At 46.7% G+C, this 72,089-nt stretch overlaps 1 long non-coding RNA gene across 1 annotated transcript; it reads left to right on the top strand.

Moving 5' to 3' along the window:
• Nucleotides 1-13,762: 13,762 nt before the first annotated feature.
• On the top strand, nucleotides 13,763-19,936 carry LOC121005867. Its single transcript, XR_005779965.1, has 3 exons — nucleotides 13,763-13,810; nucleotides 16,739-16,743; nucleotides 19,858-19,936. It is a non-coding gene; the product is annotated as an uncharacterized LOC121005867 (long non-coding RNA).
• Nucleotides 19,937-72,089: the final 52,153 nt, after the last annotated feature.

Raw genomic sequence — 72,089 nt, 5'->3', positions numbered from 1 at the left:
GTGCCTGGCTATCAAGTGGGCACTCAAGTCTCTCCGCTATTATTTGTTGGGGAGAACATTCCGCTTGGTGACTGACCACTCCTCTCTCAAGTGAATGAGCCAGGCCAAAGAGAGAAATGCCTGAGTCACTAGGTGGTTCCTGTCCTAACAAAACTTTAAGTTCTCCGTAGAACACAGGGCAGGCCGGTTGCAGGGAAACGCGGATGACCTGTCCTGAGTATACTGTATGGCATGTGTTCACCCCCTCAGGGATGAACAAAGGGGGGAGGTATGTAAGAAGGTACAAGGAATCATTGTGGATGATAGGTACGTGTCACCGAGGTTCCTGGCCTTGGTGGAGTAAGAGCAGTTGCTGTTTGACACCTTGATACTTAGTATGGCTATAATAGCTGATCTGGGTCAGCTCTTACTGGGAGTAGTCAAAGTGCTGGGTGGCTGACTACTCCCCATGTTCCAGGCCAGGTTTTGCCAGGCATAAAAACCAGCCAGCACTGCCAGGTGGAGAGGATTACCTCCGTCTGACAGTGGAGCTCAGGAGGTCTGTGTGCTGTGATCTGAGGGCTGTGTTGGGTTCTGCGGCTTGAGCAAGGCTGGAGGGCGAACAGGCCGCCTAACGCCGCCTGTGGACTTGAAAAGGCAGAACTTCCAACAGGGTGTGAAGTAACACCCAGGATGAAAGGTGACTGTTTTGTATATGCACTTTTCATGTGTGTGAACGATCACCAAGCAACTTGCATTTTTGTTTTGCTTTCACGTGTGAATAAACACTGATGTTTTGAACCAAGAACTTGTACTTTGCCTCTGTGCTGCACCCACTAATCCTAACTACCAGAGAAAATCCCAACAGAACCCACAGAAATGACTGGGCCTGTGTTCGATGCACAAAAAATATTGATTGGACGGAGATCCAAACTACAGTCGTGTGCATGTGGCCTAACTTTCAAGGTTTTGAGCTGGCTCCATTGACTTCTCTAGAGCGTGTCCAGTCTGTTGGGAGAAATGTGTGAGCACATTATCATGGGTTCTCCAGAACAGAAGCTACTCTTTGCCAATATGTGGCTAATGGAGGGGCCTGAGTGGGGGAACCCCATCTATGACATTCAGTCAAGTGAAAGACTACCTTAAAGTTTCATTGTCTTCATTCAGAGATGTTACTTGAAGTTCCTGGGTCCCAATGCAAAATCTGTAACGGGGCCCCCAAATATCTGTTCCATTTTTAATACTGCCATCTTAGTACGTGGAAGAGGGCACTAAGGATGAAGGGCCTGGGTCTACCTCTGCACTCCCTGAGGCCATAGTTACCAACTCTCCTGGAAAGTCCAAGAGACCTCCTGGGCTCCCAGAAGAGTTGAGAAATGTCTCGGGAAAAATAAGCAGGACTACTCCAGTCCTCTAGGCACTGATGTGGCAATGAGATATTGCATCATGAGACTCAGCTCTGGTGCTAATGGGGATGAGGTGACAGGGGATCAGAGCGGACGGAGTGCTATATAAAAGGGTGTGTGATTTCAGGGAAAATAGATGTCCGTGCCTGTGCTGATGCCCCTACTTGCGGGCACGGGCACCGGGCTCCCTCTTAACCGTGCACCGTGCTGACAAGCACGGTCAGCAAGTAGCTTTACTGTTGTATCTGCACTCCGTGTCAGAGCTTACTTCCTGCTTGAGTCCTGTACTGTTTGTTAGGGCATGCACGGGGGTGTTTCTATTCCCTTGTGAGGCAGCACGTACACGCCCTCTGTTTTACCAGCCTATGGCTGGATTGCAGGAAGTATTTAAAGGCGCTTCCTGCCCCAGGAAGACGCCTGAGCAATATTGGTCACTAGCTTGTCTAGTTACTTGTGTGAATGTGTTTTGATGTTCTGCTTTACTGTGTACCGGACCCTGCTTCTCGATTCAACAGACTTTGGTTGATTTCCACTTACCTCTGACCTTGGATTTCGATTACGAACTTTGCTTGCTCGCTGCCTGGGCTGACTCTGGACTTCCTAACTACATCTTTCTTCTTGGTGCTTGCTGCCACTGACCCGGGGACTGCTCTAGAGTGTTACCTGGTGACTACCCTAAGGGTCCAAGCCTATCCTCACCATCAGAGGCTCTAGTGAAGACCAGGTAGTTAATTAGTCATGCCCTTCCAGGGTAGAGCCGGTCAGTGGCACAGTGGGCACACACCCGCTTGCATAACAATAGATGTAGGCTGGGGAAATGAATGTGCCATCACCTAAAAAACTTTTGGGGGCGTACTGCATGCACAGCACCCATTGACCTTCCGGTTGCAAGTATTTCTAAAGCTACACTTTGGTCTTCCCTTCACAGGGGAAAAAGAAGAGGGGAGAAGGAGGGAATGAAGCTGCAGCCTCTCTGCCTCAACTTGAGAGTGTGAATAATGCTGTGAGAGGGGAGAAGGCGCAGCCAGAGGAAAGCACCAGAGCCCACAGCTTCTTCATGCAAAAATGAAAGAGAGAAAATTAAAAAGACCCAATAGATTTCAATACATCTTCTAGTCCCAGGACCTATGCCAGACTCGGAGGCGATGCTACCCTCTAACCTTCTGCTCTGCCCCATTAACCAGACCATGGTGCTTTATATGCCCTGCATTATTGGGCTGCTCCTTAGACATGTTATCCTCACATTATATAATCCCCCATGTCGGATATAAATGTGGATTCTGATAGATCTTACGCTGTAGCTAAAGCCCTCATATCATCCACTTCTATCAGACAAATCCCTAATCAGCCACATCTGTGTGTAAATTGCTTTTATCTTCTGTTCGTGGCTCTGAGGGAAAAATCATCTCCTGTGTCTCCATAGGGAACACATTATCTTGAAAACATCGGATATCCTGGAAGACTTAAACTACTACGCCTTAAATCCACAAGTTATAAAACAAGCAGCTAATATAACAGCTAAATATTCCTAGGGACTAAATGTATACTTAGGGTACTTTCACACTAGCGTTTTTCTTTTCCGGCATTGAGTTCCGTCCTAGGGGCTCAATACCGTAAAAGAACTGATCAGGTTTATCCTAATGCATTCTGAATGGAGAGAAATCCGTTCAGGACGCATCAGGATGTCTTCAGTTCAGTCTTTTTGACTTTTCAGGACGGAGATAATACCGCAGCATGCTGCGGTTTTATCTCCGTCTAAAATTTCGGAACACTTGCCAGAATGCCGGATCCGGCATTTTTTCCCATTGACATGCATTAATGCTGGATCCGGCCCCGAGTGTACCGGCAAAACGGATCCGGCATTCCGGTCTGTGCATGCTCAGACCGTAAACAAATGTGAAAAAAATAAATACTGGATCCGTTTTTCCGGATGACACCGGAGAGACGGATCCGGCATTTCAATGCAGTTGTCATAAGGATCAGGATCCTGATCCGTCTGACAAATGCCATCAGTTTGCATGCATTTTGACGGATCCGGCGACGGAACTGCCTGCCGGAATCCTCTGCCGCAAGTGTGAAAGTACCCTTAAATGTACTATTTAAAGGGCAACTGTCAGCAGTTTTGTACCTATGAACCTGCCTGAGCTGTTACATGTGTGCTTGGCAGATGAAGGTGTTGGTCCCATGTTCCTATGAGCCCACATTGCTGAGCAAAATTATGTTCAAATATATGCAAATGAGCCTCTAGGAGCAATGGGGGCGTTGCTGTTACACCTAGAGGCTCTGTTCTCTCTGCAAATGCTGCCCCTTCTCCACTTTGATTAAGTTTAGGAGAAGTCAGGGCTGGGTTTTCACTGCCTGGTCCTGTCAATCAAAGTGGAGAGGGAGCGACAATTGCAGAGAGAGCAGAGTCTCTAGGTATACTTTTGTTTATAGTGGCTCACCCCTCCTATCACTATGGCAACGCGTGGACACGAATCCAAACTACCCACCATTACCTGCAGGATCACCTTACCAACACAGAAAGTGTCATTTGAAAAAGGACGAGGCTGTTTCAACAAAGAGAGAGAGACGTTCTCTTTAGGGTTGAGCGAACCCGAACTGTAAAGTTCGGGTTCGTACCGAACTTTAGGATTTTTGAAACCCCGGACCCGAACCTGAACATTTCAGTAAAAGTTCGGGTTCGAGTTCGGTGTTCGGCAATTTAATGGCGCTTTTTAAAAGGCTGCAGAGCAGCCAATCAACACACGTTTAACTAGTGTGCCCTTAGAAGCCATCACAGCCTTGCCTACTAATGGCATGGCTGTGATTGGCCAGAGCAGCATGTGACCCAGGCTCTATATAAGCTTGGGTCACGTAGATCTGTACATCACTCTGCTGTTACTAGTGTAGGGAGAGGATGCTGCTGCTGTGAGGGAGAGAATAGGACAGAATCTATCTGTTATCAGAACTTGTTAACTCTGTGATCTACAACGATTTTGTTTTGTGGGTGCAGTGCAACATTTTTTTACCCTGCCCTGAGCCCAGTGACACAGAAAAATAACTTTTATCCGTCTGTTAGTCAGGTGGGCGGCCGCGGCCATTTTGTGCAAGTTCAGTGCACCAGCAGAGCATATGTGCCAGGGACAATAATTTAATCCTGTTCTTTTAGTTCAGTGGGCAACATATACCGTTTTTTTAAGTACACCTGCACTGCATATGTGCCAGGGGAAGGAAAAATATTATAGGGAATCGTTCTGAGAGTTCAGAGACCCAGGGGGTGACATGTTCAAAAAAAATTCTGTAAAGTACAATCTAAGTAAATCATCCATCTGTTAGATTCTATGGGGACAAATTATTATTATTTTTTGCTAAAAAAGTACATTTGTGCCCTACACTGCATTTGTGATAGTGAAATAAAATCTGTTAAATCCTTCTATTTAATTGTGGGTGAAAAAATCATATATTTTTTCCATAAAGTACATTTGCGGCCTTTGCTGCATTTGTGACAGTCCAATACAAGCGTTAAATACTGCTGTTATATTCTGGTTTAAAAAAAAACCACCCATTTTGTGCAAGACACTACATTTGGGGCCTTTGCTGCATTTGTGACAGCAAAATATAACCAGTCAATACTGCTGTTACATTGTTGGTTGACAAATTTAAAAAAAATTGTGACCGTGAAGTAATTTGTATAAAATTCGCCTGTCACACTGTTGTGTGCCCTCAATAAATTTTTCCTCTATATGACCCCGGCACTGCCTTACTGTCAGTGAACTTAATTGTTGACTAGTGGCGGTTACATTGTCGCCTGAAATAAACCATCTGTTAGTTTGGTGGGTGAACGCAAAGAATGAGGAGAGCATCAAATAAGGGACGTGGCCCCGGTCGTGGTGCTGGTGGTGGAGCTCCTGTTGCAGGGAGAGGACGTGGTCGATCTGTGCCAGCTACACGCACAAGTGAAACCCCTTCCTCAGGTGCGAGTAGGCGACAAAACCTGCAGCGGTATTTGGTCGGGCCTAATGCTGCTCTACGAATGGTGAGGCCTAATCAAGTACAGGCGATAGTAGATTGGGTTGCTGACAGTGGATCTAGATCCTTCACATTGTCTCCTACCCAGTCTCCTGCTGAAAGATCAGAGTTGTCACCTGCAGCCGATGTCCATCAGTCTTTCACCTCACCCCCTTGCAAATCAGCCAAGCAGTCTGAGCCCCAAGTCATGCAGCAGTCTCTTCTGCTTTTTGATGACTCTGTTAGCAGGGTTTCCCAGGGCCATCCACCTAGCCCTGCCCCAGAAGTGGAAGAGATTGAGTGCACCGATGCCCAGCCACTTATCTTTCAAGATGAGTACATGGGAGGACCATCGCAGCACGTCTCGGATGATGACGAAACACAGGTGCTGGGGCTTTTGAAAGTGTGCAGACCGACAAGGAGGGCAGGGGTGAAAACTGGATGGAAGATGATGTGGAGGACAATGAGGTCCGCGACCCCACATGGAATCAATGTCATGCGAGTGACCTATGTAGTTCGGAGGAAGAGGCGGTGGTCGCACAGAGCCACCAGCACAGCAGAAGAGGGAGCAGGGTGCAAAAGCAGAGTGGCCGTCCTCTAGACAGTACGCCTGCTACTGCCTACTGCAGCAAAGGACCGAGCACACCAAAGCCAGCTCCAAGGATTTCCCTGGCGTGGCAGTTCTTCAGACAATGTGCTGACGACAAAACACGAGTGGTTTGCACGCTGTGCAATCAGAGCCTGAAGCGAGGCATAAACGTTCTCAACCTGAGCACAAACTGCATGACCAGTCATTTAAGTGCTAAGCACGAGCTGCAGTGGAGCAGACACCTCAAAAACCAAGAAAGGTCTCTGGCTCCTCCTGCTTCCTCTGCTGCTGCAGTCTCGGCCTCTTCATCCACCTCTGGAGTGACAGTGCCACCTGCCACCCCGCAAACAGAGGATCTTCCAGCAACACCACCACCTCGGTCACCAAGCATCTCCACAATGTCCCACGGAAGCGTTCAGCTCTCCAACTCCGAAACACTGGAAAAAAAGAGGAAGTACCCTCCTACCCACCTGCGATCTCTAGCCCTGAATGCCAGCATTTCTAAATTACTGGCCTTTGAAATGCTGTCATTCCGTCTGGTGGAGACGGATAGTTTTAAAAGCCTTATGGCGGTGGCTGTCCCACAGTACGTCGTCCCCAGCCGCCACTACTTTTCCAGGAGAGCCATCCCTTCCCTGCACAACCAAGTGGGGGACAAAATCAGGTGTGCACTGCGCAACGCCATCTGTGGCAAGGTGCACCTCACTACGGATATGTGGACCAGTAAGCACGGTCAGGGACGTTATATCTCCATATTAGCACACTGGGTAAATGCAGTGGCGGCTGAGCCTGAGGCGGATAGCAGTTTGGCGCATGTCCTTCCACCACCAAGGATTGCAGGGCGCTTCAGTTTGCCTCCTGTTGCTTCCTCCTCCAACTCCTCATCCTCTACCGGCTCCTCATCCGGTCAGCGTAACACCTTCACCACCAACTTCAGCACAGCCAGGGGTAAACGACAGCAGGCAGTTTTAAAACGTATCTGTTTGGGGAACAAACCCCACACCGCGCAGGAGCTGTGGACGGGCCTTGAACAACAGACCGATGAGTGGCTGTTGGCAGTCAGTCTCAAGCCCGGCCTGGTGGTGTGCAATAATGGGCGAAATCTCGTAGCAGCTCTGGGACTAGCCAATTTGACGCACATCCCTTGCCTGGTGCATGTGCTGAATTTGGTGGCGCAGAGATTCCTTAAAAATGTCCCCGATATGTCAGAGCTGCTGCATAAAGTGCAGTCCGTCTGTGCGCGCTTTCGGCGTTCTCACCCTACTGCTGCTCGCCCGTCAGCACCGCAGCGTAACTTCGGCCTTCCCGCTCACCGCCTCATATGCGACGTGCCCACAAGGTGAAACTCCACCTTGCACATGCTGGCCAGACTGTGCGAGCAGCAGCAGGCGATAGTGGAGTTTCAGCTCCAGCACGCACGGGTGTGTCGCTCGGCGGAACAGCACCACTTCACCACCAATGACTGGGCCTTCATGCGAGACCTGTGTTCCTTGTTGCACTGTTTCGAGTACTCCACCAACATGGCCACTGCCAATAACGCCGTTCTCAGCGCAACTATCCCACTTTTATGCCTCCTTGAAAAAACGCTGCTGGCGATGATGGAAGAGGATGTGGCACAGGAGGAGGAGGAAGAGGGATCATTTCGTAGGGTTTCTGGACAGTCATTCCCAAGTGGCTCCGAGGGTGGGTTCCTGCACCCACAAACCCAAGGTACACAATTGTCCAGCCAGGGCACAGTTCTGGAGGATGAGGAGGTGGAGGATGAGGAGGAGGAGATGCAGGAGGAGGAACCATGTTCACAGCAGGGTGGCACCCAGACCAGCTCATGGCCATCACTGGTGCGTGGATGGGGGGATACAGAGGACACAGACGATTCACCTCCCACAGAGGACAGCTTTTCGTTGCCTCTGGGCAGCCTGGCACACAACGACCGCCGAGTTGCCCACATTCTAACTTGTGCTGATTACTGGGTTAGCCAAGCTGCTGGATCCCCGGTACAAGGACAACGTACCTTCCCTAATTCCCTCACTGGAGCGTGATCGGAAAATGCGCGAGTACAAGCACACACTGGTAGACGCGCTGCTGGTGGCATTCCCACCTGACAGCGGGTGCACAGTGGAAGCACAAGGCGAAGGCAGAGGACGAGGAAGAGGTCGCCAACGCAGCTGGGGCACCACCAGCACCTCAGAAGGCAGGGTGAGCATGGCCGAAATGTGGAAAAGCTTTGTCAGCACGCCACAACAACCTGCACCACCAGCTGATATGGAACGTCTTAGCGGGAGGCAGCATTTCACCAACATGGTGGAGCAGTATGTGTGCACACGCCTACACGTACTGACTGATGGTTCGGCCCCATTCAACTTCTGGGTCTCCAAATTGGGCACATGGCCTGAGCTTCCCCTTTAAGCCTTGGAGGTGCTGGCCTGCTCCTGAAGCCAGTGTATTATCTGAACGTGTGTTTAGCACGGCAGGGGGCGTCATAACAGACAAGCGCAGCCGCCTTTTCACAGCCAATGTGGACAAGCTCACGTTCATTAAAATGAACCAGGCATGGATCCCTCAGGACTTGTCCGTACCTTGTGCAGAATAGACATGTATACCGGCACTAACCAGCCACTGTAATATTACAGCGCAATTGCTCATTCTTGTATTTTGGATATTTCACACTCTTTTGGAGTGTACCCTAATTTTGAAAAATAAAATTAAAACCTCATCCTCCTCCACCGCCACTTCCACCTACACTGCTACGTCCACCGCCTGCTCGAACTCCTACTCCATATGGAACTCCACCTCATAAATCAATTTTTTTTATTTTATTTGTACGTATTTTATTTTATGTCATTTCACTACTTGTGATGTACCACTGCTATACCTAGTAGACCGGAAAAAAAAATAAAAAAAAATTGGTCACTTACATTTTCGGGTGAAATTCACAAATTTTTGGGTGTGATGTACCACTGCTATTACCTAGTAGACAGGTTAAAAAAAATTGTTATTTACATTTTCTGGTGAAATTCACCAATTTTTGGGTGTGATGTACCACTGCTATACCTATTAGACCGGTAAAAAAATATATTTGTCAGTTACATTTTCAGTTGAAATTCAACAATTTTTTGGGTGTGAAGTACCACTGCTATACCTAGTAGACCAGAAAAAATAAATAAATTGTCAGTTACATTTTCTGGTGAAATTCACCAATTTCTGGGTGTGATGTACCACTGCTATACCTAGTAGACAGGCAAAAAATAAAATAAAAAATGTAATTTACATTTTCTGGTGAAATTAAACAATTTTTGGGTGTGATGTACCACTGCTATACCTAGTAGACAGGTAAAAAAAAAAAAATTGTCTGTTACATTTTTAGTTGAAATTCAACAATTTTTGGGTGTGATGTACCACCGCTATACCTAGTAGACCGAAAAAAAAAAAAAATAAATTGTCAGTTACATTTTCGGGTGAAATTCACAAATTTTTGGGTGTGATGTACCACTCCTCTACCTAGTTGACAGCTTAATGAATTTCAATAATTTTTCTTTTACACTTTCGGGTGACAATAAACAATTTTTTCATAGACCCCTGCTCTACCAAGTAGACAGGTTAATACATTTCTGTAATTTTTCTGTTACATTCTTGGGTTGACATTATACAATTTTAGACGTGAATAAACCCCTGCTCTGCATAGGTGACAGGGAATAAAATTTCAGAAATTCTTCTTTAATTGATGCGCGCCACCTCCTTTGCTCCTTTGATTCAATGCTTAAAGAGGACCTTTCACCGATTATTACACTCTGAACTAACTATACAGATATGTAGAGCGGCGCCCGGGGATCTCACTGCACTTACTATTATCCCCGGGCGCCGCTCCGTTCTCCTGCTATGCCCTCCGGTATCTCCGCTCACTAAGTTATAGTAGGTGGAGATTCCAGTCACTAAGTTATGGTAGGCGGAGTCTGCCCTTGTTCTGCTCTAGCGCTGGCCAATCGCAGCGCAGAGCTCACAGCCTGGGAGGTTATTTTCTCCCAGGCTGTGAGCTCTGCAATGCGATTGGCCAGCGCTACAGAAGAACAAGGGCAGACTCCGCCTACCATAACTTAGGGAACGGAGATACCGGAGGGCATAGCAGGAGAACGGAGCGGCGCCCAGGGATAATAGTAAGTGCAGTGAGATCCCCGGGCGCCGCTCTACATGTCTGTATAGTTAGTTCATAGTGTAATAATCGGTGAAAGGTCCTCTTTAAACTTTAACAAGTTGTACCAAATTTGCGCTTCAATAATTTGTTCCACATTTCCGCTTTACTCTTTTGGCCCACATTTGGGCTTCTGTAATTTGGCCCACATTTGCGCCTCAAAAACTTTTCCCATATTTCCGCTTTACTCTTTTGGCCCACATTTGGGCTTCTGTAATTTGTCCCACAGCTTTTCCCACATTTCCGCTTGATTCTCAATTTTTAAAATAAATTTATCTCCCTTAAATTTGGTATCTTTTTCTCACGCTTCCTCTCCGGCGTGGAACCCTGATTTGCCGATAACCGTGATCAACATGGTAGGCTCAGAAAAGAACATCGAAAGTTGATAGAGAAGATATCGAAATGGATGGTTAATGTCACTGGGGCATCTCTACATAGGTGACAGGAACATAAATTTAAAAAAATCGTCAATTACATTGTCAGGTGACATTGCCTACACGAACTGACTTACAGGGGTCAGCCCCTGCAACTTCTGGGTCTCCAAATTGGGCACATGGCCTGAGTGTATAGTCTGAACGTGTGTTTAGCACAACTGGAGGGGGTTATCACAGGTTATATTTCCCAATGTTTTGGGGTGTACCCTAATTTAAAAAAATAAAAATAAATTTAAAAGCAAAAAGCAGTGTAGGCTACCTCCTCCTCCACCGCCGCTTTCACCTACACCGCCATATCCACCGCCTCCTCAACCTCCTACTCCATATGGACCTCGTCCTCCTAGATCAAGATTATTATTTTTTATTTTTAAGTTTTTTATGTTATTTAAAGTAATTTCCCTATCCACATTTGTTTGCAGAGCACTTGCCTTGCTCTTAACCACATTTTGATGCCATTTGCATCCCTCTAGCCCTTTCCATGACATTTTTACAGCCATTTTAGTGCTCAAAATTTCTGGTCCCCATTGACTTCAATGGGGTTCGGGTTCGGGGTCAAGTTCGGGTCCCGAACTCAAACTTTTTTCTGAAGTTCGGCCGAACCCGTCGAACCCGAACATCCAGGTGTCCGCTCAACTCTAATCGTGGACGTCATAGGGACGTGCGATCAGGCAGAAGTTATCTAGAGTCAACAAAGCGGCAGCAGGGCCTCTCCTGTCTAACGTTTCCAAATCCAAAATACCCCAGTGACATTCCTTGTAATATTTTTATTAATCATTTCAATAACAGGGCATCTTAAGAGTCCTGTATTGTTATTTATCGTCACTACCTCCCAGAGTCGGGAGTGGGTAATTGCCGTGCACCCTCTCCTTTCCTTCAATTCTTCTGCTTTAATAATTTGTCCCACATTTCCGCTCGATCACATTTCATTTCAGCCATTGACCTCCCTTGGATGTGGTATCCCTTTCTCAGGCTCCCTCTCCAGTCTGGAACCCTGATTCCCCGTTACCCATGATCACCATGGTAGGCGCATAAAAGAACATCGAAAGTTGATAGGGAAGATACCCTATTGGATCAAGGCCGTCACGGGGACGTGCGACATGGTTGAGTAGTAAGTGTGCACACGCCTACCCGTACTGACTGGTGGGTCTGCCCCCTTCAACTTTTGGGTCTCCAAATTGGGCACATGGCCTGAGCTTGCCCTTTACGCCTTGGAGGTGCTGGCCTGCCCTGCGGCCAGTGCATTGTCTGAATGTTTGTTTAGCATGGCTGGAGGGGGTTATCAAAGAGAAGCGCAGCCGTCTGTCCAAAGCCAATGTGTACAAGCTCACGTTCATTAAAATGAACAAGGCAGGGATCCCACAGGACTTGTCCATACCTTGTGCAGAATAGACATGTATACTGGCCTCACCCAGCCATTGTTGTACTCCAGCGCACTTTCTCTTTGTTTTATTTTTTATATTTCCCAATGTTTTGGGGTCTATCCAAATTAGAAAAAAAAGAAAATAAAAAAAAGAAAATAAAAAACAAAACAAAAAACCACACCGCCACATCCACCGCCTCCTCAACCTCCTATTCCATATGGACCTCCTCCTCCTAGATCAAGATTATTATTTTTTATTTTTACATATTTTATGTTATTTTAAGTCATTTCCCTATCCACATTTGTTTGCAGAGCACTTGCCATGCTCTTAACCACATTTTGCTGCCTTTTGCCGCCCTCCTGCCCTTTCCATGACTTTTTTAGAGCCATTTTAGTGCTCCAAAGTTCGGGTCCCCGTTGACTTTAATGGGGGTCAAGTTCGGGTCAAGTTCGGGTCCTGAACTCGAACTTTTTTCTGAAGTTCGGCCGAACCCGTCGAACCCGAACATCCAGGTGTCCACTCAACTCTATTTCTCTTGCCTCCCTCACACCACGTCACGTGAGCAAAGAAAGCCGAGTCACGTGATCACAGTCACACCACGTGGGACGCTGATACTGAGCGCGGAATACACCGCACAACAGAAGACAATCTTTGGGGTCGGGTGAGTAGCTGTACTACAGGTGGGACGCCCCTGCAGTAAGCGAAACCCAGTCTCTTGTGAGTAGAGACAGTGGAATAACTAACAAAATAACAACATTATATTAACCTAAGTGACACTAATGGGTCTATAGAGGAATATGCCCAGTGGAAATCCTCTTTAATTATTAATTACCACAGATTCGGATACAAATTCTCTTTTAAGTGTCGGACCAGACACTATTTCAACGGCTTACAATTCAATGGTTTACAATTCTGTGGATACAACATTGTACTGACTGACAATACTTACAGTAGAAACCTGAACCATTGCCAACAAAACCACATGCAGGTTGTTATCAATAGGAGCACAAACTTTACAGTACACTTTGACTGATATTGATGCAACTTTTTTTAACAACTTTTTAACAACTTCATCAACAACTGCATATGTTATCATTAATTAATTCTCATTCTATGTATCCCTAATTTATTAACCTGTGTATTATTGTTACTGAAGCAACCAGGATCACGGCACCTATAGACCTACTGTAGTGCAACTTTTTCACCTTTCATGTTGTATGTTTTATGTCTACATTTTATAATGTTTTTTTATGATATTTGATATTTTTATTGAGAATAAATGTTATTAGCATAACTTTTTAACTCATATATATATGAAATACAGATGGTGAGTGCCTGCTATTTTGTTACACAAAGCCTCTAGGTGTAACGGCAACGCCCCCATTGCTCCAAGAGGCTCATTTGCATATAATAATACATAATTTTTCTCAGCAATGCGGGCGCATATAAACATGGGACCAAAACAGATGCCCTTTAAGGGTCTGCTTTAGGAATGCAGTGGAGGACGCAATTTTCTTTTACAATAAACATTCAATGTTCATACAGTACCATATACAATAGGCAATACTAGTAGGACAGGACCAGGGTGACAAAATTTGCCCATGTGAAATTATACTTCACCTACGAGATGGGATTCTGTGCCTAATGCCAATGCCTGTTGGGTTTGATGGGGGCTTATGGTGATCTGGGAAACCCTTCTTTAGATAGGAGGTAGCATGCAACACTGGCCTTGAGCTGGCCATGTCTGTGCCCTACGACAACCCCTGTGTTCTTAAAAGGGTTTTCCAGGATTTTACTACTGATCGGTGGGAGTCCAATGTGAGATTGTGGAAAAGCTCTGCCTGCATAATGTTTATGCCTAGATTGTATTGGAGCTGTCATTTGGCATTCCGGGCACTAGAGGCCACTGTTTTGCAGCTGCAGTCTGGGATCTGCATATGCAAAGCAGGTGATGACTCATGCAAGCTGCTTCTGAAAACCAGGAAGTCTGAGCTAATCTGACATGGTGGAAGGATTGTGCTATGAGGGACTGAAGCCGATTCCATCCTGGCTTGTGGATGTCCGTCAGTGAATGGACACTCAAAGGAAGGAGAGTAGCTGTTGTTCCCTTACTGGATCCAGCCATTTGAAAGAGAGGTTGTCCCAGGAAGACCAGTTCCAGTGTGTGGACAGAAAGCCTTATCATGAAGCAAGGCCGCACAGTTGCTGAGAGCTTGGTGACCATCCCGGGTAAGCGGCATCCTAGGGCCCAGAACGGACGCAGGTTAGTACACCCGTTTACTCCTTGCTCTATACTAGGGCCGCCTAAAGCAACAGAGACTAAGCCTAGGCCTGAAACTAGATAGATAGTTAGGGTTGTGTGATTGCCAGGTTGTACTGTTCTGCAGCGCAGTATTGATTTTTCAGGCTCTGCTGTGTCTGCCATCGGCCAGGTTTGTCCTATTTTGCGGCACAGTATTGACTTTGCAGGCTCTGCTGTGTCCGCCATTGGCTAGGCCTGTCCAGTGGGCAGGGACAATGACTGTGGGTCCGGGATATAGCATTTTCTGTGCATGTTTGTATTGTTGCAGTTATACTACTGTTATAGTAAAGTTTCGGTTTTTGCATAAAAAGCTGGTGTCTGTGTCATTTTCCCTGTTCCGTGACTTCGCTGTATCCTGGGGGTCCCTCCCCGGTTCACGGTCTTACAACTTGGTGTAGTCGGCAGGATACAGCGACCGTTATGGACGGGAACGCGGCGGAAGATCGTCCCCCGGCGCCAGTGGTGCCGGATCAGGACCCAGCCCAGGGTGCACAGGCGCAAATCCAGCTTGCCCCCAATAATATGGCTACCCCAGTGGGATACATCCCTGTAGGGGCACTGCTGCGTCATTTGCCAAAGTATGACGGTAGAAACATGACATTGCAGGACTGGACTGAAAGGGTGTGAAGTGCGGTTAAAATGTGTAAACTGACCCCCGAACTGCGGGCCAAGGTTGTGTTGGGAGCCCTAGAGAGTGACGTCAGGCGGACAGTGATGGTAAGGCCTGACTCCGAGAGAGATACCCTAGAGAAGATATTCTCCCTGCTAGAGAGAGCCCAAGGGGGGCGGGCCAAAGTGGTACAGGTACGGAGTCACTTCTTTAACCGACCCCAGCGAGAGGGCGAGACCCTGATGCAATATTCCAATGCTCTACAGGAGACGCTGAATGAGATACCATAGGCGCCTTCCGGGAGGTGGACCGGCTTCTATGAGATCAGTTCATAGTGGGGCTCTCCAATAAATTCTTACAAGATAAATTACAAGAGATGACCCGAAGAATGGCCGATATAACATTCTACAGCGTCTACTTAGCCGCCGTAGAAAGAGAGGAAGAGCCCATACCTGCGGCAGCGAGAGTGGTGAATAGCACGCATGTTACAAGTGACCGGCTGGGGTTTGAATAATCTAAGTCCTTAAAGGATGTGGTCCAGGCCCTGTGGGCGGAATTGAAAGAGCTTCGGCTGAAAGTGTCCCAGATGAAGGCAGAACCGTCCCGGCCTCCGGAAACGGTCCCCGCACCTCGTGTCACTCCACCCAGAACAACCCCGGTGAGGGGGCTGGTCAGAAGAGGGCCCCTCTGTTGGGCTTGCCGAAAGTATGGCCATATGGCCAGAGAGTGCCCAGAACAGGTAGCGTCTGAGCCGACGTTAAACTTCTGACCGCTGCAGTAGCTGGGCGTCCTGCGGCAGTGCACCAGAAGTTAAGCCCTCTGCGTGAATAACGTGATCTGTATGCCAGCAGCCCCGTATTAGAAGCCGAGTTGGAAGGCCGAAAGGTATTCTGCCTAGTTGATACAGGGTCAGAGTGCACCCTAATGCCTCTAGAGTTCTTCGATATGATGGAGCCCGAAGACGGGAGCGTCATCAGGCTGATGGCTGCCGATAATAGAGAGAGGGATGTTCGAGGGATAGTCTGGATGCGGGTCCGACTGTTTGGGCAAGACATTGGCAAGAAAGGGGTCATGCTGGTGGACCATTCGTCCCGGAAAGGAATGAACGTGACCCTGGGCATGAATATACTGAGAGACCTAGACGACCAACTCTATGCCAAGGAAGGGCCGAAGTACTGGCAATGGGGCACCGCACACCGGCCTACCCAGAAGGTCCTACAACAGATGGTGAGGAGCTGTAGCCTGCAAAAGAGTAACCTGTCCGGTCAGGCCATTCGAGACGTGAGGGTGGTCCGGAGGACCCCGCTGAAGATCCCACCTTGACAAGAGCGAATATTGATGCTTCCAGTGGGGGCTGGACGACGACTGAATGGACTGGAGGTCCTTATCGAGCCGCTTATCAAGAAGTAACGCAGATTCGCCCACTGGTAGTCCGGGCCCTCGCCATTGTGAAGGACGGATGTGTGCCTATACGCTGCTGTAATGTTGAGGACTGCGAGCTAACCGTCCCCGCAAACACCCTGCTGGCCAAAGTTGATGTGTCCTAAGGGGGTATCGCTCGACGAAGGGGCTTCACGCTGTAGCCGGATAGGAAATCAGCCTGGACCTATGCTGTGGAGATCCATTCAAGGGAAACCCCAACAGCGGAGCGGAACGGTCGAGTGATCATGGACTGTATGGGGGTGGACTGCAGAACCCTGACCCCGAGGGAACAAAAGCTGCTGGAAGACACCCTCTGGGAATTTCAGGAGGCCTTCTCAAGACATGATGAGGACTTTGGGTGTGCTACTGCCATCGAACATAAAATCCCAACTGGCGATGCTGCGCCGATCAGGGAACGTTACTGGCAGATTCCACCTAAGATGTATCAGGAGGTGAAAGATATGGTGGCCAGCATGTTGGAGAACCGGGTGATCCAGGAGAGTCAAAGTCCGTGGGCTGTTCCGGTAGTCTTGGTGCGGAAGAAAGACGGGAGTCTCCGGTTCTGCGTGGATTATCGGAAGCTAAATGCTCAGACCGTCCGGGATGCCTACCCCCTTCCACGGATTGAGGAGTCATTATTAGCCCTAAGCCAAGCAAAGTTCTTCTCAACTCTTGACCTGGCTAGTGGGTACTGGCAGGTGTCGGTGGCCAAGAAGGACAAAGCCAAGACGGCCTTCATTCTACCTATGGGACTCTACGAGTTCAACCGGATGCCCTTCGGCCTCTCCAATGCTCCAATGAATGTTGTTCGCTGAGTCATCGATGCTGGAGTCCAGGGAATAAGTCAGTCCAGGTATAGTATAGTTTGGCACCTGTGGTCATTGACGACCGCGGTAGTGACGTCACTCGTTGCTCCTAGTGAGCGCTAAATTTTGCCCAACCTCTACCTGCTTCAGCATCGCGCCACCGGCCGGGGCGCGAAGCAGCACGCCAAACTATACTATACCTGGACTGACTTATTCCCCGGACTCCAGCATCGATGACTCGGCGAACAACATTCACCTAATCGACAATCCCTGATTTCAGGAAGGCGAACCGCCGCACCAAGCATCGGAGCACAAGCAGGAGTATCAGCACACAAACAGGAGTCTACATTTCAGGTACACTGGTGAAGCCAGACAGATACTTGCGTATTGGTGTATACTCATGTGCTGGATGGAACTAACATACGATACTCTTGTACTAATTTAAACACGTCCACAGTCCCAGAGCGCAGTATCATAATATTTATTACAGGTTTATACCAAAATTCGCTCATCTGGTGGGCCCGTTAAACGAGTTGCTAAGAGGCACAGCTGAGGGCCCGAAGAAATGCCCCATCGACTGGGGGCCCTGGCAACAAGAGGCCTTTGAAGCGGTGAAAGAGGAGCTGACCAATGCCCCGATCCTGGCTTACATGCGGTTTCCTGCTGTATACTGATGGAAGCCTACATGGTCTGGGGGCCGTATTGTCCCAAGTCCAGGATGGACGGGAGAGATTCATCGCCTATGGGAGAGGGTCCCTAAGAGAGGCAGACCCTGATAACTATAGCTCCTTTAAACTGGAACTACTGGCACTGGTGTGGGCCATGACCGAAAGGTTTGCAGAATACCTGACTGGTGCAGAAGTGACTGTGATGATGAATAACAACCCGTTGGCACACCTGGAGAATGCCAAGCTCGGTGCACTCGAGCAAAGATGGTTGGCCCGCCTTTCTAAGTACCAATACCGCATCAAGTTCCAGTACGGTAGGGAGAACGGCAACTCCGATGCTCTCTCTCGAGTTCCAGTAGGACAGTCGACTCAGAGAGCTGATTCGGAGTTAGAGGACACGGAAACTCATGACCTTGGTCACTTACCTCTGTTCCCGGATGTGGCACATTCAAGTGGGGTGGCATCTGGAATGACCCTGGTGCTGGGGAAAACATTGACTGATTGGGAGAGAGTCCAGAATAGCTACCGGGATTTGTGGAAAGTGAAAGAATGGGATCGGAGCAAGATCTGGCCTCGGCCAGAAGAACGAGCCCGTCTGACCCCAGAGGGTCAGAAGTTGTTAAGGCAGTGGGACAAGCTGACAATTACCCAGGGCCTCCTGTGCCAGATCATATACTTACAGTCAGAGCTGCAGTACTGGCAACAGATTGTCATTCCCATGTCGTTGGGACCGGAGGCCACCAGGGAAGCTCATGAAAAGGGAGCTCATTTTGGGAGCAACAAAACGTTCAAGTGGCTCCAACGGCTGGTATACTGTCCAGATCTGGCTGACATGGTAGCCGCGGCATGTCTTAAATGTCGATCCTGTGGGTTGAGTAAGAGTACTGAACAGCGGGCTCCTGTGCAGACCATCCGCACCTCAGTGCCCCTAGAACTTCTGATGATCGTTATGTACAGATTGGATACTCTACCTCGGGACACTCGTACTGTCTATTCATGACAGATCACTTTACCAAGTATGTGGTGGCTGTGGCCACCAGAGACCAAACCGCAGAGTCGGCTGCCGAAGCTGTCTGTAAACACTTTATACAGGTGTTCGGGTGTCCACGGAGGATACATTCTGACCAGGGAGCATGCTTTCAGGGTACTCTAATGAATGAACTGTACCAACTGTATGGGATTGAACGTTCCCGCACCACTCCGTATCACCCCTTGCGAACACTTCAATGGCACCTTGCTTCAGATGCTGCGGACTCTGGAAGACAGTCAAAAAGCCCAGTGGCCCGCGTACCTACCTGAGCTGATGTGGGCCTATAACAACAGAGTACACAGTACCACCGGATACTCTCCACATATGCTCATGTTTGGACGAGCCGGACGGGAGATTGAAGATCTCCACATGCCCAACCCGATGGAGCCCCCACCAAAAAGTACCACAGCATGGGTGCAGGAGCACCGCCGCCGGCTGAGAACGGTCCACAAGGTTGTGGGGGAGCGCCTGGGGCAGGTGGTACACCCTAACACAAGACCAGTGCAGAAAGATGGGTATGTCCCGGGTGATCGGGTGATGGTCAAAGCCAAACGGCCGTCTGGGAAGTTGAATGGACGGTGGGAGGCAGTTCCATACATGATGAAGAGAAGGGTAGACCCCGCTATTCTGGTCTATGAGGTAGGGACAGTGGGACCCTCACGGAACTTACACCGTAATATGTTAAAACGTTGCAATTTTTATGAGCCGGTGTGCGTGGAGGGGGTGCCTCCTCACGCTCCGAGTATGGAGGAAAGTCCCACAGATGAGGAAGAGGAGCAATGGTGGGTTGTCCCTGCCCAGGTGTCCACAGAGGTTTAGTCTGTGACAGGTTTGCCACCCAGGTGCAGTGCTGAACAGTCAACAGCTCCTCTCTTGTCAAATATGCCTGATGTCCCCAGTACTTCTGAAACCCTCAATCTGAGAAGGTCAGCTGGGCCCAATGCTGGTGTGCCTCCACAGCGCTATGCCCAGGATGAGTTTGTATGGGGAGAGTTCGCGAGGACGACAACTTTGAGTGGGGTGGCATGTGAGATTGTGGAAAAGCTCTGCCTACACAATGTTTATGATGCCTAGATTGTATTGGAGCTGTCATTTGGCATTCCGGGCACTAGAGGCCACTGTTTTGCAGCTACAGTCAGCACACTCTGGGATCTGCATATGCAAAGCAGATGATGACTCATGCAAGCTGCTTCTGAAAACCAGGAAGTCTGAGCTAATCTGACATGGTGGAAGGATTGTGCTATGAGGGACTGAAGCCGATTCCATCCTGGCTTGCCGATGTCCGTCAGTGAATGGACACTCAAAGGAAGGAGAGTAGCTGTTGTTCCCTTACTGGATCCAGCCCTTTGATAGAGAGATTGTCCCAGGAAGACCAGTTCCAGTGTGTGGACAGAAAGCCTTATCATGAAGCAAGGCCGCACGGTTGCTGAGAGCTTGGTGGCCATCCCGGGTAAGCGGCATCCTAGGGTCCAGAACGGACGCAGGTCAGTACACCCGTTTACTCCTTGCTCTATACTAGTGGCGCCTGAAGCAACAGAGACTAAGCCTAGGCCTGAAACTAGATAGATAGTTAGGGTTGTGTGATTGCCAGGTTGTACAGAACGGTTCTGCAGCGCAGTATTGACTTTGCAGGCTCTGCTGTGTCCGCCATCGGCCAGGTTTGTCCTATTTTGCGGCACAGTATTGACTTTGCAGGCTCTGCTGTGTCCAGTGGGCAGGGACAGTGACTGTGGGTCCGGGATATAGCATTTTCTGTGTATGTTTGTATTGTTGCAGTTATACTACTGTTATAGTAAAGTTTCTGTTTTTGCATAAAAAGCTGGTGTCTGTGTCGTTTTACCTGTTCCATGACTTCGCTGTATCCTGGGGGACCCTCCCCGGTTCACGGTCTTACACCAACACCAGGTACCCCCGACGATCAGCTGTTTAAGAAGGCACGGCTCTCCTGTAAGCTTTGCGGCCTTCTCCCTCCTCACCAAGTGCACAGCGCCATATATAGTATAGTGGTCATGCTTGGTATCGTGCTCAGACCCATTCACTTCTATGGGGCTGAGCTGCTCCTAGGCCACGTGACCAATGAATGTATTGCCACTGGCCTAGGAAAAGTAGAGAGAAGGCCGCGGCGCTACTGCCTTCTTGAACAGCTGATGGGTGGTGGTCCCTAGTGTCAGACCCCCACTGATTAGATACTGATGACCTGTCCTGAGGAGAGGTCATCAGTATAAAAAAAATCTCGGAAAAAACCCTTTAAAAGCTTGCTTTTGTCATAGGAGCATTGTCTGGATCTAGATCTCTGGCCACATTAACCCCTTAAGTACCGGGCCCATTTTTGGTTTCACATTTTCGTTTTTTCCTCCCTACATTCCAATAGCCACAACTTTTTTTACATTTTCGTTCATATATCCATATGAGGGTTTAGTTTTTGTGGTTGAAGATGCTTTTTTTTTTATAGCACCGTTTAATTTACCATGTCTGTTATTGGAAAACGGGAAAGACAATTCTGCCAAGATATGTGCCCCCTCACAGTAGATATCCCAAAATATGTGCCCCCTCACAGTTCATATGCCAAGATATGTGCCCCCTCACTGTAAATATGCCAAGATATGTGCCCCCTTCACAGTAGACAGGCCAAGATATGCCCCCTTCATAGTAGATATGCCAATACATGTGCCCCCTCACAGTAGATATCCCAAAATATGTGCCCCCTCACAGTTGATATGCCAAGATATGTGCCCCCTCACAGTAAATATGACAAGATATGTGCCCCCTTCACAGTAGATATCCCAAAGTATGTACCCCCTCACAGTAGATATGACAAGATATGTGCCCAGTGTCCCCTTCACAGTGGTTATGCCCAGATGTGCCCCCTTCACAGGAAGTGAAAAAAACAAACAATAAATACTCCTCGCCTCAATCACCTGGCTCTTCCCATGATCTGCGCTGCCCATCAGCAGCAGCAGGATACTGTGACACATCGCGCTGCTGTGTAGGAGGAGCAGAGGCTGATTCTCAGCCTTCCCCGCTCCTCCTCCTACACAGATCAGCAGGACGATGTATGAGGACATCATGCTGCTGCTGCTGTGGAGCGCTGGCGGCTCAATGGTGGAGCGGGGAGCAAATAGTTCCCTGCTTCAGTGACGTGCCTATGGTGTTTGGCCCCCAGGGTGGGTCCTTTCTCTGGCACCTACACCCCCCCCCCCCCCCCAATACTTTTTTTTTTTTTACACAGTAGTTTTGTACCGTGTGCCCCCTCACAGTAGTTATGCCCCCTTGTGCCCCCTTCATAGTAATAATCCCCATTGTGCTTGCTTCACATTAGTAATAATCTTTGTGCCCCCTCCATAGTAGAAATTCCCTCTGTGCCCCCTTCATAGTAATAAAGTCCTCTGTGCCCCCTCCATAGTAATATAAACCTCTGTGCCCCCTCCATAGTAATAAAGTCCTCTGTGCCCCCTCCATATTAATAAAGATCTCTGTGCCCCCTCCATAGTAATAAAGACCTCTGTGCCCCTACATAGTAATAAAGTCCTCTGTGCCCCCTCCATAGTAATGAAGACCTCCGTGCCCCCTCCCTAGTAATAAAGTCCTCTGTGCCCCCTCAATAGTAATAAAGTCATCTGTGACCCCTCTGTATCAAAAACAAAAAAACACAGTAACTACTCACCTTGTCCCGTTCCTGAAGCTCACAGTCCTCTTCCCTGCAGCCACAGATCGCACTGCAGCACTGTGTGGGAGGAGCTTATTCAGATTACCAGGCTGTAGGTGTAATGACCCAGAGTGCCATTACCACTCCTTTTGACACCTTGCTACCATTTCCTATGTGCTAATACCTGTCATCCAATGTATTTTTATTCTAGTACTATTGTTAATCAACATTGGCACATATTATCCAAGTCCTATCCACGGATAGGAGAGTTCCAGAGGCCACCCATGATATGCTATAAACGGGCAGAAAATATTAGGGATAAAATAGTCCGGGCAGATGTGGGAAGTAATAAAATAGAAAGAGGACAGAGGTTTTTTTTTTATCTACACCTAGACGGGGCACTTTTCCTTGTTTAAATTGTGACAATTGTTCCAGCGTCATAAAGGGTTCATGTTTTTCCCACCCTCACTTGGGTGAAAATATTCCAATAAGGGGCACGTTCACCTGTGATAGTAGATTTGTGGTTTACATTCTTAAATGTCCATGTGGATTATTATATAGGGGGGAAACCTCGATGAGAATGAAGGACAGACTAAGTAAACACAAATCTACTATCCGCAAACAGAATTTATTACTTCCAATACCCCTTCATTTTCATGAAAAAAAAACATAATATCTCGCAGTTGAGGTATCAGATCATTGAAGGTGTATCATTACCCCGTCGAGGGGGTGATAGAAATAAATTGTTATTGAAAAGAGAGGCTTACTGGATCCATCGTCTTCAGACAATGGAGCCCAGGGGCCTCAATCGTGAGTACAATGTGTCCTGCTTCCTATAAGGCATTCGGCCTTATGCAATCCGATAAATATATTTCCTTCTTTCTTTAGCGTGATTAATCACTGCCAAAATGAATTATTTGACTGAAAATCTTCGCCAGTACAGAGTGGATATGTTTTTGCGAATTGTTTTTGTGAATTTTCTATTGCGAATTTTTCATTGCGAATTTCTCATTGCGATTATTTGATATGCGAATTTTTATTTAAAGAGGGAGGCGGAGCTCCTCTGATGATGTCAGTTCCTTAGTGTTTCATTTATGTATAAATAGCTGGAGTGTAAGATGTTTCATTGCAGTCTGATGAAAGCACACTTGTGCTGAAACGCGTCACTATGCCACTTGAATATGTGACTGAATAAATCTACATTGTGATCTAAAAAAAAAAAAAGCGAAGTGCCGGTCTTCTTCTTTGAAACCAATGTATTTCATGTCATGTGAGAATAATGTGCATATTTACTCCATGTAACCGTTGTGTCTCATGTAATGTGCCTGGTAACCACAAGGTGGCAGCAACTCTTGGCAGTGCTAGTAGCAGGGCATGGACTGGATTGTCCATTCTCTCTCTCCCTCTAGAGGGAGAAGGAGAGGAGGAGTTTAGTGTTATTGAGTCAGTCTATTCTTCCCCCTCCTGGGGAGAGGATGTGGGTCGGTATCTAGTCTACCCTCCTGCTGGGCCTGCAGGTTCTGCCTGCAAAAGGACTATATGGTTGCATGTCCCCTCCTGGGCTTGCATTGCCTTCACCCAAGCTGAGCCGAAGCTTGAGGTACCAAATACCAGGACAAGAAGTTCCTAGAATTGCCTACAGAAAGAGACAGACTACTATTGCTAACATAGCTCATAAAGTTACACTAAGGATACAGCAGAGAGGAGTTTGTTTGCAGACAGAGTATTTGCCTGTCATTTGTCCTGCTGAAACCTAGTGGAAACCAAGATAAAGTCTGGAAACTGTGTGGATTACCGTTTATGCAAAGCAGGGGCGGACTGACCAGTCAGCCACTTCGGACATGGTCCGAGGGCCCGGCCGGGATGGGGGCCCGCCGCAGAATAACATTATGTGTTAATGTTATGCCCCAGTCTTGTCGCCATTTGCGACTAGAGCCGCGCCGCAGCTCTGAATACAGCGGCGGGCACAGAAGCTGAACTATCATGTTCACTTCTTATCAGCAGCGCAGTGGAAGAGTCTCTCCCTCCCCCCTGTGCTGCTGCTGCGGCCAATAAGAAGAGGGACAGGGGGGGGGCTGTGGCCACTGCGCCACCAATGAAGAAAACTGACCTGTAATACAAATACAGGAGAATCAAATAGCGGCACCCGACCTCTATGACAGGGAGCGGCACCTGAGGGGTTAGATGCCGCTGATCGCAGCTCCCTGTCATAGAGGTCAGGTGCCGCTATTTGATTCCGGCACCCGCCTCCTGTATTTGTATTAACAGCTCAGTTATCTTCATTGGTGGAGCGGCACCTGAGTGCGGCGCCCCCCCCCCCCAGTATAATAAACATTGAGTGCGGCGCCCCCCCCCCCCAGTATAATAAACATTGAGTGCGCCCCCCCCCCAGTATAATAAACATTGGTGGCGCAGTGGGCAGTGCCAATGAGGGTTAAAATAAATAAATAAAAATTAACTCACCTCCTCCAATTGATCGCGCAGCTGCCGGTCTCCTGTTCTTTCTTCAGGACCTGTGGTGACGTCACTGAGCTCCATCACATGGTCCATTACCATGGTGATGGATCATGTGATGTATCATGTGATGAGCACAGTGATGTCACCACAGGTCCTGAAGAAAGAACAGGAGACCGGCAGCTGCGCGATCAATTGGAGGAGGTGAGTTAATTATTATTTTTTTTTTAACCCTCATTGGCACTGCCCACCAATGTTTATATATTTATTATACTAGGAAGGGGGGGGCGCACTGCGCCACCAATGTTTATTATACTGGGGTGTTGGGGGGGGGGCGCACTGTGCCACCAATGTTTATATGTTTATTATACTAGGGAGGGGGGGCGCACTGCGTCACCAATGTTTATTATGTTGGGGGGGGGACGCACTGCGCCACCAATGTTTATTATGTTGGGGGGGGGACGCACTGCACCACCAATGTTTATTATATTGACCTTCTACTATGCATTCTGCATTAAAGAATGCTATTATTTTCCCTTATAACCATGTTGTTATAAGGGAAAGTAATACAGTGAATAGACTTTTCCGGTATTTTGAATGCCGGATGCGGCACTAATACATTCCTATGGGGAAAAATGCTGAATCCGGCATTCAGGCAAATCTTCATTTTTTTTCGCCAGAGATAAAACCGTAGAATGCTGCGGTTTTATCTTTTGCCTGATCAGTCAAAACGACTGAACTGAAGACATCTTTTCCGGTATAGAGCCCCTGTGATGACACTCTATGCCGGAAATGAAAAACGCTAGTGTGAAAGTACCCTAAAATATTAAGTTTAAAGGGACACTGACAGGCCAAATCGTGACTGTGGAGAGTTGTAGCCTCCGCCCAGCGAAGTGAATATTGATGAGCTGGGCGGGGCTTCAGAACGGCAGTTGGGAGCGGCTGGCTGGGCGCATTTTGAGATGAAACGCCGCCCCTTGGGCAGATTGGTGACGAGACAGGCAGGTTATAAAACTTTATATTTCGGTATTTAGAAGGTGGACAGGGGGGATACTAAGATGCTTTTAATAGACTGTATAAGACCTGTAATGTCATATATATAACTATATATGCTGATTTGGCCTGTCAGTGTCCCTTTAAATCCCCCCTTTCCCAATTTTACATATAAAATATATAGACAATAAATAAACATATTACATAGCGCTGCGTCCGAAAAGTCCAAACTATTAAATTATTAAAAAATATCTCCTATGCGGTGAGCATTCGCCATTTTTAGTCACCTTGTCACCCTAAAAAATAGGATAGGACTGTTCTATTATGGGCCGAACGTTTCATAAAATGCGAAATGCACGCAGCTTTTTTTGGTGTTTTTTTTTTTTTTTTGCACGGTATTGAGTATCGCAATACTTTTTTATGGTGACGAAAGCGAATCAAAACTTTGGTATCGATACAACCCTACGCCAATCTGATCGGCGTAGCGTTGTCACGATACCAAAATTTTGATTCAGTTTTGATTTGGCGACTAAAAATGTAATTTGGCTCCTAAATTTTTCAGTTCAGGAGCCAATGGCTACTAGGTATTTTTTTTAGTCTGGAGCACTGTGCCCAGCACCCCGATTCCGAATGGCCTGGTAATGGCAGCGGGGCCCGGTGCAGTCACTGTATTCTATTACACCGGGCCCCGCTCACTGTAATACTAATATTCATATGTGAACAACTTGAAATCCTCTGCGATCCTCTCCCTCTGAGCTCTCTGTACTCACAAACTCAGTAGCAGGCCGGGCAGCAGCGCAACTCACTGACGTCACGCGCCTGCTCCTCCCACTTTATGAATTAAGTAGGAGGAGCAGGCGCGTGACGTCAGTGAGTTGCGCTGCCGCCCGGCCTGCTACTGAGTTTGTGAGTACAGAGAGCTCAGAGGGAGAGGATCGCAGAGGATTTCAAGTTGTTCACATATGAATATTAGTATTACAGTGAGCGGGGCCCGGTGTAATAGAATACAGTGACTGCACCGGGCCCCGCTGCCATTACAACACCAGATGCCGGCCCCCAGACCCTGTATTGGGGATCATTCACTCACAGGGACACTGTTATGGGGGGATCTGTGGATGACACATATATAGCATAAGGTGCCATCCACAGAGCCCCCATAACAGTGCCATCCACAGATCCCCCATAACAGTGCCATCCACAGATCCCCCATAACAGTGCCATCCACAGAGCCCCCATAACAGTGCCATCCACAGAGCCCCCATAACAGTGCCATCCACAGAGCCCCCATAACACCTTTTGGTTCAAAATATTTTTTAATTTGGCTATTCCCCACCCCTCTTGTAATTGTTCCGCTACTTGTGGTCTGCGCGGGAATGAGTTCAGTCACTTCGGTGCGCAATCCCGTCCTGCAGCGCGTGATCCCGCAAGACCCGCCGCTGTAGGTCACGGGTCTCGCGGGATCACGCGCCGCAGGATGGGATTGCGCACCGAAGTGACTGAACTCATGCCCATGTAGCCCGCAAGTAGCGGATCAGTGGAACAAGTACAAGGTGGGTGGGGGGATGATCTGTGGGGTTGCCCAGACGGCTAGGCCCTTCACAGTAGTTATTAACCCCTTTCAGCAGTCCCCCATTCACTGAAGGGGGGACTGCTGAAAGGGATTAATAACTACTGTGAAGGGCCTCCCCCCCTTTCACAGTAGTTATGCCCAGATATGTGCCCCCTTCACAGTAGTTATGCCCACACTGCTTCTAACAGAGGCTCACTAATGGACGCTGAGATTAGATCACCCCATATGAAAGCATTGAATCAATGCTTTCCTATGGGGAAAAATCTGACCCTGGAGGTCATCATGCAGAGTGTGAGGATGTCCAGCGTCAGATACCGGACCAAAGGTCTGTTTTACTCCAGGAAGCCCTCAGGTGGCTGCCAGCGACTAGAGGCTGACTTATTGCTGGAACGTAAACAATGCAGTTTCTCTAGAACATTGCAGCTCGATTTGCAAAAGGGACACTGTACCCAGACCACATCAATGAGCTGAAGTGGTCTGGGTGCCTTTTGTGTCACTTTAACTTTGAAATCTTATTAAAGATTGTGTAGGGTGTGGCTGGAGGCGGGACAAGGGTGGGGCTTGCAGCAGAACATGGGTGGGGCCTGTAAGGGGGCCCTTGATTTATTTTGCTCGGGTGCCCTGAGGGTTCTCAGTCCGCCCCTGATGCAAAGTAATAGCAACTGTTCAACGTTTACCAAGTCTAGACTCAGCTTTGTTCTACCCCATCCAAGTTTTCCGGCCCCTTTTTGCACTGCCTCGGTCGACCACATCTGGGATCCACCCGTATTCAGTTAGGAGCACCATCACAAAAGTGCTACACAACATCTCCAGGGATATTGTGGGCTATTTAACACCACTCTGGCCTTCCTACACTGGGTACCAACACTACCATCTATAAAGGGGACTCCATGTCCTTGTTGCTTAACTGCAACTGGGGTCACGTTTACTTGCTCTATAAGAGGGACATATTTGGTATCCCAAGGGGCAAGGGTTTCTGTCACGATGCGGTGTTCTGGGAAGCGGGGACGGCCGCGGCACGCTCGCTTTATCAGCGCGCCTGGCGCCGCCCGTTCCCATGACAACCGCAATAGGGCTGAGTGCCTAGCTGATCACTCGACGCTCGGCTGCATCAGAACTCAGCAGTCATGTGACGCTTGCCACGTCACATGACTCCACCAGTGCTCTATTTAAACAGACAATCTGTTGGCCACAGATTGCCTGTTATTGAAGTCCTTCCTGCATGATACTCACCCAGGCTCGGACTGGCCCACAGGGGTACAGGGGAATCCCCCGGTGGGCCCCTGAGCAAGGTGGGCCCCTAGTCTCCCACCCCCAGCACAAGTGGCACATAACACATTAGATTTAGTACACTACATACATATATTCAATGTACAGCACCTCAACCAGCTTATGCTCATATAAAAAACTTGTTAGATTATTTATTATATTTGAATGTATCCATACGGTGGGCCCCCAAAAAAATTTTTTTACTGGTGATCCATAGGTACCCCAGTCCGACACTGTACTCACCTGGTTTGTTTGTACCTGCTTGGCTTCCGATTTCCTGTCCGTCTCATTCTCTGGTCTTGGCCTGCTCTCCTGGTTTGACTTCGACTTGTCCTGACGATTCTCTGCTTGCTCCTCCGGTACATTTTCTGCTCTCTTGGTTTTGACGTGGTTTGTTTGACCTTTCTGTTTATTTGTTTGTCTTCCCTGCACTATCCTAGCTAAGGGTTTGTCGACCAGTTGTCCCTTGTCGCTAGGACTTGCGAGGCAAGTAGGCAGGGACAGGGGTGAGGGTGGAGTTCAGTGGTCACTACCCCCTCCCCCATGTGTGTGTAACAGTTTCCTATCCCAGGCGCTGGCCCCGGCCGTGGGCATCACACAGGCTTTGCCCACACAGGCCGGCAGTGTGATCCGTGCCTGCAGGCTGAATGGTGCAGCAGGGAGAAGTCTTCCTGCTTCACCATTCAGAGTGCAGCTGGGCTGAAGAAGGGGAGCAGTGCGGGGAGCTGAGTGGTGAGTGACAGGACCGCAGCTCCCTGCTCTCCAGCAATGAGTGCTTCCATCTGTATTGATGGAAGCACTCATTGCTTCTGTCCTCTGGCAGCTGTGCGCCCCACCACTTGCCCAGGTATGCTGGGTGTTGACGCCGGCCGTGGCCGCCATAACATTTTAGTCATGCCTGCAAAGTTTGCTAAACCAGGTGCCCATTCATGGAAGAAACGTCTGTGCATCTGTTTTGGGAGTTCCCCTTAGCATAGAGTTTCATACCTCCCAACTTTTGAAAATTGCAATAGGTGTGATGCAATTTTTTTAATAGTAGGCCGCGTCTCTAACTCCACCCAAAGCATAACTATACACACTCAGTCCCCTTAATCCCCCCACATAGTAATTATTTCCCCTTTGTGCCACCACACAGTATTAATACCCATACTGTGCCCCCTTCACAGTGGTAATGCCTACATTGTGCCCTCTTCAGGGTAGTAATACCTACATTGTGGCCCCTTCACAGTAGTCATGACCAAATGTGCCCCCTTCACAATAGTCATGTGCACATGAAGTCAGCCATGTGTGCCAGAGTCCCAACAGGCGAGATTTCGCTGTCGTCATCAGGAGGATCACTCTCAATCTCCTCATCCTCTTCCTCCTCTTCTGCCCACCCACGCAGAACAGATGGAATTAAACTTCCATGGGTACTACCCTCTGTAGCTGAGGCAACCGTCTCCTGCTCCTCCTCTTCAGCCTCCAATTCGCGCTGAGAAGATGAACTGAGGGTGGTCTGGCTATCATCAACCTGTGTAATGTCCTCCCCTATTTCCACCTCTTTCACATGCAAAGTATCGTCCTTAATTGTGAGCAGTGAGCGTTTGAGAAGACACAGAACTGGAATGGTGACGCTGATAATAGCCTGGCCAACATTTGAAATGTGGAGTTCCAGCACGTGGTCACGTCGCACAACAGCCGGTGACCTGGCAATTTCAAGCGCTGCTGCAGCGCTGACAGACCAGCTGAAGCTGTAGGTGACTTGCGGAAATGTGTACACAGGCGGCGCACCTTCACCAGTAGCTCAGGCAAATTAGGGTATGTTTTTAGAAACCGCTGAACCACAAGTTTTAATACATGGGCAAGGCATGGGATGTGTCTAAGGTTGCCGAGCTCCAAAGCCGCCACCAAGTTACGGCCATTATCAGACATAACCATGCCTAGTTCTAGGTTGAGTGGCGAGAGCCACAGCTGAGTCTGGTCTCTTATCCCCTGCCACAGCTATGCGGCGGTGTCCTGTTTGTCACCTAGGCAGATCAGCTTTAGCGCGGCCTGTTGCCACTTCCCCACTGCAGTGCTACACTGCTTCCAGCTACCGACTGATGGCTGACTGGTACTGCACGCAGATAATTCGGAGGTGGAAGTGGAGGGGGAGGCGGAGTAGGAGAAGTGGGGATTGGAGACACTAACGTAGGTGGTGGCTGAAACCCTGATGGAATTGGGGCCCGCAATCCATTGCTAGCACCTGTGCCATCCCAGGGTACGAGTCGCTCCCGGCCTCCACAACATTCACCCAGTTGTCCGTCAGGGAAATGTATCATCCCTGGCCGAAAGCACTTGTCCATGTGTCCGTAGTTAAGTGGACCTTCCCATCAACTGCGTTGGTCAGGGCACGTGTGATGCTAATGGACACATGTTGGTGTAAGGCGTGCACGGCACACCTTGAAAAATAGTGGCGGCTGGGGACTGCGTAACGAGGGACGGCCGACGACATCAGGCTGCGGAAGGCCTCAGTGTCTGTAGTGTACGGGAACTGTAATACCCGTCACTACCAAAGTGTCACTTGGTGTGCTGTCGTCCCTCCTAATTATGGGGAAGTTGTTATATGTCAGTTTTATAAATTGTCATGTAATGTAATGTTATGTATTTCCCTGTTACTGTGAAACTTGCATGTACAGGCCTGCAGGGGTGTCATTCCAGCTTCTAGTCGCTAGAGGGAGCTAGAGAGCCCTAGTTTATATAAGGCCAGACAGGGAAGCAAAAGTCAGTCTAGACCACAGCTCAGAAGTTTCTAGAGCCTGAGGAAGTGTCCAGAAGCTGAGAGAGACAGAGGCAAAGATCAGGAAAGCAAGAGGTACTCAGAAAGACAGAGGAGGTACTGATTAAAGCTATAGCCAAGGATATAAAGCCAGAACTAGGTTAATGGGCCTTGGTGAAGATATGCTATATTCCAGGATCAGACAGAATTAGAGTGCAAGCTCCTGTGCTGCAAGTCCTGTGTTCAACACTCTGTAATCACCTTGCTGTAACTGCATCGACCGAATTGCAAAATCGACTGTATGCCAAGGAACTGCGATTCCAATATTGTCTCTGCTTAAAAATTACTAAAGTTGGAGTTCTGTTTTAATACTACGTTTCCTCAATTTATTCCTGCATCCGCAAACGGCGTGCCACCGTTTACTTGGCACTGGCTTCACGAACTATTTCTACCTATACCTGCCCTTGCAGAGAGTCAGCCGTACCAGGTCAGTGTCTATTGCACTACATCACCCAGAAACACCTATTACACACAACTTGAGTACGCTGCACCTCTCTTTTGGCGTCACGAACAGGATACGCACGCTTTATAGTGCAAGAAGCGTGAACTTTGTGCCTTATACAGTTGCCCTGTGACCAAAGTGACAATTTGCCTGTTTTATTCAAGTGGACTTTGTGGACTGAAAATCATACCCAAAGTGTACCAAAAAACTCTAAAAAGCGCTGTGCAGTGTTGCGCTACCAAGAGGAAGAAAATCGCCACATTGGAGTGTGGTTTTGTGGACTTTTTACAATCCTGCTTGCTGTCAGTGAATGGACAGCGTTTTGCTAAAGATGGCCACCGGCTGCCTGGAGTAAAGTTTCCCGCGCCGCTGAGGACCTTCGTGGGCGGATCCCTGCAAAGACACAGAGAGTCCCGCCCCTCTTCATCATCGCACCGCCGCGGCCCTGCTTCTCCTGCGTCACCGCGGTCTCAGGACGTCCGGAATCTCGCGAGACTTGGCCTGCGCAAGACCAGCGATACCGGTAAGCACTTGTAACCGGAGGGAAGGGGAGTGTACCGGCCCCTTTAGTCGCCAGCGGCCACCTCTCAATAGACTACCATGTCAGAGCCAGGAGTGCCTGAGCAGCCGGCCCCAGGAGAGCTTGCGGCTCCTGATCACCCTACAGCCCCCAGCATGATGCCCTTTACCATGCCCTACTATTTCGGGGCCCCATGGTTCCCCCGCTACAGGGGAGAGACCCATACCCTACGGGACTTTGAAGAAAAGTTGCTGGCACTATTCCGATTATACCCTATAAATGCCGACCAGCAAATGGAAATCATGCTGGCGCAACTGGAGGGGGCTGCCCGCAGGGAAGTGTTATCATGGCCTGCTACTGAGCGGAGTACTCTAGAACAGATCTTCACCCGCCTCAGAGCCACTTTTGAAACTAGGACTGCCTCAGAGATAAAGATGCACTTCTTTGGCAAGAGACAGAAGCCCGGTGAGTCCCTCCGTGACTATGCCCTATCACTTCAGGAGGCTTTAGGGGCTGTAATCCAGATAGATCCCAAAGAGGCTGATAACCGGGACCAGACCCTGAGGGAACAATTTATCAACGGGGTGTCTAGTGAACAAATAAGGACCCAGTTAAAGATGCTGTCCGCCCAGCACCCTAACAGTGCCTTTCTGGACTTTAAAGAACTGGCTATAAAAATTCTGGGGTCCACAGTATCTCCTGAGTTGAGCGCCCTATCTGAGTCATCAGCCTGCAGGCCAAAACCGCTTATCACTAACCAAGCTCAGGCCGGCCAAGCTGTTCAAGTGTCAGCTACTGATACTATTGCCATGCTGACAGAGCAAGTAAATCACCTCACTAAAAGTCTAGAGAAGGTGTGCAGAAAAATAGAGGAATGGGAAAAACCCATAATGACAGAAGAAGAGTTCCTGTCATCTCCTAGGCCGTTCTCACCTCCATACCAAGAGACTCACCCCAGGGATCCTGGGAGGCGTAATAGAGGTCGCAAGAAGCCCGTGTGTACATACTGCAAAAAGCTGGGACACACAGAATCCACGTGCTGGCAGTTAAACGGGCAACCCCTGAGGCTGAGGACCAACCCTCGGGAGGTAGAACACTAGGTCCAGAGGATCCAAATTGGATGCCACGTTATGTAGGATCCCATCCTAAAATCAATATAGAGATCAACGGGATCCCCTTTGAAGCCCTATTAGATACTGGGTCTCAGGTCACTACTATTCAGCTGCCTGCATTTGAAAAGTTCTGGGACACCAACCAGTTGACCCAACCGCCTGAATCCTGGGTGGAAATTATCGCCAGCAATGGCAAACCAGTAAAGGTTCATGGATACTGGGAACCCACCCTGCAGGTGGGAGAAGTAACCCTGCCTCAACAGGGAGTGATCGTAGTGCAGGCCGGTGACAGAGGAGGACATCCTGTCATTCTAGGCACCAATGTCTTCAAAAACTGTTATTCAGAAATACTTGCTGTATTACATCAGACTTTGCCCACTGCTTCCTCTGCATCCAGGAGGGTGATTCAAAAGACTATTACTGTGTTAAGTGCCCAGCAGAGGTTTGCTAATGGGAAAGGAGAAATTTGTACTGCCAAGATCCGTGATAATAAACCTGTGACTTTGCCTCCTAATTCTCAAACTCTTTTATGGTGTCGTGCTGTCCTGGGAGTCCAAGGCCGAGATTATCCAGCCCTGGTGGAACCGATCCAGATGGAGGATTATCCTTATGTGAGAGCTGCCAAGTGCCTGGTGAACGTCTCCCAAGGTAAAGTACCTGTCCGTCTGATTAACCTGAGTAATCATCCTGTTGCGCTTACTAAGCATTGCAGTGTTGCCCAGCTGTCCCAGGTGTCCTTCCAAGACATCATTCGTCTTCCAGTGACAGAAAAGCCGCCAGCTGCAGTCAGCGGATGTTCGCCGGTGACCCAGCCACAAGTGCCCTGGTGGGAAGAGCTCCATGTAGGGGACGAGACTACCCCCCAACATCAACAAGAAGGGATTCTACAGCTTGTCAAGGAGCACCACCAGGCCTTCAGTAAGCATGCTACTGACTATGGAGAGGTTAGTGCCATACAACACACCATACCTACTGGCTCTCATCCTCCTATCAAGGAGAGATACAGACCCTTACCACCTACTTCATATCAGACTGTAAAGGAAATGATCCAAGAGATGAAAGACTCTAATGTGATCCGGGACAGCCGTAGTCCGTGGGCTGCACCCCTGGTTCTTGTAAAGAAGAAGGACGGTAGTATCCGTTTCTGTGTGGATTATAGGAAAATTAATCAAATAACCCACAAAGATGCATACCCACTGCCCCGCATTGAGGAGTCACTAACCGCTCTGGGCTCTTCTGCCTATTTCTCCACATTAGACTTGACCAGCGGCTACTGGCAAGTACCCATGGCCCCTGCAGATAGGGAAAAGACTGCTTTCACTACTCCCATGGGCCTGTTCGAATTCAATTGTATGCCGTTCGGGCTATGTAATGCCCCAGGAACTTTCCAGAGACTAATGGAACGGTGTTTGGGTCACAAAAACTTCGAAACAGTGCTGCTGTATCTAGATGACGTCATTGTGTACTCAAAAACATATGAGGACCATCTGAAACATTTGGCAGAAGTATTTGAAATCCTTATCAAATATGGCTTGAAGGTAAAGCCATCCAAGTGTCACCTGCTCAAACCTGCAGTAAGATACCTGGGGCATGTAGTAAGCGGAGAGGGAGTGCAACCTGACCCTGATAAATTAGCAGCTGTCCGTAATTGGCCGGTTCCTACTACCGTCAAAGAGGTGAGGAGTTTCCTTGGTTTTGCCGGCTACTATAGACGTTTTATCCCCCATTTTGCTCAAATAGCTGATCCTATCCAGGAACTCTTGAGGGGGCAACCCAAAAAGAGTCCTAGAACTCCTGTGCCCATTGAGTGGAATGAGGAAAGAGAGATAGCGTTCCAATTGCTAAAAAAGAAACTGACCGAGCCTCCCGTGTTAGGTTACCCAGATTATAGCAAGCCTTTCCATCTTTATACCGATGCTAGCAAGCAAGGCCTGGGAGCGGTGTTAGCCCAAATTCAAGAGGGAAAAGAGAGAGTGATAGCATATGCAAGCCGCTCCCTGAAAGGAGCTGAGAAAAATGACCAGAATTATAGTTCCTTCAAACTAGAGTTCCTGGCATTAGTCTGGGCAGTGACAGAAAAATTCAAGGATTATCTAGCCGCCACCCCGTTCATTGCATTCACTGACAATAACCCTCTGGCGCATCTAAATACAGCTAAATTGGGGGCCTTGGAGCAGAGATGGGCCTCTCGCCTTGCCAACTATAATTTCTCTGTAAAGTATCGTGCTGGACGCACTAATGATAATGCTGATGCTTTATCCAGACTTCCCACAGAGACAGCTCCTGATGATGTACGAGATGCTTGGGAAGATGTAGAGATGCCGGCTTTCTATAACAAGTTTGCTCAACAGGACCAGGCTCGAGCTACCAATAACAGAGCTGCAGTTCCTTCACCCTCCAGTAGGCCTGATCCTAAAGAAGAAAGGTGGGTGAAACTACAGTCTGAAAGTAGAGTGCTGGGTGAGTTGTTGGACTTCATTACTAGTGGCAGAGCCCCTGATAGGATCCGGCGTAAGAGTGCAGATCCTGAGCTCATCAAACTGTGGAGACAGCGCCATCAACTCTTCATACAAAAGGGCCTACTGCTACGGAGAAGCCTAGACCCAGTGTCCAACGAAAGAGTACACCAGATTCTCATACCCCGACGAGATGCAGGTATGGTGTTGGAGATGTACCACAATCAATCCGGTCACTTTGGGGTCCAAAAGACTGAAGCTACTATCCGCCAGCGGTTTTACTGGGTAGGCATGAGAGAAGACATGGAGAAGTGGTGTCGAGAGTGTGTAGCCTGTGCCTTGAAACGAAGTGAGCACCATGATCAGAGGGCACCACTGAGACCCATTGTAAGTACCCGTCCTCTTGAACTTGTCGCCATCGACCATGTGAAACTGGAGCCTAGTCGCTCAGGGTATGCTTATGCCATGACTATTATTGACCATTTCACAAAGTTTGTTGTAGCAGTGCCTGTGAGAGACCAGACAGCCAAGACTACAGCCGAAATGTTCTGGAAGCACTTCCTCCTGCCCTATGGATGTCCAGAAAAGATCCTCACCGACCAAGGACCTGCTTTTGAGTCCCATCTGTTCCATGAACTGTGCCGCTTACACAACTGTAAGAAGATCCGGACAACGGCCTACCATCCTCAAGGTAACGGATTATGTGAAAAAATGAATCAGACCTTGATAGAGATGCTGAGGGCCGTGCCTCCTGAGAACAGAGGAGATTGGCCCAGTCTGTTGCCACAGCTCATGTTCACATACAATCATACCATACATTGTTCCACCGGGTATACCCCTTTTTACTTGATGTTTGGGCGCCAAGGGACATTGCCTGCTGATCATTCATTGGACATACATGTACCTGATTGCATTAACCCATTACCTAACACCGACTGGGTTGCTGAGCACCAAAGGCGATTGGATGCAGCCAAAGCCATTGTTCAGGAACGTATGGACTTTGCTAGAGACCGACAGCAGAGAGACTATGATCAGACAGCCCATGCAGAACCCTTGACCATAGGGGCTGTGGTATGGTTAAAGAATAACCGTCGTACTAGCAAATTGGACAGTAAGTGGGAGCGAAGTCCTTATGTTGTCACTGCAATCCCAAATGTTGGAACTCACACTTATGAGATCACCCGGGAAGACAAGGGATCCCAAATTGTACACCGAAACAGGTTGAAGCTCTGCCTAACACCAGAACCTAGTGCTGAGAGTTCTGGATCTGAATATCCTGTGTCAGAGTCAGCAATACAGCCCGAGGATCCTATGCAGGCTGTTAGTAATCTGAGGTATGACGCTGATCCCATGCATTGGCTTCTGACACCTTGGTTGAACTTGCTGGTGCCTGCTCCGGAACCTACTGTAGCTTCACCTCCAGAAGAGCCGGTTCAAGATGCTCCGGATCCAGTTCTCCCTCTCGTGGATATTGTTGTTCCAGTTGTTCCTGTTGTTCCAGTTGTTCCTGTTGTTCCAGTTGTTCCTGACCGAGGTCTCACGGATGGAGACCCTCCTGTTGCTCCTCTCCCTTCTACCTCGTTGCTAAGGGAAGAGGAGACCCCTGTGTTGAGAAGGTCTACCCGGATGACCAGGGGACGTCCGCCAGTCCGTTTAGGAGACTTTGATTATTCTGGTGGTGTCTCCTCCCAAACAGTTGCCACGGGCAATACCTTACTTGACATTTGTGCGCAAGAATGGACTCCTCCACGTGAGCCCTTGCCTGTGATACACCCATGGGAAACTCCTGGGTAGTTCCGTTATTGTGCTGTTCTATTATGGACTTATTCATTGTCATGGACTATCCTGGTTATAATGTTACGCTGTGCCAGGTCAGCGCCCCCGTTCCATTCACTATCCTGAGAGAAGAGAACGACGCCCCTTGTCACTACCCTTCACTTTTGCCAATTGGACCTGATATGAATGTAAATGCAGCTGAATTACATGTATGTATGCCTGCATGTCTCTTTTTTCTGTTTCAGGTAGAGATTCCAGTTGGGCGACCCATGATGGAGTACGAGGTCGTACTCAGCTTAAAGCAGTGGGGTATGTAGTGTACGGGAACTGTAATACCCGTCACTACCAAAGTGTCACTTGGTGTGCTGTCGTCCCTCCTAATTATGGGGAAGTTGTTATATGTCAGTTTTATAAATTGTCATGTAATGTAATGTTATGTATTTCCCTGTTACTGTGAAACTTGCATGTACAGGCCTGCAGGGGTGTCATTCCAGCTTCTAGTCACTAGAGGGAGCTAGAGAGCCCTAGTTTATATAAGGCCAGACAGGGAAGCAAAAGTCAGTCTAGACCACAGCTCAGAAGTTTCTAGAGCCTGAGGAAGTGTCCAGAAGCTGAGAGAGACAGAGGCAAAGATCAGGAAAGCAAGAGGTACTCAGAAAGACAGAGGAGGTACTGATTAAAGCTATAACCAAGGATATAAAGCCAGAACTAGGTTAATGGGCCTTGGTGAAGATATGCTATATTCCAGGATCAGACAGAATTAGAGTGCAAGCTCCTGTGCTGCAAGTCCTGTGTTCAACACTCTGTAATCACCTTGCTGTAACTGAATTGCCTGCATCGACCGAATTGCAAAATCGACTGTATGCCAAGGAACTGCGATTCCAATATTGTCTCTGCTTGAAAATTACTAAAGTTGGAGTTCTGTTTTAATACTACGTTTCCTCAATTTATTCCTGCATCCGCAAACGGCGTGCCACCGTTTACTTGGCACTGGCGTCACGAACTATTTCTACCTATACCTGCCCTTGCAGAGAGTCAGCCGTACCAGGTCAGTGTCTATTGCACTACATCACCCAGAAACACCTATTACACACAACTTGAGTACGCTGCACCTCCATAAGCCTAAATGGCAACATTTTCAGGGCCAGTAATTTGGAAAGCTGCGCATTTAGTGCTCTAGCCTGTGGGTGGGTGGCTGGGTATTTGCGCTTGTGCTCAAATGCCTGGGGTAATGACATTTGGACGCTGCGCTGGGACAGGGAAGTGGATGTGGTCGCTGATGGTGGTTGCGAAGGTCCAGGTGCAGGACTAATATTTTTCCAAATATCTGGGCCTGACACACACATGCTATTGCAGCACAGATGTGACAATTCACTGCAGGGACCGTTTATAGGAAAATTATGGATTAATTATGGAAAATATATATTTGTTGTCACTAATATTTTTCCCAATATCTGGCCCTAACACACAGACGCTATTGCATCGCAGATGTGACAATTCACTGCAGGGACCGTTTATAGGAAAATTATGGATAAATTATGGAAAATATATATTTGTTGTCACTAATATTTTTCCCAATATCTGGCCCTGACACACACACTCTCTATTGCAGCACAGATGTGACAATTCACTGATGTAACATTTGGACGATGCGCTGGGACAGGGAAGTGGATGTGGTCGCTGATGCTGGTTGCGAAGGTCCAGGTGCAGGACTAATATTTTTCCCAATATCTGGCCCTGACACACACACGCTATTGCAGCACAGATGTGACAATTCACTGCAGGGACCGTTTATAGGAAAAGAATTGCAAAGTGTGAAAAAAATAATCGGACTACTTTGCAAGATTAAATTGCTGCCACCACACACAATAGACCTTAAAATGACTTTTGGATTTTTGAAACGTTTTAAAATTGAATAAATTGCGATCACAAACTCCCTACACTATCTGTCCCTTCCTAACAGCAGCTCTTGCAATGAGCCGAACCCACGTCATCGGGTGCTATATAGCACCCGATGACGCGTTACGGCCAGCCATTCACTGTAATGCCAGTAGCCAACATGGCTACTGGCATTACAGTGATTGCAGTACTTACCTGCACGTTTTATTGCCTGCTTAGCAGCCGTGAAACGTACGGGGCGGACACTTGAGCATGGCGTTCGAGCACATGCGGTACTCGGCCGAGTAACTGCCATGTGCCGAGCATAGCGATGCTCGAGCCAAACAGGTATTCGGCCGAGCATGCTCGCTTAACACTAAGGCTTCTACAGTCCTGATCAAAAGTTTAAGACCCCTTAATGGCAAAAAAATTTATTTAGCATGGTTGGATCTTAACAAGGTTTCAAGTAGAGCTTCAACATGCAACAAGAAAAAATGGGAGTGAGACAAAACATTTTTTGAGATTTCAATTTAATGAAAACAACGAATAAACTGAAACAGGCTGTTTTTCAGCTGATCAAAAGTTTAGGACCACACCTCCAAAAAAAAACTAACTCCCCCCCCCAAACAGAAATCCAACTTCCAAACATGAACTCAGTAATGAGTAGCTCCGCCGTTATTGTTTATCACTTCAAAAATTCGTTTCAGAATGCTTGATGCAAGCGTTTCCATGAGGTGAGTGAGGTGAGTGGGAACATTTCTCCAAGTGGTGAAGACGGCCGCACGAAGGCGATCTACTGTCTGGAACTGTTGTCCATTTTTGTAAACTTCCCTTGCCATCCATCCCCAAAGGTTCTCAATTGGATTTAGATCAGGGGAACATGCAGGATGGGCCAAAAGAGTGATGTTATTCTCCTGGAAGAAGTCCCTTGTCCTGCGGGCATTGTGTACTGTAGCGTTGTCCTGTTGAAAAACCCAGTCATTACCACACAGACGAGGGCCCTCAGTCATGAGGAATGCTCTCTGCAACATCTGGACATAGCCAGCGACCGTTTGACGCCCCTGCACTTCCTGAAGCTCCATTGTTCCACTGAAGGAAAAAGCACCCCAGACCATTATGGCGCCCCCTCCACTGTGGCACGTAGAAAACATCTCAGGTGGGATCTGCTTGTCATGCCAGTAACGTTGGAAACCATCAGGACCATCAAGGTTACATTTTTTCTCATCAGAGAATAAAACTTTCTTCCACCTTTGAATGTCCCATGTTTGGTGCTCTCTTGCAAAGTCCAAACGAGCAGTTCTGTGGAATTCAAGGAGACGAGGTCTTTGAAGACGTTTTTTGTTTTTGAAGCCCTTCAGTCTCAGATGCCGTCTGATGGTTATGGGGCTGCAGTCAGCACCAGTAAGAGCCTTAATTTGGGTCAAGGATCGTCCAGTGTCTTGACGGACAGCCAATTGGATCCTCCGGCTCAGTGCTGTGGAAATTTATTTGGGTCTTCCACGATGGCGCGCTGTGAGAGACCCTGCTTATGCAGTTCAACAACCCAACCACGTTCAAAAAGGGAGAGTTTTTTTGCCTTTGCCATCACAACGTGTGACTACCTGACAGAAAATGACAATGAATCCACATCTTTGCACAGATTTACCCATTTAAAGGCATGTGGTCCTAAAATTTGGATCAGCTAAAAAACAGCCTGTTTCAGTTTAATCGTTAGTTTCAATTAATTGAATGCTCAAAAAATGTTTTGTCTCTCTCTCATTTCTTCTTGTTGCATGTTGAAGCTCTACTTGGAACCTTGTTAAGATCCAACAATGTAAAATGTGATTTTCTGCCATTTTTCAAGTGGTCTTAAACTTTTGATCAGGACTGTATTACTGTAGATTTACTAATGTTTACTAACCTGTGGCTCTCCAGCTGTTGCAAAACCAGAACCTTGTCGGATTAAGTTTGATCATGAAGAGTATATGTACCAAATTTGGTTGAGATCCATCAAGGCAAGCAGGAGCAGATGAAGAACAAACAAACATTCACTTTTAGATTCCCAAAATGTCCCTATGACAAATTTAAGGACACAATGCAGGAATCGTTATCATGGGGAGTATAATTTTTTTTTCTAGAAAATTTTACACTTCTCCTTTAACACTGAGATATTATAGTATAAAATCTTCTATACCCTGTATGTCATTGGAAAAACATTCTCAACCAACTAGCCCTTACATTTTCCTTTGAGCACATTTATGTCCTTAGTGATTGGTTTTCCATCTTACACAAAATAGGAATCTAAAATTCCTTATTCAGCAGCATCGCCTTCGCTTTATGTTCATTGACGGTGACATATGCTGAGATGTAGGTTTTCCCGACGATAATTGTGAGCCTTTCATTTAAGCTAATAGAGCTTGTTATCTTGTTATAGGCTTCATCACGGATATTTGTTTTAGAAGCCTGTTCCAAAATTTGCCTTCTTAAAGAAAATGCTGTAGCTTGTACCTCTAACCAGTTCCAAAGAAGACCATGTTAAGCACCCTTTACATTTCTGTCGGAGGCTCCATCAGAAATGTCACATTTTTTCAAAATGAAGGAAGCCATGATGATAACCCGTTTGGCTCCATTAATGTCCGTCATAGGATGGATCCAGGTTTTCAGTGTGAACAGAGCCTGGAACACTGTCAGCTGAGGGGCCTGATGAGTGTGTTTCCTTTTAAATGTTTACTTTGAGTTAGGAGTATTATACACCCTGGAGAGATTGAGAGGTTCACTAGTGGATTTTAGCCAGACCATTTTTGGAGAAAAATTATTGGCTCTTCTCTTTCCTTGATGGGTACTATCACTAGTAATCTTAATTCCAGTGGGGCAGAAGATTCTATTGCTTTTTCTTTGGGTTACTTTTATTTCTTTTGGATGGTGATTGCAACGGCCAATCTACATGGCCTGAAGCAGTGTTGGACAGGGTTTTCTTGGGCCCACCAGAGGAAATTATTATCAAGGCCCCACCCATATATCATCAATAAAGTCTAATACGTTTTGAATCAAAGAAATAGACTTTAGAGGCAAGGAATGAGCTACAAAGTCAGCTCCAAATGTTTTTTTTTATTTGCTCCTGGACCTGTGGGGCCCACTATGGTATCAGAGCCTGGGCCCAGCAGAGGAACCTCTGGTACTCTAATGGGCCAGTCCGACTCTGGATTGGCTCAGGTCCAAAGGCAGCTCCAAATGCATTTTTTCTCTTGGACCTTTGAAGACCATTTTGGGTCGGAGGATCCTCTGGGGAAGGGGATAGGAATTGTGATTGATTAGATTGGAAGAACAAGTGGTTGGCCCACAAAAAAAAATATTCCACAGTTTTCAAACCAGTACCTGGATCTGAATACTTTTGTAATTGGATGTAATAAAAATGTAGCATAGCCACTGAGTTATCCAATAAAATGTATCTGTATAGCGCCACCTGCTGTTTGTTCTTTTTCTTATTTCTTTGTCCTGCTCACTGAAAAGGCCGCACATGCTCAGTTTTATCCTTCAACTGCATCCTGAGCTGTGATAGGGAGAGCTGAGACACGCCCCCTGAGCTGCAGCAGAAAAGACACTCCCCTTAAGCTTGATAAAAATCTAGCAGAGCAATGAATGTGGACTTCTCAGGATCCATGTGAGGTGCAGGGATGGTTCTAGCTTTGTTAGAAAGGGGATGTCATGTGTAATGTCCTGGAGTGGCATTACCACTCCGCACCCCACTACTGTCTCTTCTGGTCTACTACAATGTCATCTTGTGCATTTATTTCAGGTCCTGTACAATGTGTATTTCCTATTTCTTGTAACTGCTATTGTTCATGCAATTTACCTGGTTCACCAGAAGGTGGCAGCAAGCATGGCAGAGCTACAGTTAGAGACAATGGAACCTTTCTTTCAATTCTAATTCTCCCTTTAAGGAAGGGAGGAGACTCGTTAGTGAAAAGTCAATTCAGATTACCCCCTGCCAAGGGAAGGTGTGCAGCAGGTGCATGTCCCTGCTGGATGTACCCAAACCAAGCCAGCCAGAGCACCCTAAGCTCAGCTGGACATGGAGGCAGAAGCTTAAAGCCGCAGAAGCCAGGAAGAAAGTTCCCTGGGTTAAGCTAGAGTCAGACTACAAAGACAGAAGCTGCAGCATACAGCAAAAGCAAAGCTGTACAGAAAGCTTATCAGCACAGCAGAGCCAGAGAGCAACAGATGTAGCAGAGTTGAGTCTGTTCGCCTGCCAGAGTTAATGCTAAAGCCTGCTGGGAACCCAGACAGGGCCTGAAACTGTTGGAGAAACATTTATTGAAAGTAAAGCTGTTATTGAACTTCATCACAAGGTATTCTTCGTCCCACAATTCAACTACCCCCTTTGTCTGCTCCAGAGCCAACGCCTAGGGTTCCAGCGTATCCAGGTAGGAGCACCGTGACACGTGCACAAAACATTAATCGACATTATAGGCCACCCTATACCACTCGGCCATTCTTACACCTGGGTAGCAACACTATTTCCTAAAGGGACTCTGTCCCTTTGTTGCTTCATTGCAACTGGCATCACAAAACACTTATCTCATCTTAAAGGGACCCCACGGGGACCGAGCCTCTGTTGCACATGTACTATATGATAGTCTGATTTTCACTTTTTACATTAGTCCCCTGTAAAGGAAATGTACAATTTCAGCAAATAAATTCTGCCAGTTAAAACCAGGTAGCAACATATTTCCTTTTTTCCTAATTTTTTTATTTTTGGATTACAGATTTGTTTATTCTGTTTCCTGAACATGATTATGGGGGCGGCCATCTTGCCTGAGCTGTTCCTAACAGTATTTAGAAAGCATTAAGAAAATTGCTTTACGTCAGCCACATGGGCCACAGACACAATGGTCTGGAGGGGACCTCATTGACTTCTGTGGGAAAGTTTCCTAGGCATGCTCGGTGACCTGTGCAGAAGTCATAGTACAATGAAATAATAGAAAAGCTTTGACAATCACCTATTGTGAATGGTGGATCTTGTCCTATCTATACACAGGGGTGATATAATTACAGGCAGCATTAGAATGACAGATAAGCAGGTAACTGCAGTAAAGTGATCTGTACAGACCAAGAAATGGTGCCCATTATTAGGCATAATGGCCAGGGTGAAAACTGCAAGATTTTCGTTTTTTTTGTTTAAAAATATAAACATTGACATGGAAAATTAAAGATGTCATCAAAAATTCTTTAAATATATGTTAAACATAAAAACGTGATTTAAATAATAGGTCATTTTCTGATGACACATTTCCCCTTAATTTTACCGTTCCAGTAAATTGTTCCCATGTGGACAGTCTAGACCAGTGTTTCTGAACCTTTCTAAGCCTAGTCAAAGCCTGGATGAAATTTGCATCCCTAAAGCTACGGTCCATTGTAATTTTAATCAAATGTACTCAGAGTATTACTCTGCAGTGTTGCCAGTCATGCAAATTCCTGTATAAGTAATCACAGATAATGAAATACAAAAGGTGTAAAACGCAGCCTAAGAGAAAGTAAATGTCCCTCAGCTGATGTGAAGGTTCACAGTTTCTCCCCCAATGCATACTGCCATACAATGCCTACTTAGTATACCAATACAGTGCTTAATTAATACTCCCAAGACAATTATTAATCAATTACTGCAACTGTAAGAGGATTGAAAGTGCCCTTGCCCGTCTATGTATCCTTTTCCAGATTTTGTCAGTTTACTGTTTCGTTCTTATGGTTTACCGTTGACCCTGTTATGGTGGCAATACCACCAAAGCGGAACTGTTGGACTGTTATGTGAGATTACCTCAATTGTATGTCACCTGCACTTAAGTGTAGCATGTATGTTATGCCATATTGCTGTTGAACTGGCGCCCCATGACTGCAGCTGGCTACACTCCTTCCTGCCGGCACAGGCAATGCTGTACTCACAGTCTTCGTGGCCTTCCTACTCTTCATCCTCCTGTAGCACTGGATCCAGCCGCTGGCATCCTCTGCAAGATGCAAAACCACGTCTACTTCTAAGACTAAGGTCTGCCCTATAGGGATTTGGATGCGCTCTGGCCAAATCCTTCCCCAGCCAATGCCTGGGCGTCCCTCTGTATTCAACATGCCCTTCACAATAGGATGGTGCATGAGCTTTTAGGTTTCTAGTCTCTTGTTACCAGTTAAGGTGCGAATATCTGTCTGACTACCCATGTAGCTTATTCCAGCTTGAGAACCGACTCTGACTTCTAGTTGGTTGCCCTGATCTTAGGCTACTTTCACACTTGTATATACAGTTGCAAGAAAAAGTATGTGAACCCTTTGGAATGATATGGATTTCTGCACAAATTGGTCATAAAATGTGATCTGATCTTCATCTAAGTCACAACAATAGACAATCACAGTCTGCTTAAACTAATAACACACAAAGAATTAAATGTTACCATGTTTTTATTGAACACACCATGTAAACATTCACAGTGCAGGTGAAAAAAGTATGTGAACCCCTGGATTTAATAACTGGTTAAACCTCCTTTGGCAGCAATAACTTCAACCAAACGTTTCCTGTAGTTGCAGATCAGACGTGCACAACGGTCAGGAGTAATTCTTGACCATTCCTCTTTACAGAACTGTTTCAGTTCAGCAATATTCTTGGGATGTCTGGTGTGAATCGCTTTCTTGAGGTCATGCCACAGCATCTCAATCGGGTTGAGGTCGGGACTCTGACTGGGCCACTCCAGAAGGCGTATTTTCTTCTGTTTAAGCCATTCTGTTGTTGATTTACTTCTATGCTTTAGGTCGTTGTCCTGTTGCAACACCCATCTTCTGTTGAGCTTCAGCTGGTGGACAGATGGCCTTAAGTTCTCCTGCAAAATGTCTTGATAAACTTGGGAATTCATTTTTCCTTCGATGATAGCAATCCGTCCAGGCCCTGATGCAGCAAAGCAGCCCCAAACCATGATGCCCCCACCACCATACTTCACAGTTGGGATGAGGTTTTGATGTTGGTGTGCTGCGCCTCTTTTTCTCCATACATAGTGTTCTGTGTTTCTTCCAAAGAACTCAACTTTGGTTTCATCTGTCCACAGAATATTTTGCCAGTACTGCTGTGGAACATCCAGGTGTTCTTGTGCAAACTGTAAACGTGCAGCAATGTTTTTTTGGACAGCAGTGGCTTCCTCTGTGGTATCCTCCCATAAAATCCATTCTTGTTTAGTGTTTTACGTATCGTAGATTCGCTAACAGGAATGTTAGCATATGCCAGAGACTTTTGTAAGTCTTTAGCTGACACTCTAGGATTCTTCTTCACCCCATTGAGCAGTCTGCACTGTGCTCTTGCAGTCATCTTTACAGGATGGCCACTCCTAGGGAGAGTAGCAGCAGTGCTGAACTTTCTCTATTTACAGACAATTTGTCTTACCGTAGACTGATGAACAGCAAGGCTTTTGGAGATACTTTTATAACCCTTTCCAGCTTAATCGTAGGTCTTCTGAGAGCTCTTTTGTGTGAGGCATCATTCACATCAGGCAATGCTTCTTGTGAAAAGCAAACCCAGAACTGGTGTGTGTTTTTTATAGGGCAGGGCAGCTTATCTCATTGATTGGACTCCAGTTGGCTGACACCTCACTCCAATTAGCTCTTGGAGATGTCATTAGTCTAGGGGTTCACATACTTTTTCCACCTGCACTGTGAATGTTTACATGGTGTGTTCAATAAAAACATGGTAACATTTAAATCTTTGTGTGTTATTAGTTTAAGCAGACTGTGACTGTCTATTGTTGTGACTTAGATGAAGATCAGATCACATTTTATGACCAATTTGTGCAGAAATCCATATCATTCCAAAGGGTTCACATACTTTTTCTTGCAACTGTAAGTATATATAACGAGCACTCAGAACATAGAGAGTTGCATCAAATAGATAAATTTAATAAACATAAAACCTTCACATTAAAACATACTATATGTAACTTTACTTTCCATATGGGATCACAAAGAATCACAAAGAATCAAATGACTGATATATCGAGAAAAAAAAATCGAATGCTTAATGTATCAAACAAGAGATCAAATAAGTGGTAAAAAATCAAATAGATGATAAAAAATCGATGAGATTGTATAACAATCGATAGGATGGTGGAAAAATATATGAAAAAAGTTTCACACTTGCATTGTTAATTCCGGTATTGAGATCTGGCAGAGGATTTCAATACCGGAATTAATCGGATCCGTTTTGATTTCGCACATCAGGATGCATCCGCTCCGTTAGGATGCAGTTGTGTGAAATCAAAACAGAAAAAAAAACGGATCCATGACTAAATACATTAAAAGTCAATGGGTGACAGATCCAGTTTTTTAAGCTCCTAACCAGTCACAAAATGGATTGCTGCCAGAACAGAAGACATCCTGATGCATCCTAAACTGATCTTTTTCCATTCAGAATGCATTAGGACTAAACAGAAAAGTTTTTTTCCCGGTAGTGAGATCCTCTGCAAGTGTGAAAGTAGCCTTATACTATTTCTGCCAACCCTGACCTCGGGCTTGTTTTTTGGGTTTGTTTCTACACTGCCTGCCCCAACCTATGCCTGTTATAGGACTATGTATATATCCTGAACCTTTGGGGCTTCGCATCTGGTGTTTCTGATCCTCATGGTTCAGCTGCCAACTACACTGGGGCTGTCTCAAGATGTAGCGGCCTGGTGGTTCCCCAGCTTCAACTAACAACTGATTGAGGCCTGCCAAATATCAGCTTCCGCAAAATAGTGATAGAGGTTTTCCATATACCTGCGTCCACAAAATTACTGCTTGAGAGTGATATACCAGCTTCAACTAACAACTGATTGAGGCCTTTCATATATAAGCTTCCAAAAAAAAGTGATATAGGTTTTCCATATACCTGCGTCCACAAAATACAGATTTTGGGTTTTGATATACCAGCTTCAACTAACTGATTGAGGCCTTCCATATATCAGCTTCCACAAAATAGTGATAGAGGTTATCCATATACCTGCGTCCACAAAATTACTGCTTGAGAGTGATATACCAGCTTCAACTAACAACTGATTGAGGCCTGCCACATATCAGCTTCTACAAATACTGCTCTTCTCTATGCACTTTGGCACAGGGTCATTTTGAAAATTACAGGCAGAGGAAGAGGCAGGCCATTCCGCAGGGGTGGTAGGGGTCGGGCAGGTGCATCAGGCCGGAACCTAAGTGGGAAGTTGGAGAAGGTGCGCGCGATTATGTCAAAGGACGCACCAGAGTTGGTTCAGTGGCTCACTCAGCCTTCCTCTTCTGCACCCTCCTCATCCTCAGTATCTGCACCCTCCTCACTCTCTGCTGTGTGCACCCCCAAAGACACCACGACCACCACCACCATAGCCCCTCCACTCGAGTCAGAGGAATTATTTTCCAATCCATTCCCAGACCGAAGAAGAGGAGGTAGTAACGGCCGCCACCCAGCGGTCTGATGACTGTACCCAAATCAGCCTAAGGAGGGTGGTCCCCGCTGTTGCTGCCTACTCCAAGATCTCTAATGTCAGTGGTCGTGAAGGTGACGATGATGACGTGTCGCTGGACGTCATGTAGGTGTCCACAACATAAGAAGAGGAGGGGAGTTCAGAGGGAGAGACGGAGCAGTAGATAGAGAGGAGAAGGAGGAGAAGCAGGCAGAACTTGCAGTGCACAGGAGGCAAAAAGCAGACTGCAAATGTATCTGGAGCAAGCCATCCACCATGCATGGTCACATCTAGCGCTCCCAGGACGCCGGCACATGCTCCGCAGTATGGGCTTTTTTTAATGTGTCAACTGCTGACAATAGTGCTGCCATCTGCAGCTTGTGCTGTCAATGCATAAGTCACGGTAAGCCCAACACTCACCTAGGAACGACTGCCTTAAGAAGGCACCCGGCCTTCGATCACCCAGCCCAGTAGGAGCAACTCCGTCAGAACCCACAAAGCCACACTACCGGCGCTCCACGTCCTGCCTCTTCTCCTTTTCCTCCCATTTGTCCTCCACTCCAGCTTCCACTGTGCTGTTGTAGCGTTCATCTGGCACAAGGCAGGCGTCCGTGGCCCAAATGTTCGAGCGTAAAAAAATGATGACGCCGGATAATCCTTTTGCCTAATGGTTGACTGCTGGCTTGTCGGAACTGCTAGCCCGCCAACTACTGCCATATAAATTTGTGGACTCGTAGGCCTTTAGAAAATTTGTGGCCATTGGCACACCTCAATGGAAGGTCCCTGGAAGGAAATATTTCTCCCAGAAAGGCATCCCTGAACTATATGGCCACGTTCAGCGGCAAGTTAATATATCTCTGGCACACAGTGTCGGTGCCAAGATACATCTGACCACAGACACGTGGTCTAGTAAACACGGGCAGGGAAGGTACATAACTTTTACTGTCCACTGGGTGAACCTTCTGATGGCCATCAAGCATGTAACCTGTGGCACCTGTGTGGATTTGGTGTGCAGACCGGCCTCTTCTTCTCCTTCTTCTACTCCATCCACCGTCTCCTCCTCGGCTGACTCCTCCTTTTTCACTGCTACCACCTCTTCCACTGCACCCCCCAAGCTCCCCAGAACCTATTCGATGTGCCAGGTGAGACGTTGCCATGCTGTGGTGCGGCTGATGTGCCTGGAAGCTAAGAGCCACACCAGTCCTGCACTGCTTTCAGCTCTGCGATCAAGCACCAATCAGTGGCTAACCTCACTCAATTTGACAGTTGGTAAAGTGGTGTGCGACAGCGGTGCCAATCTGCTGAGCGCGCTGAAACAGGGCAAAATGACACACATGCCGTGCATGGCACACGTCCTGAACTTAGTCGTGCAGCGATTTGTTGCCAAATACCCCGGGGTCCAGGACGTCTTGCGGTAGGCCAAGAAAATCTCTGGCCATTTTAGAAGATCTTACACGGCCATGGCACGCCTTGCTGACGTTCAGCGGCGACACCACTTGCTCATCAGACATCAAATTTGTGACTGCCCGAGGGGCGCTGTAACTCCACCTTGTATCTGCTTGATAGGCTGCTCCAGTAGAAACGTGCCGTTAACGACTACCTGTACGAACTCTGCGGCAGGACAGGTTCAGTGGCTGCTCATGCGCGACGCATGCAGACTTCTGCAGCCATTTGATGAGATCGCTAAACTAGTCAGTCGCAGCCAGGGTGCCATCAGTGACATCGTACCTTACGCCTTCTTTCTGGAGTGTGCATTGCGTTGTGTCATTGATCAAGCCGTCGAGGAGCAGGAGCTGGAAGATGAGGAAGTCGCAATGCTGAATGAATTCAGCTTCTCCATCTGAGACAAGTCAGCAGAAGTCTGAAGAGGAGTCAGAGGTGGATGGTGGCTGGGGGGAGGAGGAGGAGCAAGAAGAGCAGGCTTTAAACTTTTTGGGGATCCCTGGTATTGTCCGTGGCTGGGGGAGGAGACCGAGGACGTTATTCTCCTGGGTGATGAGAAGGAGCCAGGGCGCTCCACCATTTCCAATTTAGTACAAATGGGGGCCTTCATGCTCCAGTGTTTGAAGAGGGACCCCCGTATAAAAAGCATAAAGTTCAAGGACCTGTACTGGGTGGCAACGTACTTAGACCCCCGATACAAACACAAAATGTCGGACATGTTACCAGCATCACAGAGGGCTGTCAGAATGCAGCATTTTCAGTCCTTGCTGTGGCAGGGTATCAAGTCGATTACGAATTATAAGAGTAACACCTGTTCTATCAACACTGGAAATTCTTTCTCTCTTGATGACCTAAATCATTTTTTTGCACGATTTGACAAAGACAATAAGCTGCCTATCATCAAATTAGCCCAGCAAGAGGCTCCATCATGTTCCCTGATGCTGAGAGCACATGAAGTAGAATGGGCCTTAAACCACATTAATCCCCACAAAGCAGGTGGCCCTGATGAAGTTCCTGGAAAAGTCCTAAAAAACTGTGCTAAACAGCTGAAAACAGTGTTTACCAGTATGTTTAACAGCTCACTAGAGCAGGCCATTGTCCCCACTTGCCTGAAGTCCTCCACAATTGTCCCAATTCCAAAACAGGCAGAAGTGAAGACCTTAAGTGATTATAGCCCGGTGGCTCTCACTCCAATTGCTATGAAGTGCTTTGAACAACTTGTCCTCAGGCACATGAAGAGCAAGATCTGCACCTCCATGGACCAATACCAGTTTGTTTACAGAGCACATAGGTCAACTGAGGATGCCGTCTCACTTACCCTTCACACTGCGCTGTCACACCTGGAGCAGAGAGACAGCTATGTGCAGATGCTGTTCATTGATTACAGCTCGGCCTTTAACACCATCCCTCCCAACAAGTTGGCAACGAAACTGAACAACTTGGGTCTCAGCTCACACCTGTGCAACTTGATACTGGATTTTCTTACAAAAAGACCACAAATCGTACGCATGGGCAAGCACTTCTCTTCATCCTTAACACTAAACACTGGAGTACCGCAAGGCTTTGTGTGGAGCCCTCTCCTTTACTCCCTCTTCACAAATGACTGTAAACCTATTCACAATACTAATACCATTATACAATTTGCAGATGACACGACCGTGATAGGCCTAATCTCCAACAATGATGAAACAGCCTATAGGAAAGAGGTTGAGAACCTAGAGAGATGGAGTAAGAACAACAACCTCATACTCAATATCAAGAAAACAAAGGAGCTAATTCTGGATTTTAGGAAGAAGAAACAAAATGGACACCATCCCATTAGCATTATTGGTGGAAACGTGGAGATAGCTCAAAGTTTCAGATTCTTGGGAGTTCAGATTAGTCAGGACCTGTCATGGATAAAAAACACAACAGAAATTACCAAAAAAGGCCTTCAGAGGCTTTATTTTCTGAGGAGTCTGAAGAAAGCACAACTCCCAAAACAGCTGCTAGTCAATTTTTACAGGTGCACCATAGAATCTGTTATCACATATTGCATTACAGTGTGGTCCTCCGGCTGCTCTTCTGAGGACAAGAAGACCCTCAAGCGCATCATCAGAATGGCTGGCAGAATCACTGGTACTCAGTTACCATCACTGGATGACATCTTCACTGCTCGCTGCAGCAACAGGGCAAAGATTATCTGCGGGGATCCAACTCACCCCGGCCACAGCCTTTTCACTCCCCTACCCTCTGGTAGGCGTCTTAGAGCCCTACACGCCCGCACCACTAGGCTGAACAACAGCTTTTACCCCAAAACAATCAGTCTCCTAAATGCTCAGAGATTATTGTCCCTTCCTAGGATAGAAACTACCACAGACTGAAAGTGACTGCTGCATTCATGATCCCATGATGATCTCTTGTCTGCAGTGGTGTCTGAATCAGTGTGTATATATATACTCACCTAAAGAATTATTAGGAACACCTGTTCTATTTCTCATTAATGCTATTATCTAGTCAACCAATCACATGGCAGTTGCTTCAATGCATCTAGGGGGGTGGTCCTGGTCAAGACAATCTCCTGAACTCCAAACTGAATGTCAGAATGGGAAAGAAAGGTGATTTAAGCAATTTTGAGCGTGGCATGGTTGTTGGTGCCAGACGGGCCGGTCTGAGTATTTCACAATCTGCTCAGTTACTGGGATTTTCACGCACAACCATTTCTAGGGTTTACAAAGAATGGTGTGAAAAGGGAAAAACATCCAGTATGCGGCAGTCCTGTGGGCGAAAATGCCTTGTGGATGCTAGAGGTCAGAGGAGAATGGGCCGACTGATTCGAGCTGATAGAAGAGCAACGTTGACTGAAATAACCACTCGTTACAACCGAGGTATGCAGCAAAGCATTTGTGAAGCCACAACATGCACAACCTTGAGGTGGATGGGCTACAACAGCAGAAGACCCCACCGGGTACCACTCATCTCCACTACAAATAGGGAAAAGAGGCTACAATTTGCACGAGCTCACCAAAATTTGACTGTTGAAGAATGGAAAAATGTTGCCTGGTCTGATGAGTCTCGATTTCTGTTGAGACAGTCAAATGGTAGAGTCCGAATTTGGCGTAAACAGAATGAGAACATGTACCCATCCTCTGATGGCTACTTCCAGCAGGATAATGCACCATGTCACAAAGCTTGAATCATTTCAAATTGGTTTCTTGAACATGACAATGAGTTCACTGTACTAAAATGGCCCCCACAGTCACCAGATCTTAACCCAATAGAGCATCTTTGGGATGTGATGGAACGGGAGCTTCGTGCCCTGGATGTGCATCCCTCAAATCTCCATCAATTGCAAGATGCTATCCTATCAATATGGGCCAACATTTCTAAAGAATGCTATCAGCACCTTGTTGAATCAATGCCACGTAGAATTAAGGCAGTTCTGAAGGCAAAAGGGGGTCCAACACCGTATTAGTATGGTGTTCCTAATAATTCTTTAGGTGAGTGTATACTCATAAGCACTTCCTACTTTGCTCTTGCTATATATATGCTGTGAACTGTGAATAGTAATGCTTTCTAGTGCAATGTTTTGTTTTTTTCTAGTGTATGGCCTCTTTCAGACGGGCGTTGCGGGAAAATGTGCGGGTGCGTTATGGGAACACCCGCGATTTTTCTGCGCGAGTGCAAAACATTGTAATGCGTTTTGCACTCGCGTGAGAAAAATCGCGCATGTTTGGTACCCAAACCCGAACTTCTTCACAGAAGTTCGGGCTTGGGATCGGTGTTCTGTAGATTGTATTATTTTCCCTTATAACATGGTTATAAGGGAAAATAATAGCATTCTGAATACAGAATGCTTAGTAAAACAGCGCTGGAGGGGTTAAAAAAAAATAAAAAATAATTTAACTCACCTTAGTCCACTTGATCGCGGCCCGGCATCTCCTTCTGTCTCCTTTGCTGAACAGGACCTGTGGTGAGCGTCCATTACAGGTCAAGGACCTTTGATGACGTCACTCCGGTCATCACATGATCTATCACCATGGTAAAAGATCATGTGATGGATCATGTGATGACCGGAGTGACGTCATCAAAGGTCCTGTTCCTGTATTTAATGCTCACCTCAGGTCCTATTCAACAAAGGAGACAGAAGGAGACAGAAGGAGATGCCGGGCCGCGATCAAGTGGACTAAGGTGAGTTTAATTATTTTTTCTATTTTTTTTTAACCCCTCCAGTGCTGTTTTACTAAGCATTCTGTATTCAGAATGCTATTATTTTCCCTTATAACCATGTTATAAGGGAAAATAATAATGATCGGGTCTCCATCCCGATCGTCTCCTAGCAACCGTGCGTGAAAATCGCAACGCATCCGCACTTGCTTGCGGATGCTTGCGATTTTCACGCAACCCCATTCATTTCTATGGGACCTGCGTTACATGAAAAACGCACAAAGAGGAGCATGCTGCGATTTTCACGCAACGCACAAGTGATGCGTGAAAATCACCGCTCATGTGAACAGCCCCATAGAAATTAATGGGTCAGTATTCAGTGCGGGTGCAATGCGTTCACCTCCCGCATCGCATCCGCGCGGAATACTCGCCCGTGTGAAAGGGGCCTAATGCTTTAGTTTAAATGTCAGTTCTTGTTCCTCTGTCCATGGCATCTAGGATTGCTCCAAACAACATTTCATTGTATTGTACATTCTATTACATTGTATTGTACAGTGACAATAAAAGCATCTTATCTTTTCTAAGAGATGCTGCATTTTGCTGTTGCGGGCACTGGCAGAGGAATTTCCACCCACAGCGAAACAGATGCGGGTACCAATCCTACCGCGCCTGCAAAAAGAGGGCGGTTTAATGATGTGTTGGTCACTTCGGATATGAGATCATTCTTGCAGCCAATCCGTCGACAGTTGCTTTCCGGACCCAGCCTCAGTGAATGCCTAGACCGACAGGCGTCCGACTACACAGGTTAGGGGCCGATATGGACGCTCTGAAAAGCGAGGAACCCCTTGACTACAGGGTTTGTAGGCTTGACCTGTGGCCTGAGCTGGCACAATTCGCCATGGAACTCTTGGCTTGCCCCTCGTCAAGTGTCCTGTCCGAAAGGATGTTCAGCGCAGCAGTGGGGATCGTGACCTATAAGCGCACTAGCCTAGCTCACGACAGTATGGACTACCTTACATTTTTAAAAATGTATGAGGCATGGATCTCAGAGAATTTTAACACCTGTGATGACCATGTGTAATTGAATTTCCTCAGGCCAGCCCACACATATCCGCCACCACCCAGAACAAAGAATGGTATGTATATACAGCGGCATAAAAGGCCTTTTATGTCAGGTGAATGCCTAATCTTTGGGGCCTGTACTGGCCGATAGTTACATATTTATCCTGTGACCACCTAATGTACCTCCAGCCACAGAATCCAAAGTTCTTTGCTGTCAGATGAATGCCTATTGGCTAATTTTTGGGGTCTGTACTGGCCGACAATTAGCTCTAGCCACATAAACACACCCGTGTCTCACTCCTCTGCCTCTCATTATGGTGGCGTATGAACCGCATTCACCATAAGGACCTTCTAATGTCACAGGGTCATGTGACTGTGCCCCCCACCCCGTACCGTGCCTCCTTATACCCTGCATTGTGCCCTCCTATACCCTTTTTTCCGGTCACAGTATGGCAGTGTTATCCGGTCACTGTACTGAGGTGTTATCCGGTCAATGTATGGCGGTGGTATACAATAACTGGATGGCCATAACTGTATCCCTTTCCCAGCCCGCGCCATCCTTTTTTAGACCTGGAATGAGCTGGATATATGGAAAATATGCAGATTGCGGTGCTAAGGACCTCTGTCCACAATCTGTGTCAGAAATACGCCTAACATAGACGTATTTCTATATAATAAATGACCACATAATTGTATTATTATTCAGGGGTAGGGCTAATATCTTTATATTATATAGATTCTAGTGTATTATACTGTGCCCTGTATTTCCCAGTAGAAAATGATCCTTGGGAAGCACAGTCCTCATCCCTGACCACCAGGACCAGGTAGCACTCAGTCAGTACATGGCGGCCTCCCCTCTCCGCCGCGCTGCTCCGCTGTGTACTGGTGCTTATTCTGACACTAGGGCTGGGTTCACATCCTATTTTTTCCATCCATTTAATGCATACCAAAAATGCATGCGTTAACAGATGCCTCAGACTGATACCGTACAGTGGCGTCCGTTCACCATACAGTTCCATGGTAGAATTTTTTTTTTACGTTAACGTATGCATTTTTTTTATGGACTCTGCTGGATACAAAAACGTGGAGTGCTGCACATTTGTATACATCAAACCGATAGGAAATTTTTAAAAATTTAGGCTCCAACAGGGCACACTTTTAAGAGTTTACTTTTAAGACGCATAAAAATGGCCCCTGATTAAAATACATATTTTTTGTGGGGATTTTTGCCAATGATCCCCCTCTGGTATGTCACTGTCCATGTTGTGGGACTATTTGTGTACTTCTAGTAAGTGTTTGCTGGCTGCATATATGACCTAAAGGTTTATTTAGGTTCGCCTGGCATTAAAGTGAATGGGGCCCGCCGCGAACATGCGGTTTGCGAACATTTGATCGCCCATCACTAGTCCTCACCCACTGCCCGTAACAATTGGTATGTACTTTTTATGTGCTATTATGTGCCTTCTGCTGCAGTGATACTCCAGCAACATATTCAGATAGGATTTGCACTATTGTGACTTAAACACCCTGCAGCTAGGCCATGGAGAAGATGTAACCTGTGACTAGGAGTGACGCCCAGGGAGTTATATGCATTCAGACAGGATGTCAATGGGTGCTGCAAAGGAATGTGAACTATACTGTTTAATGTGAAATGGCACTATGATGTGACATTGTACTGTATATTGGTGGCAGTGAACTGCTAAAGATGTAGCAAAGCTGGACTGTGTCAGAGGTCAGGTGAGGTGTCACACCCAGAGTGTACTCATTGGTGAGTATGTTCCCAGAGGAGATAAATAGAAGTGATTGCAGATGCTTCTGGTCAGCGCGTAGTCATTAAGCAAGAAGGAATATCGGGAGATGCTGCAGCTGGCCATACAGAAATCCAGCTCATTTCTCAGTGATAGCTAGATAGCAAGTGGAGGTGGGTAGGGTAATGATCTCAAATTGGTGCACTGCCTCAACTCCTTGAGTACACAGTATCAGCTGAGTAACACAGTGGACAAAGGGTAGCCTTGAGCAAAGAAGAGTGTAGAGAGTGTAGACTGGGTGCATAGAGTGCATCTCAAGGATAATGTGACCTGAGTAGATGCCTCTGCAGATTTTGTGTTAGTATGTTGCATGGCCAATAGGGCAGCACAGCCATCTTCATTGCTGTAAAGCCGTAGGAGACTCAGAGAGCCAGTGTATTTAACAACTTTGTTGCCGTTGTCTAAACCTGTTTTTTTTTTCAAGCTTGTTGTACAACGTGCCGCCCCCCCAGGGCCGATCGGGTCCCAGTGTTATAAATGCTGAGTGGTGATGTGACCTGAATAGTTTGTGTGTCACGGTGCTCCTACCTGGATACCACTGCTCCAAAGGGTTAGACTCAGTAGCATTCGAAGAAGAGAGTTGTGTTGGTGGAGAATAAGTCGAGTCCAGACTTGATAAAGTTCAACAGTTTTACTTGAATAAATTTGCATCCAGAAAATACTTGATCTGTCTCTGGCTCCAGCAGGTTTTGGAGTGCACTGGCAGGTTAACTTGAATACTTGACTTTATCTCTCTGCTGTGCTAATCTCTGGCTTCAGTCTGGTTACGGGACTTTCTGACAGTTCTGGTGCCTTTGAGTGGGGTGCCTTTTGCTGTTGACCCCCTCGCAATACTCAGTCCATGTACTGCAAGGAGTCAGGGTGCTTTCCAATCTGCTTCCCCTGGAAGACTCCTACTGCAGAAGGTGTGAGCTCCCCTCACTGCGCCATGTTCTCTCATCTCATTCCAACTCTCAATTCCTCTCTAGCATCCAGCAACCCTTCCCCTGGTAGGAAGCAGGACTAGCCCACTTCTGCCCAAAGGAGAGGGGGGGGGGGGTTGAAAATGGAATCGTAAGTTTCATTCTATCTAAAGATCTCTCTCTGAATAACCAGGCACATTGCATGTAATACAATACATAACAGTCACAAAGCACTTCGTTTGGTGGCAAAAGGTGAATTGCCTCATGGATTCCGTTAGCACGGACCATAACGGAGTCCTCTCCTGCATAACGGAAACGGGACGGATCCGTTTTGCTGCCTATAGTCTTTTATTATGACGGAATGAATGACAGAAGGCCTCTAAAGGCATTCCGTTATACATTCCGTCATAGAATTGCGTTATGGTCCGTGGTAACGGAATCCATAACACAATTCACCTTTTACCACCAAACGAAGTGTGAACGAATTTCATAAGCGGAAATTCTCTCATCTTTAATGACCAATCAACACATACAAACAAGCTCGAAAAACACCCTATAGCACCAAGTAAACAGAAAAAATCTAGTAAACAATCCACCGCCTCCAGACTGCTGTTTCCACAGTTTCACATACAGCCGTAAGCAATGTAGATGAGGGGTCAATCTAAAAAAAAAAAATACCGCAGAAGAACAATTCGTATAAAATCCTTCGTTAAATGTTTTTCATGTTTTTTCATTTCATTATCTGAATGACCATGTTAGTGGTGCAGGATCGATAAGCATAGATTGTGTAGCCTCTGCTTTTATTAAATACTCTCTGAGGTTGCATGAATTTTTTGTTTTTCCCTTATGCCAGAGAATACAGTAAACAGATTCAAGAGTCTGAAGAGAAGAGGAATATATTGGATTGGATTTTTTCACTAAACACTCTGGTCACAAGTCCCAATGAGGCTTGATGAGGATCTTGAAAGTGTGATTAATGACTTGTTTTATAGTTGGGTACTCTTTTCTTAATCCCAAAGGGATAACACTTAATCCCTTGGTGATATTGGCCATTTATAGATACATGTTGTTGGGAAGGAACTCCCGTAATCTGCTGTACCTGTACTGTAAAGTAATAGCAAGCTTGCACATCTATAGCGGGAGCCATCTGTAATATACAGCCGCCTCCTCCTACAACGGCCAGGATGGGAGATAACAGAAGCAGCTCCCTCTGTCTATGGCAGTCAGGGGCCTAAAAATGGCCACCCGGTCTGTGATCGTACCTGATGGAGGCAGGGCCTCATATAATGCTTGTCAGCGTGCTTTATTAAAAAAATAATACAGGTGGTAAAAAAAAAAATCTAATAATTGGTATAGGTGTGTTTGTAATGACCAAAACTATAAAATTATTACATTATTTAACCCTAAAAGTTGAACACCATTAAAAAAAAATCCATAATTGTTGGCTTATCTGCCTCCCTCAAAAAATAGCAAGACAAAATGTGATCAAAAAGTCATATTTGGTGCTTATAAACACTACATTTTGCCCGGCAAAAACCTTCTTCTCCATTGATGGAAAAATACAAAAAAATTAATTAGCTATATATATTTGTTGTTATTATGAAAAACTAGTAAAACATAAAAAACATATACATAATTCTGGTATCAACATAATCGTACTGAACCGTGGAATAAAGTTATCCTGTCATTTATATCTCATGGTAAACAACATAAAAAAAAAGGTAAAAATTGTGAAATGCTGTTTTTCTTTTCATTCCTCCAAAAAAAAATTGTTTTTCAATACATATAAATAATACAAATGTACATATATACAGATAATACAACAATAATAATACAACAATAATACAGATAATACAACAATACATGGCTATAACTTCTATGGGTCCTGGTCATTACGGCATGGACCTGTTCTTATTTTCTACTATGGTCTACCTTTATATTTATGTACTTTAGGCCTCATGCACACGACCGTTGTTGTGTTCCGTTCCGCAAAATGGAGTTCCGTTGTTCCGTGATCCGTTTCCGTTTTTGTTTCCGCGTGTCTTCCTTTATTTCTGGAGGATCACCAGACATGAAGGAAAGTAAAAAAAAATCTAAGACAGGTTTGCAATGCAAATGATAGGGAAAAAACGGACGCGGACACGCGGACGCGGATGACAATCTTGTGTGCCTCCGTGTTTTTTTGCGGTCCTATTGACTTGAATGGGTCCGCGAACCGTTTTCCACGAAAAAAAATAGGACAGGTTATATTTTTTTAATGGACTGGAACCACGGATCACGGACGCGGATGACAAACGGTGCATTAGCCGAGTTTTCAACGGACCCATTGAAAGTCAATGGGTCCGCAGAAAATCACAAAAAACTGAACAATGGACACGGAATAAGGCCTCATGCACACGACCGTATTTTTTTGCAGTCCGCAAAACGGGGTTCCGTTTTTCCGTGATCCGTGACCGTTTTTTCGTCCGTGGGTCTTCCTTGATTTTTGGAGGATCCACGGACATGAAAAAAAAGTCGTTTTGGTGTCCGCCTGGCCGTGCGGAGCCAAACGGATCCGTCCTGAATTACAATGCAAGTCAATGGGGACGGATCCGTTTGACGTTGACACAATATGGTGCAATTTCAAACGGATCCGTCCCCCATTGACTTTCAATGTAAAGTCAGGAGTTAATATACCATTGGATCGGAGTTTTCTCCAATCCGATGGTATATTTTAACTTGAAGCGTCCCCATCACCATGGGAACGCCTCTATGTTAGAATATACTGTCGGATTTGAGTTACATCGTGAAACTCAAATCCGACAGTATATTCTAACACAGAGGCGTTCCCATGGTGATGGGGATGCTTTAGGTTAGAATATACTAAAAGAACTGTGTACATGACTGCCCCCTGCTGCCTGGCAGGTGCTGCCAGGCAGCAGGGGGCAGCCCCCCCCTGTAGTTAACTCATTGGTGGCCAGTGGGCCCCCCCCCTCCCCTGTAGTTAACTCATTGGTGGCCAGTGGGCCCCCCCCTCCCCTGTAGTTAACTCATTGGTGGCCAGTGGGCCCCCCCTCCCCTGTAGTTAACTCATTGGTGGCCAGTGGGCCCCCCCCCCTCCCTCCCCCTCCTAATTAAAATCTCCCCCCTATCATTGGTGGCAGCGGAGTGTACCGATCAGAGTCCCAGTTTAATCGCTGGGGCTCCGATCGGTAACCATGGCAACCAGGACGCTACTGCAGTCCCGGTTGCCATGGTTACTTAGCAATTTGTAGAACGATTATACTTACCTGCGAGCTGCGATCTCTGCGTCCGGCCGGGAGCTCCTCCTACTGGTAAGTGACAGGTCCGGCCGGGAGCTCCTCCTACTGGTAAGTGACATGACCTGTCACTTACCAGTAGGAGGAGCTCCCGCACAGACCTGTCACTTACCAGTAGGAGGAGCTCCCGGCCGGACGCAGAGATCGCAGCTCGCAGGTAAGTATAATGGTTCTACAAATTGCTAAGTAACCATGGCAACCGGGACTGCAGTAGCGTCCTGGTTGCCATGGTTACCGATCGGAGCCCCAGCGATTAAACTGGGACTCCGATCGGTACACTCCGCTGCCACCAATGATAGGGGGGAGATTTTAATTAGGAGGGGGAGGGAGGGGAGAAGGCCCACTGGCCACCAACGAGTTAACTACATGGGAAGGGAGGGGGGGGGCCCACTGCCCACCAACGAGTTAACTACAGGGGAGGGAGGGGGGCCGGCCGCACTGGCCACCAATGTGTTAACTACAGGGGGGGGGCCCACTGGCCACCAATGAGTTAACTACAGGGGAGGGGAGGGGCCGCACTGGCCACCAATGAGTTAACTACAGGGGAGGGGGGGGCCGGCCGCACTGGCCACCAATGTGTTAACTACAGGAGGGGGGGCTGCCCCCTGCTGCCTGGCAGCACCTGCCAGGCAGCAGGGGGCAGTCATATACACAGTTCTGTTAGTATATTCTAACCTGAAGCGTCCCCATCACCATGGGAACGCCTCTGTGTTAGAATATACTGTCGGATTTGAGTTTTGAAAACTCATCTCTGAAAAAGCTTTTATGCAGACGGATCTTCGGATCCGTCTGTATAAAAACTAACCTACGGCCACGGATCACGGACACGGATGCCAATCTTGTGTGCATCCGTGTTCACGGACCCATTGACTTGAATGGGTCCGTGAACCGTTGGCCGTGAAAAAAATAGGACAGGTCATATTTTTTTCATGGCCAGGAAACACGGCTCACGGATGCGGCTGCCAAACGGTGCATTTTCCGATTTTTCCACGGACCCATTGAAAGTCAATGGGTCCGCGAAAAAAACGGAAAACGGCACAACGGCCACGGATGCACACAACGGTCGTGTGCATGAGGCCTAAAACAACGGTCGTGCGCATGAGGCCTTAATTAGACATCTATGCAATATTCATTCGCTCAGTTACATCTTTTGCAGGCCACTAAGAGTATGTGCATAGTCCCATATAAGTAAATGGAGTTGTGGTCACACATGCGCTCTACGGCTTCATTCACACAGGGGATCCAGGGATCCTTGTCCCCATTAATAGTAGGGATCCTAGTGATCAGACCCCCCCACATTTATAGATTTATCACCTTTTCTGTGGATAGGTGACGAATGTTGTTCATGGGCTACTAACCCTTTTTTCGGTACTTAGATATTGATGGCCTGTCCTTAGCATAGGTCATCAATAACAGATAAGTGGAGGTCTTACACCCCCACTCCCACCCATCGACTGTTTTGGGCAGCTGCTGACATCTTATACAGTGGATGGAAGGCTTTGTCCACAGCGTAGTTTCCAGTGCTGATGAACTGCAGCTCATTCATTTAGATGAGAGTTGAGCTGCAGTACCCTGATACGGCCACTCCACTGCAGATGGAACATTGAGCCTTTGACTCTGCCCACTGTACAGTTTCCTGCACCGGCGGCTGCCTGAAACAGCTGATAGGTAAGGGTGTCAGGTTGCGGACCTCCACCAATCTGATATGGATGACCTATCCTGGGGATAGGAAATCAATGTCTAATTTCCAGAAAACATCCTAGGTCTCTCTTTACTAATGTGCAGAAAAGGAGTAGTAGTTCATCCAACAGTATCAAGGCACTATTCTCAGGCAAAACTTCCTCAATAGCAATTTATGGATGGCAGTGTGGATTGGGGGTTGGGGTACTCATTCTCTCTGTCTTTTTAAAGTCTTTCTGAAGAAGCTTAGGCTGGCAATGAGGTTCTAAAAACATTCTGTAATTCCCCGGCTGAGGGGTACCTTCTAATCTTCCTTCTCTTTCTCTCTCGTTCTCTAGAGCACTCTGGATACAGCTGCAGCTGTCTCAGAGATGGGGGTTCTCTGGGACTCAGACCTAGTAGTGAGGAGAAAGCAGACATGTTTCCCTCTCAGTAGCACAGCTAGTCTAGGCTACTTTTACTCACTAGGTGGACCCAGGCCCATCTTCTAGCAACATAAAGCGGCTGGGTCAGAGTTCTTAACCCTGACCTAGCCATACAATACTATTGAGTAGGCAAACACAAATACAATCCATCTCTCCACGTTTCACTTAACAATCCAATGTTTAAACAATCAAACTTTTTGCAGTGATCCTGTTCTGTGGTACTGAGCATTTCCTGCCATTTCATTTGTATTGACCCTGAGCCATGAAGTGAACACCAGTGGAGACCCGGTAAAAATCAGAAAGGCAGTGGTGGGTGATCAGTGAGGTGACTAATGCTTGTTATATTTTTACAACATACTGCCTCTTATCTAAAAGATATGTTTCTGCCAGACAACAACTTTAATTAGTGGCTACCAGACTCCCTTGGTCAACGCATCTTTGGAAGACCAATATAATGACTTATCTCAGATGGGTAGAGGGAAATAATTGGATAAGTGTCTCCTGTTGTCTCTGGCATCTGCTTCCCCTCCCTTACAAAGACTATCATGCTCAGCTGAGGGAAACCTAAATAGAGTGTAGGTGGTATATAAAATATCAAATGTCAACGTTGATATAAAACATTGAAGAGACAGTTGTTTGATCAAAGAGGTTGTCATATTAGAAAAAAAGTTCTTCTAAAAAATAGTTTTTCCCAGAAACAGCGCCTTTCATCGGCCGCATTTGGTATTTCAACTCCCTTCCATTCACTTGAGTCTACCAAAAGGTTGTAAGAAAAAGTTCAAATAGATGCATGCAAGGAACTACCAATTCCTCCCCAATGGGCCAAACAAGTAAATTCTGGTCAGAACTACCTATTCTCCAACGTTTAATGGGATAGTATTCCAGCCATAAGCATTTCTAAGTGCCATTGAGTGGTATGGTCTAATGCTTCACTGTCGCTCAATTCAAACTCCTCATAGCCGCAGTCTTGTGGCTTGGAGGAGATATGGACCAGGGTTCCCTCTTTTGGCAATCAATTGGGGCCTCAACAGTCAGGCCTTCACCAATCTAACATTTATTACCTATCTAGTGAATACGTGATTGATGCCTGTCACTGAAATACACCTTCAAATTTTATGTCTCCTACTTGGACAATATCTAAGAATCTTTTCCAACGTTGCTTCAAAGCCCATGTTGAGGTTGTGATGTGATGTCCCTTTATGGCCACCTAGTACATATAGCCTTCCTCCATATCCTTTTTTAATTTTGCCTCAAATCCTTCAGTTTCATTAGAATCAACTACATATGCATACTCAGCTTGGATTGTATGGAAGGTTTGGAAACTGTATGTAAACCTAGCCTAAAGGTGGCCCTCATGATGAGATTGTAGTACCATGATCTAGATACAGGCTAGGTTGGATAGTGTCTTGTGTAGTACCTCCGATTGATGTCCTCTCTTATGTGTTACCATGTAACACCCAAAAAATCATACAGTTATAAACTTACAGAGAGTCCTGGAGAGGGGAGTGGAGGATAGGTAGTTTTGTCTCTGAGGGTGATGGTGGTACTCATAGTGGCGATTCCCCCTCTCTGACTCTCCCTGGGCAGTAATAATGACGTTTTTAGTACTCCTTCTCTCTATCACTCTAAAGTCTCATTCTGAAGAACCTTAGGCATGCAGTGAGGTTTCTTGCAAATGTTTCTATAATTCCCTGGCTGAGGGATACAGATTTAATTACTGGCCAAACATCTTAAAATGTGGAAGAGTTGATTAGCAAGGTTTCCCCTACCGGGCTGACTTCAATGTACAGCATTGTGGATTCTGGATCTTCTAATTTCTTCTCTGAAGCACTTTTGGTGATAAAGTAGCTTTTCTTGACTGTAGATGTCTCAGATATAAACATTCTCTAAGCTCAGGCCTAGCTCTGAGGAGCTTGCAAAAGTAGTTCCTCTCTGTTCATCAAACAAACTTTACTCTCACTCCACAGTTTCTAACCAGGAGCTGACTTCGGTCTATCACCTGGCAACCTAATGGGATGAACCAAGTTTGTTAACTTTTGCTTATTCATACAGTACTATTAGATATACAAATGCAATAAATCAGAACATTTCACTTAACAATATAACATTACAACAATTTACCATTTGCAGTAACCCTATTTTGGGGTACTGCACCATGCCCAAAAAGCAAAGCTCAATTGGTAATCTTGGAAGGTAGCTGAATCCTGTGTAGTTGTGTTGTGGATATGAGACTAAAAGATCTGAAGCCATTACAAAATGGCGCTGGCATCCAGGATGACGCCCCACTTGTCTATAGTTTACATTCCTTAGCTATACTAATTGCGCAGAAGTGAACATTTATTTTTGTATAATGACCAATGGAACAATGCCACGAGCCTCAGGGGGGACACCCCCTCTGGTGTACATACATACTGCTTAACCTCTTCTAATAAACAAAAATTCTGCTTTGATCCTTGAGAGGTGTCAGTGTGGTTTACTCCGTCGTGCATGACTCACTAACAACTTGCAATTTGGAGTAGACAGTTGATAAGATAGCACAGCTTGTGTGCATCCAAAAGAGTTGCCTTTCCATAGGGTCAGACGCCAAATATGGGATCAAAGGTGCAAGTTCCAGGTGTCCAGGCTAGGCCTAGCATCACCCTCTTCAGTGATGTGCCTTGTGTGACCTCACAGGGCACACACTCCCACAGTAAGCCCTATCTAGATTATTTATTTGACACCATTTTTTTCTAGAATTTTTACCAGCAATTGGTTCAAAACTTTGCCCAAAAAAGTAACCAAAGTGAGTTTTACCTTAATCGGAAAGTCAATTTCATATGTGGACATTCTAGGTAAATGTTCCCATAATTTATATCCAATTGTACTGTACGTTTTTGTGACCATTGCACAGATGGAAACCTTCAATGGGCTTTCCAGGCAAGGGGTTGTGACCTGACCTATCACCCATTGAAGGTCTGTTCTAAGAACAGGCCAACAAAGCATAGGAATCACAAGAAGCACCCTTTAAGAGGGACAAGACAGCAGTGTGGAATATGTGTTAATGAATACCTAACTTGGACTGGTTTTCCTGTAATCTATGCAAGGTCTACATGTGCCATGGAAACACTAGATCCTTGCTGTGTCTGTTTGCCTCCATTATCTCAGTAGAATGGGTTCTTATCTGTAGTTTCTATATACTGTACATTTCTAGAAATCCCTACTTCACATAAAAGCGAATTACATACATCAAGATTACTGTCTGCACAATGTCAAGAAGGGGAAGCACAAGCAGAAATCGTAGTGAAGGGATGTGACAGATGTTCAGAGGTGGACAGGGGGACATACACAAAGGACAACGTCTGGAATATTGCTTTGATTTTCCCTATTATAAACCAGATGCTTGCTACACGTTACACGTTTACTTTCCATAAATTCCTTTCTAATAGCAGTGAACATTTTTCCTCTCGGCTGAAACTAAATATCTGCTTATTGGAATTTCAGTTATTAAATAACAGAATGAGCCAGACTTATTTGGGAATTTTGACATAACAGAAAATGTAAGTCTATCTGTAGCGGCACTTTACTAACTATCGGAGATGTTTTCAATGTTTTATGCTTTTCTTATGTGACGTATATTTTTGCATTGCCTAACAACCAGCAACTTTCTGGATGAGTGACCACCATTTTAGTACATATATGTACATGTTCTGAGGTAATCAGAGGAAGCTTTATTTGCTTTAGACTGTCTCTCCATGAGACAAGTTCCTTACGCTTTTCTAGGTACTGTGGGGCTTGAGAAGATGCTGAAGAAGCTATGTTGCTTTAAGGTGAAACCAAGAAAGTTGGGGTAGGAGGAACAAAAAAAAATCCAAATATTTTGTATAATAATAATCTTTATTTATATAGCTCCAACATATTCCACAGAGCTTTGTATTATCCATCATTTAAAGGGATAGTCTCATGAGGACAACTTCTTTCCATATGGACGTAATAGATAGAGGAGGGCCACGCATTCAGGACCACTTCTATTGTAACAACATTGGTGGTTTGCTAGACTGCAGAACTTGACTTCATCTATTGCAGTTGCTTTTCCCAGGCACTAGTCAATGGCTCTAGCATCTTAATACTCAGATACCCCCAGGACTTGAGTAGAGCATAATTAATGTAACAACCGGATGGTTGTGTAGTACCCCAGACATGGGGGTACTACAGTTGGCTTGTAATGTAATGCTTGGTAATATTCCTTTTATGTTACATTTCGTACTACACTAGTAGATGGGGTACGGTTGCCAATGTTTGGTAACAGGAATGGATCTTACCATTCCATTCCTTCCCTCTTGGTAGGAGTGGGCTAAGCTAGGGAGAGTCAGTTTAGAGTCTAATGTTGGAGACTGAGAAGTGTGGAAGAATGCAATCTATCTCCAGATCCTCCAGGCCAGGTGGACCACAGAGGAAGCTCATCTAGGAGGATGTAATTGCACCAGGTGGCCCACAGGGGCAGCTTACCTAGGAGGATGTAATTGCCCCAAGGAGAATGCAGGATCCTAGGCCACAGAAGAATTACAAGCTACGGCATATTACAGTCAGCAGAGTGATCAAGCAACTGAGCTGTCAAGATTCCGCTGCAAAGTGGTGGGAAACGTGTTAAGACACCATAATTAGAGCTAAGGACAACCATAGCTAGAAGGCAGCCTTCAGTTGACACCTACAGTCACTGATGCTAGACTAAATCCATAGGTAGAGAGAGAGAGAGAGAGAGACAGCATCAGTTAGCAAGTTTCTGAGTGTCATCTTTGCCGCATTGCCAGACACCATACCCCATCACCTGGGAGGAGAGAAAGTAAACTTTGTACGAACTGCAGATAAAGGTGCAGCTATCCATTTTTGCACTCAACCATCTCTGTCTGGTAGCTTTTATCATCACCTTTTTCACTGCATCGCACTCCAGGGAACGATGACCTGAGTTGGACACTGTGACACAACAACACTACATCAGTCCCACCAACATTCCCATCCTCTGCACTGGCTCCTCCGGAGCTTACTGCAATTGCAATAAAAGACATATGAAGTACATATCAGACAACAAATGTAGAATAATAAACTCACCGATAGATGACAGAAAACTGGATAAGGATGGCAACGGATGATGACATTGGCAGCGGACAGCAATGGCTTACAGGAGGAGAGTAATAATTTAGGTTGAGGGATAAACCTAGCAGAAACTGACCCTGAACATCCAACTAGACTGCAAAAAATAAGACAACTACAATACAAAGAACAATAAGACTATAAAACCACAAATCCCAGGATCTAGCCAAACAAAGCTAGTGGGCAAGGATTCAAGACTACAGAAACAACTGCACAGACCTATCGCTATACCCGGCAAAGAGTCACAGCAATCAAAAAGTCCCTCCAGGCAAACACCAGATTAAACAAGTTTGTAACAGAACCAGTTTCAGGTGTAAGGCAGATGCATAGCAACTGCCAGGCTGACCAAACAGTCCGGCTTTCTGGCTCCCTGTCCTCTGTCTCGTGCAAGGCCTGGACAGATGCCTGGGTGTGCTCCCTTTCTGTGGCTCCACGCATTGCGCTTTATGAGCATACGCTGCAGTCACAGACTGACTGACTGAGGCTGGCTCTCACCCTCAGTGAGTCACTAGAGCTGGCCGACATCTTGCTCTATGACTGGTCTGACATAAGCTCTTTACTCTGCTGAGCCAATGCAATGGTGAGTGCATAGTTTGTGTCATCACTCTCAGCCAGTCATGGAGCGGGAATGGGATGTCACTCTAGTGACTGACTGAAGTTAAGAGAGACGCAAGGCGAGCCTGCACGAAGCTCACCGTAAAGTCTCAGGAGGAAAGGAGGGGACATAGTTTAGCAGGGATGGTGGGTGTGCAAGTGGCGTAGTCGCTACCGAGCCCAGGAGCCTGAGGGGGCCTAAAGACCCTTGTGCCACATAAGAAGACACACAACGCACTGAGGGAAGGGGGGCCCAAGCTGAACTCTTGCACCAGGGCCCATGAGCCGTTAACTACGCCCTTGGTTATGCAAGTGGCCACCCTAGCAACCGCCCTAATGAAATTTAGTGAGAAAGGTCAAGACATCCCTGTCGCTTGTAGCATCTATGAACTCTGACTGACCAGACTAGTGAATGATGCTAAAAGTATAGTCATAATGCCCTTTGGTTTGGTCTAGTATATTGAGGAGCACCTAGCCTTTGATTTTTTTGATTTTTTTTTTCACCTACATCCCCCTCCTTCCCCTCCTTACATCTAATACATTGTACATTGCCCTAGATAGATTGTTATTTCTAAATACCTATGTCTTCACGTCAGCTGGACATTATTTTCCAGATTCCTTTTTATCTGTGGTTGAACTTTGATGCTGTCCTTCTTATTAACACTGTACGATTATTCATCGGTGAATTTTACAACTTCTACCCTCCACTTTTTGCCCTCCTAATTTCCAGACATTTCATCTAATTATTTGCCATAAAGTTTATTTATCTCTTAGCCTTTAATTTTTATCGTTGCTCCCCATCATATACCTGCTATTCAAATAGTTCATTATAACCGTCCCTTTAACGGTTATAGTGTGATAATTCACCCCCTTACTATTTGTCATAAAAAAGGAAAAGCGCTGGAAATTAAAAAAACAAAATTCCTGCCTGATTGAGGTACAACATATCACTTTTAGATTAAAGGGACCCTGGGATTTTTTTTTTATTATTATTTCTCTTCACATGTAGATAATATAAATGTTAAGGATGAAAGAACAGTTGTAAATTCCTTTCTCCCTCATACCAGGGGCAGGGCCGTCTTTAACAAAGGGCAAAAAGGGCAGCTGCCCCGGGCCCAGTTGCTCCTGGGGGGCCCAAGGCAGCTGCCTCTTGAGCCCTGCTAGCCACTGCCCCGGGTGTCAGGCTGTCAGCTACACAGGGGGTGCTGCCATGCCATGCCTGCTGGCACTCCAGGCAGCGTACTGTGAGAGCTGTGATTCTCTAGGACCTTAGATGACATCATCACCAGGTGACCAGTAACCTAGCAATATTACTGGTCACATGGCTATGAGGTCATCAAAGGTCCTACCAGGAGTGTTGCTGTAGAAGTTTGCCTTAACTGTGGAGCTTTTTTTGTGAAGATTACATAAGAAAAAGGTGACAGGGGCTGTTATGCTAATATACTGTAAACTACTGTATAGTGGGGTGCTGTATAGTGTGGGGGCCTGTATACTGTGGGGGCCTGTATACTGTGGGGGGCTGTATACTGTATACTGTGGGTGCTGTATATTGTGGAGTGCTATACTGCTGTACTGTATACTGTGGGGGGCTGTATACTGTGGGGGGCTGTGCTGTACTGTATACTGTGGGGGGCTGTATACTGTGGGGGGCTGTATACTGTATACTGTGGGTGCTGTATATTGTGGAGTGCTATACTGCTGTACTGTATACTGTGGGGGCTGTATACTGTGGGGGCTGTATACTGTGGGGGGCAGTATACTGTATACTGTGGGTGCTGTATATTGTGGAGTGCTATACTGCTGTACTGTATACTGTGGGGGGCTGTATACTGTGGGTGCTGTATATTGTGGAGTGCTATACTGCTGTACTGTATAGTGTGGGGGGCTGTATAGTGTGGGGTGCTGTATCGTGTATAGTTTGGGGTGCTGTATACGGTGAGGTGCTATACTGCTCTACTGTATACTGTGAGGTGTTGTATACTGTGGGCTGCTATACTGCTCTACTATATACTGTGGGGTACTGTAGGGCTCCTGGGCCCGGTAGCGACTGCTACCTCTGCACCCCCTATAGCTACGCCCCTGCCTCATACAATGTGGATTACCCACCAAGTGGTGGTGATGAGTGCCAAAAAGAGTTCCTTCCAAGAGGGGAACCTCTTGTCTGGAATCTAAGGGACCCTAAGGGAAGTGTGGTCTCTGCAGTAGTCCTCAGTTTGTATCAAGAGTGGTGCGTGAAATATCTAAGGGACCCTCTCTAGTGTAAGAACATTCCCAGATTGTGGCCCATGGACTAGTCACTATTTTTGGCAGCAGGTGTGCTGCTCAGGACATGAGGTAGGGGCATGGCCATCAATATAGATCCATAGGTCAGTAAAGCCAAGATGGATACCAGGTGGGTGGATGGTCTGAAATGGACAGAGGTAGCAGGGATCATACCAGATGTAGTTAAAAGTCAAGGTTGATTGTTCAACAGGAA

The sequence above is a fragment of the Bufo bufo genome, chromosome 6, assembly GCF_905171765.1.
Source record: "Bufo bufo chromosome 6, aBufBuf1.1, whole genome shotgun sequence".
Classification (NCBI taxonomy): Eukaryota; Metazoa; Chordata; class Amphibia; order Anura; family Bufonidae; genus Bufo; species Bufo bufo.
The sequence above is the reverse complement of the archived record's forward strand: the minus strand, read 5'-3'. Positions and strand labels throughout refer to the sequence as shown.